Raw genomic sequence first — 50,470 nt, 5'->3', positions numbered from 1 at the left:
TCCCTCCTTAATTCAGATTAGTCAAGGATGTCACTCCTAACATGTCTCTCAATTCCTTGAACTTGATAGACTTCAATGGCTTAGTTAGTATGTCTGCAACTTGATCTTCAGACCTGCAAAACTCCAATTCAAGCTTCTCCTTACTCACTTGATCACGCAGGAAATGAAACTTGGTTTCAATATGTTTACTCCTGCCATGTGCCACATGATGCTTAGCTAAATCAATTGCTGATTTGTTATCCATCAACAACCTCATAGGACTGCAATTTCTCAAGTTCAGTTCTTCCATTAAAGCTTCCAGCCATAGAGCTTGACAGGCTGCCATAGCAGCAACAATATATTCTGCTTCACATGTTGACAAAGCAACTACACTATGCTTCTTTGAGCACCAAGAGATTGGTGATGTTCCAAATTTGAAAACATACCCAGCAGTGTTTTCCTATCATCCTTATCACCACACCAATCTGAATCACTATAACCAAACACTTCTCCTTCTATATTCTTCTTACTGTAAGGATATAAAATGCCAAAATCCAATGTTCCTTTCACATACCTCAGAATCCTTTTTGTTGCCAAGAAGTGAGGTGTCTTTGGTTTCTCCATAAACCTGCTTATCAACCTAACACAATAGGTAATATCAGGTCTGGTGTTACATAGATACCTCAATGAGCCTACAATTTGCTTGTACAAGGTAGGATCAACTTCTTTCTCATCCCAATCTATTTGCAGCTTAATTCCAGTTTCTGTTGGTGTGATAACAGAATTGCAATCCATCATATTGAACCTCTTTAGGATGTCTTCTGCATACTTCTTTTGATGCATGAAAATCCCTTTACTGGTAGAAACAAATTCAATACCCAGGAAGTATGATAGTTCACCAAGATCAGACATCTCAAATTCATCCATTATTCTTCCTTTGAACACTCTTATATCTTATTTACTACTGCCAGTCACTAACAAATCATCTACATAGAGACATATTATCAAAAACTCACCAGAATTTGTGTTTCTGACATAGACTCCATGCTCAGTAGTGCACTTGGTGAAATTCTGCTGGACTAAGAAGCTATCAATTTTCATATTCCAGGCTCTAGGAGCCTGCTTGAGGCCATATAATGCCTTATTCAACTTGTAGACTTTATCCTCTTGTCCTGCAACTACATAACCAGGTGGTTGAGTTATGTAGACTTCTTCTTCAAGTGGCCCATTCAGAAATGTTGACTTCACATCCAGTTGATATAAAGACCAGTTTCTGTTGCAAGCAGCTGCCACAATGAGCCTAACGGTTTCAAGTCTTGCAACTGGAGCGAAAACCTCATTGTAATCCAAGCCATGTTTTTGCAGAAATCCCCTTGCTACTAATCTTGCCTTATACTTGGACACATCTCCATTAGGCTTTACTTTAGTCTTATAGACCCACTTCACATCAATTGGTCTTTTTCCTTGAGGCAAATGGACTAACTCCCAAGTCTGATTCTTCTCAATTGATCTTAATTCTTCTTCCATAGCTGCTCTCCAATGTGAACTTTGTGAGGCTTCATCATGACTCATTGGTTCTGATTCAGCAAGTAGAGCAAAGTGCACAAAATCCCCTTCTGCAGTGATTGCTGTATCAGGATACAATTCATAATCTCTAAGTGTTTGTGGTACTTGTCTCTCTCTTTATGACCTTCTGAGTTGCTCTCCACATGATGGTACATCCTCTTCACTTTGTTTGTCTTCAAGGTTCACAATCACCTTTCTTTCACCATTGTCAACAACATTTATTTCCCAATTCCAGCCCTTTGTTTCATCTATCAAGACATCTCTGCTAATCACAACCTTCCTCATTCTAGGATCATATAGCTTGTAGGCACCAGTTGGATGATATCCAATGAGTATCATTGGTTCAGCCTTGTCATCAAGTTTCTTTCTGTTCTGCTCAGGCACATGCCTAAAATACAGTGAACCAAATATTCTGAAATGACTCACACTAGGCTTCTTTTCTGACCATGCTTTCTTCAGGTGTGTATCCCTGCAATCTCTTAGTTGGACACCTGTTCAAAATATACACAGCAGTAGAAGTTGCCTCTCCCTAGAAATAATGAGGCATTCCCTTCCCTTTCATCATGCTCCTGACCATATTCAGAATGGTTCTGTTTCTTCTCTCAGCAACACCATTATGCTGAGGTGTATAGGGAGATGTCACTTCATGAATTATTCCCTCTTCATCACAAAATACTTGAAATTCATGTGAGTTATACTCACCACCTCCATCTGTTCTAAGCACTTTGATCACCTCATCACTTTGCTTTTCACTCAACAACTTAAACTTCTTAAAAATGTTAAACACTTCACTTTTCTGCTTAATGAAATAGATCCACATTTTTCTAGTAAATTCATCAATGAATGACACAAAGTAATTGTTATCTCCTAGGGATTTCACTTCAAAAGGACCACACACATCAGAATAAATCACTTCAAGCTTTCTTTTGGATCTGATTGGAATTTCTCACTTGAAAGAATTCCTTGGTTGCTTTGACACACAACACTCAACACATAATTGTTTTGGTATCTCAATTTGGGGAAGACCATGAACCATTTTCTTACTTTTCAATTCACTTAAACTCTTGAAATTTAGATGACCAAACCTGTGATGCCACATCCAGCTTTCATCACTAGTAGAAGTAGCCAAGCATTGAAATTCTGCAATCTGAATTCCAATCTTGAATGTTCTGTTTCTTGACAAAAAGGCCTTTAGGATCAGCCTCCTCTTGCTGTCAAATATCTTCATTTGAATGTCCTCCATCTGCATTGAATAGCCCTTTTCTAGCAACTGTCCCAAACTTAACAAATTATTCTTCATATTGGGAACATATAGCACATCATTGATAAATGAGTGTTGTCCATCCTTCCTCTGAATCATCACCTTTCCAATGCCTTATGCAGTTACAGAGCTGTTATCTGCAAACTTGATCTTGCTCTTCACCTTATCATCAATGTTTACAAACCACTCTCTATATCCAGTCATGTGATTGGAACAGCCTGTGTCAAGATACCACAGATTAACATTGTCTTCTTTTGAGTTTGTTGTTGCCATTAGCAACACTTTATTAGAGTCAAAATCCTCATCTTGTGCCAATTGAGTCTCATCTGCATTTCTTGGAACCCTTTTATTTCTACATTCATATGCAAAATGTCCCCATTTCTGACAGTTATAACACTGAATCCCTTTCTTGTTGAATTTCTTCTTACCCACGTTGTGATTCCCTCCACCTTTCTTGTCTATTTCTTCATTCTGGTTATGATTTCCAGAACTGTTGGAGCCCTCACTTGACCCCTTCCACTTATTGTTCTTCCACTTTCCCTTTCCCTTCTTATTCTTGCCACCATCATAGTTGTTCCCTTTGGTTGTTTGGGCTTGCATAGCTTGCTCAACTGATCTTTGTGAATTTCTTTCATTAAGTCTCATCTCTTGAGCTTCAAGTATTTCTTGCAGTTCTTCAATCTTCATTTCTTCAAGATTCTGGCCTTGTTCAATTGCCACCACTATATGATTGAATCTTGGTGTCAAGGTTCTTAATACCTTGTCAATGATCCCCCAAGTCTGATTGTTTGTCACCATAAGCATTCATTTGATTTATAATTGCCAAGATTCGAGAAAAGAACTCACCAATGCTTTCTTGATCACTCATCTGTAGAAGTTCATACTGCCTTCTTAAGGTCTGCAACTTCACCTTCTTGAGTTTGCTATCCCCTACATAGGATTTTTCTAGAGTATCCCATGCCTTCTTTGCAGTATCAGCAGATCTAATTTTCTAAAAATTATCTGCATCTACACACTGATGAATAATGAACAACGTCTTTGCATCTCTTTTCATCAAATCACGGTGAGCCACCTTCTGTGCATCAGTTGGGTTCCTGTCAAGTTCTTGAACCCCTTCTTGCACCACTTCTGTCACATCTTGAAATCGAAAGATTACCTTCATCTGAGCACACCAATCATCATAGTTCTTGCCTTTGAGAACAGACATAGATGCTGGAAAATTTCCATTCGAGGAAGCCATCTCAATTTCAGTATCCAAGGATCTTGAACTTCTGCTCTGGATACCAGTTGTTGGAACAAAGAAGCTCTTCACTCACACACTCACTATGCACTCACTCACTCTATGTTAGAGAATAAGAGAAGATGAAAGAATTGATTGAGAAAAAATAGAGGGAATTTAAAATTCTGAATAATACTTGTGCACTCTCATACTCATCATTATACTTATATACATGTAGCTATAACAACCTTCATAGTTGTCAATCTAACTAACTCCTAACTATTAACTAACTAACTGAATTACAACATACATCAACATTATCGAGTACTGTCTTCTACTTTCTCCTTCTTCTGTGTAATAAGTGATTAACATGAATATAAAAGTCAATAAAATGAGATGCAAGACAAACATTTTTCAATTATATATAATTATATGTTGTATATTTTTAAAAAGTTATATTGTATATTATATATACTGCACTAATTAATACACATAACACAACCACTTACATCGATATGGCTTTTCTTTGCAACATTGGACCAATCCTTGGCAGCTACACCTGCTCTCCAATCGAAATCAATAGTTATCGTTATCTGCGGTTCATGATTGGTAGTCCAGAAACATGCAATGTAGTCACCATTCTCCACTGCCACAAATGCAAAATGCCCCGATTGAACATGCTCACTCTGGTGATAAAGATTGTTTCCAACCCTCGAAGTCACCTGACACAAATCAAATAACCCATCAATCCAATTCACCACTTCATTAATTCAATTTAGCACAAGTGCACAACAACTGAAAAATGGGCACCAAAACAAGTTTGATTCCCCTCTACTATTCTCTACTTATTTTTTTTTTATCAAATTATATTTTTTTCCGTGGCCAGACTGGTGTCCCCCAACTCAGGATGTATATGTTTTTTCTCCCAAAAAATTATATTTGAGACTTAAATTTAGTTTAAAAACTCAATTTGAGAGAAATAATTATTGGGATACTTTTACAAGCTGAGTTTTAATTTGCAAATTACAATCCAAACATGTATTGATTGGGTTAAAAATTAATTTCGATAGTGATGCATAAGTGTTATAGCCTTAAAATAAATTTTCACAAAGAAGAAGTCCAACATGGATTCTACCGCCGTGGATTGTTCAAAATTACATCCAGTAATTGTGAATTAGAATGATCATGAAAGAGAGTACAATAAAAAACTTGATAGCTATTTTATCATAACATTTATTGATTATTGTATAAAAGGAACAAAGAATTATACCCGAACGCTGACTGTGTGTGAATCGGGCAAGGGTTGATCGATGAGGGGATTGGTGATGCTGTAATTGCCCACTGTCATTGCATTGCTTCTTATGTCTTCGGCTATGCATTTGGCCTGGCCAGATTGCAATTCAAACCTTAGCGATTGAACTGAGTATGAAAAAAGTCCAATAATTAGAAGAAGAAGCAAATGGGGTGGTGGGATTAGTCCTAGCATAGTGTGATTATTTGATTAGGGAGAGGTAGTGAAACAAAACACGTACGTTTCTTGTGTCTGATTCTTTTGGTTTCATATAGTACAAGGGTTAGTGTATAGAACGTACAATGTAACAATTAATAATTAATATGGTCAAAAATTGGTTTCTTACGTGTTTGTATTTCACTGGAGCATGCACGTCAACGTTCATTCTGGTTGGCTAATTTGGATTTCATTCCTTATTTGTGCTATTTAAATTTTAATTAATAGATATATTAAAAAAATAATTTAAATATGCTTTTGTTCTTGTAAGTTGACTTTTTTCATGTGTAAGTTTATTTTTTTAAGTATTTTTTAATTTTGATTTATGTAAGATATTTTGTTCATTGTTTTAGTCATTGCATGTTTGTATTTTTTCAATTTTAGTCATTATAAACGCTAACATAAGAAAATTATAAATAAAAAATTTAGAATTTTAAAGAGACTTTAATTGAAAAAACAAAAAATTATAAAAATATAAAAAACAAAAAATCAAAATTAAAAAATATTAACTTACATGAACTAAAAAAATTAAAAAAATAAACACAAAAAAGAAACGCTAACTGACATGGATGAAAACATATTTAAAACACAAAATATATGCATATATTATTAAGTTACATTTTTGGACACTCTCCCCACGGGGTGTGTCACCGTTTTCTGTAGTAATATTTCTCAAGAAATATATTTGATAATATTGAAAAACATAAGTTTTTTTATAATATTAAATTTAATATATTAAATAATTATTAAATTATTAATTTTTAAAATTTAAATTAATACTATGTTATACCTTATTTTATCAGTTTTCTCTATTTTTATTTAATAATTTATAAAAGATGATAATTATAACAATATATTAAATCAATATTTTAAAAATTAATAATTCCCCATTAATAATCAATAACTATTGGAAAATAACACGTGTTTAATTTCTGTAAAATACATTCTAAAATATTGAAGTGGATAATATGTAATTGAATTAAATCAATGACTATTATTAAATTAAAGTTTCAATGGAGTTTACACACACATTAAAACCTTAAAAAATATATAACTTTTATTAACTTATAATTTTTCAAATTTCTTTGTTAATACACCTTATTGTCTTTTTAAAATATTTGATAAAAAAAATTCAAACTTATTTAAAAATATTGTCAAATTAATATTTTGGACACGGTTATATCTATATGTATGTGTTAGATTTTTATACTATGGGAAACTCAACATCACATTCTCACCGAGATGAAATTGTCATCGGTGTGTCAAGGTTACTCCATCTAGTAAGGATACTCCAACATGTGATCAACATGAGCTACACAAAAATTTCAAATTGGATAAAAATTTCAAGAATAAAGTCATATTTCAACTCATTCATACTCTTTCGGGTTAGCTCAACAACAATCCCTAAAAAAATATAACATGAAATGATGCATGAGACATATAAAACAATCATGGATTTACATACATATCATAACATGATACTTGGACAACATATAAATCTCAATATATTATCATGATATCGCGTGATCCACCCTATATATATATATATATATATATATATATATATATATATATATATATATATATATATATATATATATATTAACTCATTGTCAAATGTACCAATTCGTCTTAAGTAGTAAAATACTTGAAAGTCTGAATGTCGAATTCATCAAAATTTTGATTGTACTTAAAGTGATACAAACCCAATTTTTAAGCAATTAGAAGAAGTAGAAGAGATAAAGAATTGTAAGTTTGAAATTTGAGGGTAAAAGGAAAAGAAAGGAAGCAAGCAAAATAAACAATAGTTTAAATGCAAGAAGATGAATTCAGAATGCAAACATATTGGGACCTAACATGCCAAAATTACTTGTGATACAATGTTAATGATTTTCTCTGTCTTATGATATCCCTGATTCCACCCATATCTACTAAGACACTTTATCTTTGGTTTTCCGTATGAAGAACTTAATTTATCTATTCTTCTCTCTCAAATTTCTTTGCAAAGATAGAAATAATAAATCACATGAAGAATAGAGATGCATGAATTGGGCTAAAGGAATATCAATCTATTTCTAGCAATGATTTCATTTAGATACCCTTACCTAGTTCTTTAGAAAATAACCATCTTTCAATGCATTATCCCCTAAACATTGTATGGATGATGAGACTATAATAAACAGATAGGAACAAAAAAGAGCAATAAAAATAGAATTGCATTAAATAGATGTTAAGAAAGAGTTGCATTACAAGAGTTGGTCTGACAGGCTCCGAACAATAGGGCTTTAGCCTCTTATTGCCACGAGAGATTTTACACCTCAGGGGCTGATGTGGATAGAAGAAGGGATTGAATGGCTAAAAGAAAGGAAGGGAAGAATGACTAGAGAAGGAGGATTTTCCTTATCAGAGATGCTCCGAGTTGGAATATATTCAATAGACAGCTCTGAGACTCGGTGTGTCTTTCCCTTCTGCTTCCTACTTCTTTTGTAAACCTAAGGTAGCTTATTTTTCACGCTGACTTCATCATGCCGAACGCGCACTCCCAAGCTTAGCGAGAATGGTGGTTTAATCAAGCGCTTAGCGCAACCTTGGGCTTTCTCGTGGGCCTTCTTCGCGCTAAGCGTGAACTGGCACACGTGTGCTGAACCGGTCTTGTGCGTTAAGCGAGCTGTCCAAATCTTCAACTTTTCTTCAAGGTTTTTTCTTCCATTTTTTACATCAATTTTCCTTTAAAGCACTTGAAATGTTCTTCTTTTGACTTCTGTTGATAAAAAATTACAATAATATTAATTTCTTCATTATTTCATTAAAAATAATAGTAAAGTGAAAAAATTGTAATCATTCTTAGTTAAAATTAACTATCAATTTAACTCAATTTTGACAATTATCAATATATAGTGAAAGTTATCCTATAAATGCCATATTCATGCTTGTTTGAAATATAAATCATAGTATTCATTTTTCTGTGTATGAGAATGAAAAACAAGAGGCCTTTTTTCTCAAAATATGGATAAATGAAAGTTTAACTTCTAAAGAAGCGCTTTATAAAATCTCGAAAATTTGATTGATTTATTTATTCTCTTTTTACACGCAGAAGAAGATAACTTCAATTTAGAAAACAATCAACACAAAGATACTTTGTCCCTTTTTACTTTTTATGATATTGGCTAAGGAAAAACTAAGGAAAAAGAAAAAAGATACCCAGATCCATAAATCCATTGGAAAAGATGATCTCGAATGATGCCTCCAAACCTGGAATCACCTGGGTTTCCCCTTGAGCTGCCATCAACATTCAACTTGTAGTACCAAGACTCGGAGCTTGTCAAGATACGCGAATAAGATGTTTTGGTTTAGAACTCTGAACATCCAAATTTAACACCTGAATGGTTGTCTGAATTTGGTTTATAATGTACCATTCAGGCCACTCTTTGTCTTCAAAAACATGAACATTATGTACCCTCCAAAGAAACCAACAGGTACAAGCAAAAAGTGAACCTTTGCAATGATTTGAAAAACGTTGAATCCAAGGCTTGGCCATCATGATCCATAAAATGTGGATAGATGGTGAAATTGAGAAGCTCCCAGATTCATTTGTTGTAAGAATAGTCATGAAGCAAATGAGTTAAGTCCTCCACTAAAGCACCACACCTGCAACAAGATGATCAAAAGAAGGTGTCGCATAAACCAAACCAGGTTAGTAGGGAGCTTGCCATGAAAGGCAAGCCAGATGAAGTGTTTGATTTTTTCAAGTACTTTAACGTGCCAGACCCATATCCAGATCTCTGCGGAGGTAGAATGAATAGAAGGCTCTTTAGTAATCCACTTAAAGGCAACTTTGGTAGAATGCACTCCATTCGGGAAAGATTCCCACGTGATCACATTTTGGCTTTTTTTCCCGTTGGAGGTCATTTTTTTCAGTTTTTTTATTTTATTTTTAATATTGGTCCTTTTTAAATTATATTTCAAGAAGGGTAAATGTGTTAAGATTTATATTTTTTTTAAGTCAAATCGAAAATAATTTTACGATTTCAGTTTAATTTTTTTTATTTATAACTTTGAAGTTATATATAATTTTTTAAACTTATTACTTCAAAATGGTAAGCTTTTTTTTTTCTACAGTCGTAATAGTTTTTTTTTTTTTACTTTTAAATTTTTTAATTTTTTATTTACTTGTATTTTTTTATTGTTTTCAAATTTTTAATGTTTTTTTTATTTAAAATATGTTATATTTTTTTAATATATTTTTTATTTAAAATATAATTTTATTTGTGTGTATTTTTAAATATTGTTTTATTTAAAATATTTTATATACTTTTTAATATTATTTTATTTAATATATTTTTATATTTAAAATTTATATAATTTTTTAATAATGTTATTAAATATATAAAATATTAATCATCTACTTGTATGTATAGTTACTACAGTTATGTTACATATACAAAATATTAAAATATACAAAATTATCTAAATTTTAAATATACAAAATATTTTAGATTTCACATTATTAATATATGCAAGATATTAAATAAAACTAATAACAAGTAAAATTAAAAATATTAAATAAAATTATTTATAATTTTCTTAAATATTGAAAACAAAATAAAAATAGAAGTAAATAAAAAATTATAAAATTAAAAACCTTAAACATAAAAAAAAACTTGTTACGACTTCAAAGTCATAAAAATAAAGAAAAAAAAACTCACTACTTTAAAATTGTAAATAAAAAAATTAATCTGAAGTCCTAAAATTATTTAGACTAGTTAACAAAGATTTGGTTACAATTTCTAATTCAGAAGTTGTAACACCTGTTACGAATTATTTTTTTTGGAAAATAATTTAAGAAAGACCCCATATGGAAAAAAGAAAAATAATTTAAGAAAGATATGGAAAAAAATTATTAAAAAGCCTTCAGATTTTCAACATTAGAATTGAGAACATCCATGATTTTTATAGGCGTTGACAAAAGCTGACAAAAGCTCCCAATGCCACTTGTCCTCAATGATAACATCTTTAATAGAAAAAAATTAAACATTATTCCAGGAATGTACTTTTTGGAATACACAACAATAGGTTTTAAAGGTACTTTCGGATATTATGTTTAATTTTTGTATTTCAAAAAATATTTTTCAAAATTTAATAAAAAAAATGTTATGCATATGCTCCAAAATTCAATAAGACAATCATTTTAGTAAAGTTACACAAAAAAACATGATAATGTGCCTATATTTCACCTCTAATCAAATTATATAACATGTGCAAATTATGTATAGAAATTCAAAAATTATAAACACTTTTCCTTGTTTGTGACAAGAGAATAAAGTTATTACATAACTAAAACTAAAAGAAAGGAAGACCAAAACAAGATATCGAATTAGGTAATAAATGAAGTGAAAGAGACAAAGAATTCTAATAAAAGAAAATGAAATATTTTATTTCCATGAAAGAAGTATATTTTTGAAGTGTCGTGGGGAAGGAAAGTGTGTAATCGTTCGAAAAATAAAAAATAATTTAAAATAAAATTATTTAAGTCATTTGAGTTTAAAAGTGAAAAAGAGAGGTGTACTTAAAAAAATAAATATAAAAAGTGTCAAATTATATTAAGGACTAAAAACGAAGATCTAAAAAAATTCATGAAAAAAGAAATTAAACCCATATATATATATAATATAGATATAGATTCTATTTTATCTAAATAGTAAATAACTATTAATAAAATAATGAATATTCTGTAATCTAGAATTTTCACTGTTGGCTAAGAAGTTGTTAGAATTATAATAGTAGAATCATACGAATTTTTTTAATTTTTCCCATTTTTTTGTCAGTTATCCTTATCCATTTTGACTGCATCATTCTTGAGAAATACTTCCATTGAGATTGGCGAAATCGTCGTGTGGGATAGAAAAGGCAAAAAAAAGAGAGAGAGAGAGAGAGAAATAAACAATTTTTTTTTCCAGAAAAGGGAATCCAAAAATGCATTTCAAGACCGTTTTTTCGTCGTTGAGATTTGATCCTATCCCTTCACTCCCTTGTTCTTGGATCTTTGTATCTTCTTGCAATCCCAATCTTTCCCTAAAACACTTTTTATTTTATAAAAAAATTCGCCATTGATTCTTGAAGCGCTTCGAATTCTGTTGGAGCAAAAAGATCCTTTTTTGAGCCTCCCCAACGATAATTTGCATCAAATCCAATTCTGGGTCGGTTTCAATTTCTCCAAAAGATTCATTCACTTTGTTGCATTGTTTGTGCCCGAGGTAGGGATTCATGGGGTTGCGAATTTTTGCATTGTTATAATGTGCATTAACGAGTTTCTTTAATAATCTTTGTATTTTTTGTGTTATGTTGATTTGGATTTTGTGGCAATGTTGGAAAAAATGCGTGAAGGTTTTAAGGTTCGATGAAGCGGCAATGAGGTGTGTGGCTGAGAAATGGAGGTTAGATCAGAGGGTATACAAGTGAGGTGTGATAAACTTCAGAGTTCTGTGATTCCTAGGACACGTTTGAGGGTTTGGTTCATTCGTGTGTGCTCAAGCATTGTGGTGTGGACGTGTCTAGTTCAGTTAATGACAGTGAGTGAACTATGGCATTCACATTTAATTTCGGGAATTACTAATGGTATATATCACATAGCCCAAGTTCAGCTTCCAATACAAGGGGACAATGGGGTTGCTCAATCGCCTCCTGTTGTTCTTCCTCCAAGTTAGTTTCTTTACTGAATACTTGTCTTACAACTAAGTTTTTGTTCGCTGAAATGAATAATTTGAAGTTGTAGTGTTTTTTTTCTTCTTTTTTATTGGCAAATGTTATTTGTTATTATTTTTGTTAGCAGGAGGGATTGAACCCGCAGCCTTTCCCTCCTTCTTAACCATCCAACCAACCAACCTTATATCTCCATTTGACGTGTAACCGTGGATATAGCATAATGAGCAATGAAATTGATGTGAATTATTGCCCGTGTTATTTTTGTTGTTAGACGTATTATGGTCCTTATGGTTGTCATTAACTAAAAGTAGGTGCAAATTCTGTTAGATTTGTGGATTGTGAAATCTCTTTGGAGCATCGATGATGTATGGATTTATGATTGTTATCATTAAAATGACCTTATGGTTGTCATTACTTGGTTTTTCTAACAGCCTTTGGGTTATTATAAAGTTGTGATTGGGGGATACATGATGAGGGCATTAGAATTTCAAACGAAGAAAAAATCAGATCTTACTGAATTCTGAATAGCGACATTAATTTTGATGTTTTATCACCAAGTTTTAAGGATTTCCTGCAAGACGAGCTGCTTTATACTGATTTGTGGTCCCGTTCAGTTATGGTTTGGGGTGGCAGGAGGAACTTAAATGGAAAGCAAATATGACAATAACATAGGGTCTACTGCTTGATCTTAAGACATGCATATGTGAATGCCTGGTAGTTTTACATGTACCTGTCTAAGTTGAAATAAAAGAGGTAATTTGTGCATGCCTGGTAGGTTTTATGTGATGTCCTTCTATAGAACTTCTTTCATAACTATTTTATATGCATAGATCATGATTTATTCGAAGCTGCTTGCTTGAGGTAGATTGCTTGTGGGTTTTGTTTTGGATATTAGTATTGATAATTTCCAGAGTGCTGGAATAAAATTGTGTCTGTTGTTGTTCCCCGTCTTTTGATTTCCATTGTTGTGTGTTGTAGTTGTTAAAAGGATTGTGAATGGGTATACTATGACTAGTATAGAGCAATACTTACAAATGTATAGGTTTGATAGATAGGATATTTAGTTGTTTTTACCTGTATTTTCTAACTCATTTTGGTATATGTTAAAGCCTTTTGACCTGAAACCTTACAGGAAATTATACAAGTAATGGTTTTCTTAGAGTTTCCTGCAATGGGGGCTTGAATCAAATGCGTGCTGCGGTTTGTACTTCCTATTCTGCCATTCCTCTGTTTCTATTGTATGACAAGCAAAAATACTCATTTAGAGGTGCGGTGTTTCAGATTTGTGATATGGTAACAGTTGCTCGGTTTTTGAATCTCACATTGGTTGTTCCAGAGCTTGATAAGACATCATTCTGGGCAGACCCTAGGTATATACTTTGTTCTAGAAAAAGTTGGGTATCCTCTTATTTGGCTGGCCTCCTTGTCATTTTAAGTTTTTTAGTTTTCTTTTTGCAGCAATTTTGAGGACATTTTTGATGTGAAGCATTTCATTGATTCTTTAAGAGATGAAGTTCGGATAGTGAAAAGAGTGCCCAAAAAGTTCAGTAGCAAACATGGATTCTCTACCTTGGAGATGCCTCCTGTTAGCTGGTCAAATGAAAAATATTACTTGGAGCAGGTGTGCACATTTTATTAGTTTAATTTCATTTGAGCAAAAAGACAAAAACATATACTATGCATATTGCAATTTAAGTTTGATATTGTGATTATGATTGTTCACCTTTATTTTTATGTAATTGAAATGTGTAGTTTTAAGACTGCATGGATTCTTTAATTTGTCAGTATTATGATATGAGGGTGTAATTCTCCCATATTCAATAACTTTTTAATGCTTTTTGAGAAGGACTTCGAGCTGTTAACTTTTCTGATTGTATGGCAGTGTTACATAGTTGTTGTCTTTTTTAGTAGACATGAAGGTAGGATGAATTTTGTATTTCAGTAATTTTATCCTTTGACAAATTGATTGGGACTTCGGCATTATTATGGATTTCTTGTTCTAAATCATTCTTTACTTACTAATTATTAATTTTGTTATTTGATTACTCTTCATCTTGATATGTGATGCACTTAGACTAAAATGCCGTGAGAACTGAGAAATTGCACTATACAAATTGGAGTGCAGTGTAATTTTTCAGTTGTCTTGTCATTGAAATGCCTCTTCACTGTCTGTACCCATTCATGGTGGAGGGTGTATTGGGATAATGGTTAAAAATTTATTTTAACCTTTCATATGAGGAGTCATTTCTAAAGTGACTGTAATTCCTCCTCCCCCCCCTCCCGATCTAGCAGAACCCTAGGCTATAGATGCCTTACTTTGAATGTTTCCTCCTGTAAATAACCATGAGTTTGTGCTGATTTGATTTTATTGTCTGAAATACTTATCATGATCTTGATGGCTTGAAATCTTTTTTGTTTGTATGTGTTTTCTTTGTATCAAAAGTAGTTACATTTACTTTCATAAATATATGATATTTTAGTTTTCATTGAACTAAATTTTAAACAATTATTAATAGTAAAACTAAGTCATTTTTATTTTGATTACCATGTGAAAATCCCCCCCCCCCATGTTTTTCTTGGTTCCGTCCCTGACTCCCCCTCTGAGTTGTCAATTGTTTCCACAACAATTGGCTCTGAGAATTTCAAATTCTGCAAATTATTATTAGTGTTTTTCCTAAATCTGTTCATCAAAAAGGGAATGACAGGAGAGGTAAACGTGCAATGCAGGAGAAGATATGGAGTCTATTGGTTATGTTATATTAAGAAATATATTAGCATTGAATTGGGGCATTTCAACTTTTCAATTAAATTGAAATAATCTGATTATGAAGAAAACCAGAAGTACTACTTTAAGTTGCTTTTCTTGTGTTTACTATTTATAAATTAGACTGTTGCTTCTGATGTAGCAATGCCAAAGTAGTTATAAAAATTCTAAAGTAGCACTTCATTGAGTGTAAAGAAGTAAGGATATACTTACATTTTAATATAGTCTTCCTTTATTATGACCAGTACATATGTTGAATTTAATCCAATGCTGTTAATTCCAACTGCAGATTTTACCCCTTTTTGAAAAACATAAGGTGTTACACTTTAACAAAACTGATACCCGTCTAGCAAACAATGGTCTTCCACTTGATTTACAGAAACTCAGGTGTCGTGTCAATTACCAGGCACTTAAATTCACTCCTCAAATTGAGAATTTGGGGCACAAATTGATTCAGATGCTTCATGAGAAGGGATCTTTTGTGGCATTGCATCTGAGATATGAGATGGACATGTTGGCTTTCTCAGGTTGTACTTGCGGTTGCACTGATAAAGAAGCTGAAGAGCTCAAGCAGCTGAGGTATTTATGTTTCTTGTTTGGCTCTATATATTGGGTTTTAAGTCATTCATTCTTGCTTATGTTATTAATTGAGAGATAGATGCTTCTTATTTGACAATTGCCAGGGAAGATACAAATGAATATCATGTTTGTTTTCCCTGTCATAGCTAAATTACCATTGATTTGAAATAGTTATTATGTCTCCTATTGGATTTGAGATGAGAAATAAGCATATTATAAGTAGGGATTGATCCACATGCTAGTTACTTTTGCTAATGGAGGCACTTGCTGGTTGGATTTGGAGTATTTTGACACACTTAATGGAGAGTTTTTGTTATAAGAAATTTTGCTATGAACCACAAAATGTTGATTTTGCTTCTGTAATTCAGATATGCTTTCCCTTGGTGGAGAGAAAAGGAGATAGTTTCTGATGAGAGGAGATCACAGGGTCTATGTCCTTTGACACCAGAGGAGGCAGCCTTAGTTCTGCGAGCCTTAGGTTTTGGTAGGGAGACACAGATCTATATTGCAGCTGGTGAGATTTATGGTGGTGAACGTAGACTTGCACAATTAAGAGCTTCATTTCCACAAATTGTGAGTTTTCATTGGTATTGTAGTTTTTCCTACCACTTTTCTGTTTATTGTTTGGACCTTTTTAAAATGGCACTGATGTTGAATAATTGTGTGTTAACTCCTTGACAAGTGTATCAATTTGTCAAAGTAATATTAAAACGGTAAGACCGAGTGTCGAGTCCAACTTTGATTGTGTTCAGAGTTTGTATATACTGAATTTTAAGCAACGTAATGACTAAAAGCCGATATAACATAGCAAGGTGTAAGAGACAAGAAAAACAGACACTTGGGGGGTGTGGAAGGTGATATTTATGTTGGGTTACAAGTGTGAGGTGAAGTCCCACATCGGGTAGAAGTAGAAAGGTTGAGCACCATATAAGTGAGGAGAAGACCCATAAACTTGAGCCTTAAGGTTTTGGGTTAGAGTGTGGTGTCAGGTCTCCTTATGTGGTGGCTCGTGGTTCACAGGTGTACCCCTCGAATCTCCCTAACAATTGGTATTAGAGCCGATGGTTCGACCAAGTTTCGGCTCAGACGAGTATACAAGTACCGCAGATGGCCAGAATGACTAGCGGTACAATGTGCCCCGTAGGTGGAGCGGGATGGCCAGAATGGCTAGCGGGCAGGGCAAGTACCGCAGGTGGCCATGACTATACTCGTGGATGATAAAAGACTTCCGCTAGAGGGGGAGGTTACCATGTGGAAGAGACTCACACTTGAGGGAGAGATGTGTTGGGTTACAAGTGTGAGGTGAAGTCCCTTCATCATCCAACTGTCCTATAGATGATATTAAATTTCTCTTTAAGGCGGGAATATGTCTGACATTGCAATGTCCATAGGGATCCACTGGAGGTCTTGATGTTGATATCACTTTTTCCAACAATGTCAAGAGATTTTCCATCTGCAAGGTAAACTTTTCCAAATCTTCCAAAAATATAGTTAGACAATAAATCTTTAGAGGGAGTAGTGTGGAACGACGCACCTGAGTCCATGATCCATGAATCAATAGGACTATCCAAACTGCAAATTAATGCATCATCAAGTTCATCAGTTGCTGCATTTGCGGATTCATCATCATCGCGCTTCTTGTTTTTGTGCGACTTGTTCTTCTTTGGTGCCTTGCACTGATTGCTAAAGTGACCTCTCTTGTCACAATTCCAGCAAGTAACATCACTTTGAAATTTTCTTTGACCTTTCCCTTTTGACTTTGATCTGCTTCGACCATTCTGACCCTTCTGGATAGTCCTTCCCCTGCCTTCAGTATTCAATGCTGAATTGGAAACATGGCTGGAAGATTCTCCTGAATCTCTCTTGCGAACATCTTTGCTTAAGATCAAGTCACGGATGTCACTAAGCTTTAATGTGTTCTCCCTCGTAGAACTACTAACTGCAGTAACAGTTGCAGCCTAACTATCCGGTAGTGATGACAATAGAATCAATGCCTTCACCTCATCCTCAAATTTAATCTGCATCGATTCCAACTAGGCAAGAATAGTATTAAATTCATTAATATGATCAGTTACAGAGATACCTTCTCCCATTTTGAGGTTGAACAACCGGCGCATCAAGTATACTTTGTTGGCTGCCGACGGCTTCTCGTACATATCTGATAACGCCTTCATTAAGCCTGTAGTAGTCTTCTCGTTTACGATGTTGAACGCGACGTTCTTGGCTAATGTCAATCTAATCACGCCAAGAGCCTGTCGATCTAGCAAGTTTTATTCTTCTTGCTTCATGTCGTCTGGCTTAACCCCTGATAAGGGCTGATACAGCTTCTTCTGATATAGATAATCCTCTATCTGCATCTTTCAAAAGCTGAAATCTCTGCCATCGAACTTCTCGATCTTCACCTTCCCCTCTTATAATGCCATTACTCCCATTGCCTCCTCTAAATTGAGAAGACTCCTACTAATTCCTTTAAACTAAGAAAATCCCGTGGAGTAACCAAAAGCTCTTGATACCAGTTGTTAGTATAGAGCAATAAAAGAAGAGAAAAAAATAAAGGGAAGAGAGAAAAGACACAAAGTTTAACGTGGTTCAGCACACAATGTATGTGCCTACGTCCACGGCTACACTAGGAGAACTTTTTATTACTTGCACATAAAAGCTTACAAGGTATCTCTATATATAACACTAATGAGACACAAGTTTTTACAAACCAAAAGATGTGGGACTAAGACCACACAAGTTTTACAGACAAAGCGATGTGGGACAAAGGAACTAAGACCACAAACTCTAACAATTCTCCCACTTGGGGTCTAAGTTCCAAACTCTAGCAGTTCCTTGTAAGTAATGAATTTATCGACTCTTTACCTAGTGTAGCGCCTTCATCTTCAATTATCCTTGAAGGCCAACTGAGGCAATGCAAAGCCTCAGTTTTTTAGTTGTAACAGCTTTAGTCAATATATCTGTTGGATTCTCTGATCCTAAGATCTTCAATAAAGATAAGTCTCCATCATTTATCAACTCCCTGATAAAATGGTATCTTAATTGAATATGCTTGCATCTAGAATGGAAGACTGGATTCTTAGCAAGACTTATAGCACTTTGACTGTCACTAAACATTGGAGCATTATCTTGTTCTTTCCCTAATTCATTGAGAAAATTCTTTAGTCAAATAATCTCCTTAGCTGCTTCTGAGATAGCTATGTACTCGGCTTCCGTGGTTGAGAGAACAACTCTATCTTAAAGTTTAGACTTCCAACTCACAACAGTACCTCCCAAAGTAAAAATGTAGCCTGTGGTGCTTTTCTTGGTATCAAAATCTCTTCCCAAGTCTGCATCTGAAAATCCCTGTAAAGTGAGATTGCCTTTTTTGAAACATAAACACATCTCTGAAGTACCCTTTAGATATCTGAGTATTCACTTTACGCCTTCCCAATGCTCCTTTGCTGGATTTGATAGGAACCTACTGACAACTCCCACTGCATGTGTTATGTCAGGTCTGGTACACACCATAACATACATCAAACTCCCAACTGCTGATGCATATGGTACTCTTGACATGTAACATTTTTTTTCATCTGTCTGCAAAGATTGCTTCTTTGAAAACTTCAAATGAGATCCCAAAGGGGTATTCCTGGTCTTAGAATCTTCAAGGTAAAACTTGTCAAGCAACTTGTGTATATATTTCTCCTGAGACAACTTCAAAATTCTTTCTGATCTGTTTCTAAGAATTCTCATACCAAGGATTTGTTTAGCTGGACCAAGATCCTTCATTTCAAAGTTTTCTGCCAACTGTTGCTTCAACCTGTTAATTTCTGTCATACTAGATCCTGCAATCAACATGTCATCAACATACACGATAAGGATAACATAACTATTAGTATATTTCTTAACATAGCAGCAATGGTTCATGTCACATCTGTTGAATCCTGAGTTGCTGATAAACTCATTAAACTTCTTGTACCACTGCCTCAGTGCTTGTTTCAAGCCATATAAACTTTTGTGAAGCTTGCACACAAGATTCTCCTTGCCTGACACTTCAAAACCTTCTGGTTGGGTCATATAGATGTCTTCCTCTAAATCCCCATGCAAGAATGCAGTTTTAACATCTAACTGCTCCAAGTGAAGATTCTCTGTAGCTACTATACTCAGAATAACTCTGATGGTAGTCATCTTTAGAACTGGAGAGAAGATCTCTGTGAAATCAATTCCTTGTTTCTGCTGAAACCCTTTCACAAACAAGTCTCGCCTTGTATCTTCTTCTATCGTCAGATTCTTCCTTTAGCCTATAGACCCACCTATTCTGTAACGCTTTCTTTCCTTCTGACAATTTAGTTAAAGACCACGTCTTATTCTTCTGAAAGGATGTCATCTCATCTTTCATCGCCAGCTCCCACTCAATAGTGTCATTCCCTTGCATAGCCTCACTGAAACATTCTGGCTCTCCAGCATCAGTTAACAACAAATAATACAAGGGGAATACCTATCTGGTGGTACTGAAATTTTGCTAGATTTTCTTGGAGGAGTTGATGGTTCTGGTTCTGACTCAACCTCTACGCCTGTACTCTGGTTTCTGTTGGCTACATCACTTTTTGAAATTTCTTCCAGTGTTGCTTTCTAAGAAATTTCTGACAGTTTACCTGCACATGTAGATTCTGCAGAAAATTTGTCCTTATAAAATAAGTTCTCATTAAAGGTAACATTCCTGCTTCTGATAACTTTCTTGGTTTGGTCATCCAAAAACCTGTAGCCATACATGTCAGATCCATAACCAATAAAATAACACTTCCTCGCCTTCGGATCCAATTTATCTCTACTATTAGAGTCTTTTAGTATATATGAAACACAACCAAAAATTCTTAAATGTGAAAGTTTTACCTCTTTTCCAGACCATACTTCTTCAGGCAACTGATAATTCAAAGGAACTGATGGTCCTCTATTGATGAGATATGCTGTTGTGTTTATTGCTTTTGCCCAGAATGTTTTAGGCAAGTCAGATTGGATCCGCATACACCTTGCTCTCTCGTTCAAGGTTCTATTCATCCTTTCTGCAACACCATTTTGCTCAGGTGTTCCTGGTATTGTCTTGATCATTCTGATCCCATGTTTTGAACAGAAGTCTTTAAACTCCTGACTATCATACTCCCCGCCATTGTCAGATTTTAGACTTTTAACCTTTAGACCTACCTGATTTTCAACTTTTGTTTTCCACCTTTTAAACACAGAAAACACATCAAATTTATTTTTAAGAAAATAAACCCATACCTTTCTGGTAGAGTCATCGATAAAGGTGACATAATAGCATGAGTTTCCAACAGATTTCACTGGGACTGGCCCCCAAACATCTGTGTGCACCAATTCTAATTTTTCAACTTTAAGAGTCTTCTCTGCCCTTGAGAAGCTGACCTTTTTCTGCTTTCCAAGGATACAATGTTCACAAGCACCAACATCAACATGCTTGAGGCTTGATAGCTTACCCTTTGACGCCATAAGCTTCATTCCTTTTTCACTCATGTGTCCAAGTCTTTGATGCCACATGGTTGAATTATTGACAGCCTCAGTAACTGCTATCATATCCTCATCTGCAATCATGTAAAGAGATCCTCGCTTCTTTCCACGAGCCACAACGAGATTGCCTTTTGTTACCTTCCAAGCTCCATCTCCAAAAGTGGTGTGATGTCCCATAAACCCGAGCCTTAAGGTTTTGGGTTAGAGTGTGGTGTCAAATCTCCTTATGTGGTGGTTCGTGGTCCACAGGTGTATCCCTCGAATCTCCCCAACAATTGGTATCAGAGCTGATGGTTCGACTAGGTTCCGGCTCAGACGAGTATACAAGTACCGCAGATGGCCATAATGACTAGCGGTACAGCGTGCCCCGCAGGTGGAGCAGGGTGATCAGAATGGCTAGCGGGCAGGGCAAGTACCATGAGTGGCTATGACTATACTCGTGGATGATAAAAGACTTCCGCTAGAGGAGGAGACTACCATGTGGAAGAGACTCACACTTGAGGGGGAGATGTGTTGGGTTACAAGTGTGAGGTGAAGTCCCACATCGGGTAGAAGTAGAAAGGTTGAGCACCATATCAGTGAGGAGAAGACCTATAAACTTGAGCCTTAAGGTTTTGGGTTAGAGTGTGGTGTCAGGTCTCCTTATGTGGTGACTCGTGGTCCACAGGTGTACCCCTCGAATCTCCCCAATAATTTAGTGCATATTTTTGTGGAAATGTTGGATGCTTGGCCTACCAAAATTACTCTTGATGCAATGTTAAAAAGTTTTCACCATTTAAAGTTATTTCAACTATTACCTTCATCAACTAAACTACTCTAATCATGATTCCTCATGTGAAAGAGTTTAAATCATCTAATTTCACTCTTAATCCCTTGAGCTAAACCAAATAATTTGCTTTAAGAATAAAGATACATAAATAAGGCTAAATAACACCATTCTATTCCTAGACATGGATTACCTTGAAGTTCCTTTAAGTTCTTAGGGTAAAAACATTTTCTAATGATTAAAATCCTATAACATACATGTGAATGGATGATCAAACCATCAATAAGGTAATAAACTTAGAAAGGAAACAGTAATATTGAAATAACATTAAATGGATAGTAAAAATCATTACATCAAAGAGTGTTAAGTATCCAAGCCCCCAACAATGAATAATTTAGCCTCTCATATGAGAGGTTCAAAAACAAAAGTTGAAACAAGAAAAATGGAAGAAGAGCTCCCAAAGTGGATTGTTTTGCTTTCGAGCATGCCCTAAACGATCTCCCTCCAAAAAGCATAGCATAGCCTTTTATATTGTCTTTAAAACGATGCACAATTATGCTGTCTGAAAATGACTGTGCGCTAAGCCTGCATGTGCGCGCTGAATGCGCATGCAAAGTATAGCTGGCTTATGTGAGCATGTGCTAAGCCTACATGCGCGCGCTTAGCGCCCATGCTTGATACAACTGATTTCTAGTTGAGCATGCACTGGCGCGCTGCTCTAATTCTTCAACATCTTTCATACCGCTTCTTCTGTTGTCTCAACACTCTACAAAACATAGAACCAAAACACTGTAAATTCACTCTAACTTTAGCATTCTCAAGATAAAAACTCAGAAGAAGCTAAATTCCTATATTTTTAAGTCAAAAGAAGCATTAAGAGAGAAGAAATTAGATAATTTCTATGAAATTTAAATGTACAAACTAAGTATGCATAAGCATAACAATTATCACTGTGACTAATGGATTTATGGGGATTATGCAAAATTGTCCATGTACATATGTATGACATAGGCACATGGCTGATTCTGCTAAAAACCTTTCAAAACTATGGTTGAAAATTGTTCTAGCTCTTGTAGTGGTTGAACCTGATCTAAATTATGCATCTTCTCTCTGTCATCCTCATTTCTGCTCTTCAAAATTATTCTGCATGGCAGCATCTGACTTTTTTTTGTTGCAATTTTAGGTGAAAAAGGACACATTGCTAACTTGGGATGATTTGCGGCAGTTCCAGAATCATTCATCACAGATGGCAGCCTTGGATTTTATGGTTTCAGAAGCCAGTAACACATTTGTTCCTACCTATGATGGGAACATGGCAAAACTAGTGGAAGGTCATCGTAGGTATGTATTTACCCTTGCAGGTTGAAATTTGATTTTGAGAAATACCAACACACTATGTTGACACAATAACACGTTCTATTAAAACGAATGAATTTCATGTTGGTCCCAAATAGAATTGGTCCCACTGATTTAGTGTGTATGTTGAATCGATTAATTTAAGCAAAGTAGCTCATTGTTGCTTCCAGATTTTCACGTATTTTATGTGATTTTTGGGTCTTCCCTGCTAATCCAAACACACTATTAGCGGGATCCATAAGAAATTTTTCAAGTGTATTGTTAGCGAGAAGAGTGTTAATAACATACTTTCTAACACATTTTTTAATATTGGTTAAAATTTTAAAAATTATAAAATTATGAGTGCAACACATTAAATAAGTGGGACCTTCAAAATTTTGTGATTTTCAATAAATTTCAGTTAATAATAAAATGTTTTGAAGAGCGTGATAGAGTGTGCTGCAAGTATTTGTCTTAGTAGTTCTGTTTGATCGTACATGATGTGTGGAAAGTTTCTCACCGATTAGTTTGTGTGCAGGTATTCTGGTTTTAAAAGGACCATCTTATTGGATCGAAAAAAGGTGGTAGAATTGGTTGATATGCATCAGAATGGAACCCTTTCATGGATTGAGTTTGCAGATGCTGTAAGACGGGTTCACGAGACGAGAATTGCTCAGCCAACTCGGCGAAGAGTTATATTAGATAAGCCAAAGGAGGAGGACTATTTCTATGCCAACCCTCATGAGTGCCTGTGTGAGGAAAATAACTGTGATGACTTGCTAGGTCCTCACAACTCTAGTCAGGTATCATCATGAGTTAGGAAATGGAATCCAAAATATGCACTGATTCCACTAACTTGCTTTGTTAAGAATCAAGATTACTGCCCAAAGATCAGAGATTACAAGAATTTTGAAGGAAACCAGGGAAAGGAAAGCAAAAGAGTAAAAAAAAAAACAAGAAAAATGAGAGGAAATATTAGCTTATGTTGAGGCTAGCAAAAGATGCCCCTTCATTTGTTATATCTTCATTAGATTTTTTTTTTCATCCGCCTCTTGAAAGTTTCATTCAATGAATATTTGACAATTCAAATTTAGTATACATAGTGAAGAAAAAAAAAAAAAAAGAGGATAAAAAGAGAATGAGCAACCCATTATCGTATCCTAATCCTAAGGATGATTTTAATGAATTGACATATTATGCTTTTAATGATTTGGTGTATTGATAATTTTGAAATACATCAGAATTTCATACCCTTAAGCCATTTCTGTTGGCTAAGTCATGGGAAATGAATTGTAAGTTCGAAAATTTGATTGTTCTCGATACATTTTGTCTTTTTCTTATTCCTTTAGCTGCTCTGTGTCTTTTCCTAAAAAGCTTATCAGAACTCACGAGTCCTCTCTTAAACAAAAAACATTATATCTTGAGACCTATGAATGGTGTAATAATTAATAAGGACTCACTTTTCTAAAGAGTCATAAAATCGCAAAATAAAATAAAATTAGAAAAGGTTACTGTTGGTGTATCAGTCATCAATCAATAACAAAACACTAAATCTGAGCTGGGTGTAATTTATTTCATTAGCATCTTCTCACAAGTTTTCGAATTAAGTGCAACACAAACTGCAACCATGGTGGTGGTGGGTTAGTGTTTTAATCCCATATCAATTAGAGATATGATCAATTAAATATATAAAAGTGTGAAATAATTTTTGTTACATATTTATCTCATAAGGTTGAGTTACACCAGACTCACTTCTTAAGTTTTGTTTCCTATCTAAAGAAGTAAAATAATATTTTAATTTGTTACACATAATATTACTTATGTTTTTTTATTTGAGTCTTCTTTGTGCATAGAGATTAATTTGGAATCAAATTAAAAATAAATATGATGTATAAAAATTAATCATGTAAACTTTAAAATTTTCTTTAATTTTAATTCTTTTAAAATTTAAAAAATATACAAGGGAAACAATGTTTAATTTTTCAAAACTACATAGTATTTCGCGAACAATTTTTAAAACTCAAGGGGAAGAATTATATAAATAAACCAACCTAAATCCCTAATACTACGAACCAAACAAACCCTAGCGCTGGGTGAACGCGTTTTAAACGTGATTATTTCATTGCATAATAGATTTTTGATGAGGCGGTGAAAGACTGAAAGGCAAAATCTTTTTGAACAGACGAAGGAAAAAAACGCAGTGATCACGAGCAGACATGTATCATCCAACAAGAGGTGGCGTTCGTGGTGGTCGAGATCGTAAGTCATGTTCGTTTTATCGCTATTTTCCAAAAATTCTCTTTCTCTCTCTCTTTTTGGGTATTGAATCGTTTTCGAAATCTGTCAAATATTGAAATTGGCAATTTCCTCTCCGTGATCCAATTTCACGAATTCGTTCTTCAATTTGGTGTGATGGACGGTTTCTACAAATTGGGGTTTTGTCTTTTTTATTTTTATTTTCTATGAGTTGATCGTATTGAACCCTAGAATTATGATGTTCACAAACTTCATGCTTAGGAGTAAAAAAACTCATGCATATAATTTTAATTATCTATGTATGATATTGATGTTTGTTTGTGTTTTACTCTTGATGGCCAGAATTCACTTGGGAGGATGTGAAAGCTGATAAGCATAGGGAGAACTATCTTGGTCACAGTATCAAGGCTCCTGTTGGAAGATGGCAGAAAGGTATTTATTTCAGCTCAGCATTCATGAAAATGTCATACTTTGTTTTTATAATCTTGCATTTGGCATGGAGGCAAAACATTGCTTAGTTACATTAGCAGACATTGCTTCATGATGCCTGGGGGATATGGCTGCCCTTGGCATGTTTTATTCTGGTTATCATTTTGGGGGACTCATAACATGCCTCTAATTGATATTTGTAGTTTTATGTTTTGATCGGCAAATGTTAGTTTGTTAGTTTTTGTCACAAATGTCAGTTGGGGGTATTCAAACCTGCGACCTCTCTCCCCTCCATTCTCCCTTCACACTTCCCCAACTACTTGGCCAACCTTATATCTCCGTTTTATGCTTTGAATTGACTAATGAACAATGAAACTCTGTGCTGTGCTATACTTCATTACCCAAGTTGGTGTTTTCGTTTGAAGAGCTTAGATTCCACTTTGATTTTAAATAGGATACCATCTGACTAAAATTGAGAGAATATCCTGTTGTTCTGTTATATACAGCCATAGAGGCTATCGTTCTACCTCCCCTCTTGTGTAGGACATTATGGAAGCTGATAGTCTTCTGTAATGTGTATATTTATTTTGTCTAATGCAAAAAGATAAATAAGGAGATATTTCTACAGGAACCACCAAAATTCTCTTATGATATTTTTTCCGACATGGTTATTCAAACTATCTTTTGTTTATAGTCTTCTTGATCATGTGTTTCAGTTAACTGTTCAAACTTAATCTTGTCTTATTCTTTGTTTGAGTTAATCAAAATGTTGACTGATCAGTCGTTGGTTTACAAATTCCAGTGAAATAGGTTGTTTAAAATCTAGACAGAACATGAAATTTGATGCTATTGGGAAAGATCTGATAAAAGTGTCTTCTCTGTGGAAGAAATTTAATCTCAAATCTAGGCTAAATTTCAACTTTTTAATTCAAAGTTCACTTCCTCTAACTCCTTAATCCCAATACACCTAAAACCTAACTGCTACAGAGATTTAATCCATGGCCTAAATATATAGGTTTGTATGGGGCCTAAATTGTTCACCCTAATAACCTTTACATCAACCACCAATCTTCCTGGAAGATCCTTATTCGGTTGCACTGTGAACTTTTTTGAGTCTGGTCACATATTGGGCCACACCCAAAAATTAAATGAAAATCACTTTATAACTGGAAAGGCAGGAAACTTCATATGTAAAACATTTTATTTTCCATTATTTTTTTGTTTTTTTATTACCATGACATCTCTCAGGTTTGAACCTGTATGTAGGACAGTACCTCTTCTCATTGTATTCATTATATACCTTTCTCTTTCATTAGTGTAGTTCATTGATCTAATTTTCTTGCAATGCTCACTGTTATTATCTTAGTAAAAGAGCATCATTGAATCTCCTCTTTTAATTCAACAGGGAAAGATCTTTTCTGGTATACCAGGGATAAAAAGTCCCAAAATGCAGAAATGGAGGCTGCAAAAGAAGAGATAAAAAGAATTAAGGAAGAAGAGGAGCAGGCAATGAGGGAAGCTCTTGGCTTAGCTCCCAAGCGTTCTAACCGTCCTCAAGGTAACCGTCTTGATAAACATGAGTTTTCAGAACTGGTAAAGAGGGGGTCTACAGCAGAGGACGTAGGTGCAGGTCATGCTGAAGCAGCAAGGGTTCAAGGTCTTGGTTTTGCAAGGTAAAGTGACTAGGAAAGCAGAACATTCTTCAATGCAATAAAGTAGATTTGCTTTTATTTATATTTACTTTAGTTTTTTCTGTTTTCTGTTTCAGTTGTTTCTGATTTTTAGTACATTCGTAGAAATATATTATAAAATCTTTCATGTGTCTTCACCTAACAGTTTTAAGTTTTTGGTTTAGTTCATGACAAAATGCTAAGATGTCTCACATTGGTTAGGAATATGTCTAAAATACTTCTTCCAAGACTTGGACATTCCTCTTATTTAGAGCTGACTTTTGGGTGTGAGTTAGGCTCGATTTGTTTCTAATATGGTATTGGTATCTGAGCCTATCCAATCTTAATATTGGGTCACTTGTAGATGAATAGTCTTACAAATTTCACGCACAAGATGTCCTGTTCTATGTGTAAGGGATGTGTGTAAAGATGTCCCACATTGGCTAGGAATATGATCAAAATACTGCTTATAAGACTTGTGAATCCTTCTTCCATAAACTAACTTTTATGAATATTGCCAAAATACTCCTTATAAGACTTGTGAATCATAAAAAAGTGATTGGATTAAGAATAACTTGCTGGGTTTGCTTTTGGTCACATGGACAATAAGATCATTATATTTAGACATAATGTGGATTGGCAATAAGATCATTTGGACATGAATATTCAGTTGCTTATGCTGGGTTTACCAATCCACTGCCTAGTTTGTCATTGTTTCGTCTCTCGCAATTGCAATTGGCAATAATGTGGATTGGTTGTACCCTGTATAACTTGTCGCATATTCGTTTTTTAAAAATTTATCTTTTAAAATATTGAATACATTTTATTCATTTGAAAATACGCTTCACCAACGAAACTATTATGCCACCAATCACATTTATTGTCAAGGATTTCCCTACCAATATTTTGTTACTTAAAATTCCTTCTGTTTGTACTCTGTAGAGAACCACGCCCTTGGGAAGAACCTGGTTCTTCAAAGCCTTCACTCGGTGATACACGTGATACACCAGCTGAGGAGGAAAATGTATCTTTGCCAAGTCAACCAGCAATGAAGACTGCAGATGATTCAGAAGATGAAAGTAGAAGAAAGAGAAGACGTGAAGAGAGGAAGGAGGAGAAACGTGAAAAGCGTGAGAAGCATCATTCTCGCGAGGATAGGAAGCAAGAGAAACGAGAGAAACATGAGAGGGGGCATTCTCGTGATTCAGATGGCAGGAAGAGACACAAGAAAGATAAGGAGAGGAGAAGACATGATTCAGATTGAATATACTCTATGGGGGATTTTCTTATCTATTGTGAAATAGCATGTTTATTTCTATTTTCATAACTTAATATGGATGCTGTACCTTGGTAATTGACCGTCCTAAATGTCTGCACGTTTGTCCTAACAATCAGGCATTCTCATGTGTTATTTTAAATTTTGGAATTCGTGAAGTGAAATGAAGCCAATTACGCTTAGAAATTGAGAGTATTCTTGATTCACATATAAAAAGGGGGTTAAAAAGTAGTTAAAGTATGTCATAAGTTTATTTCAAAACCAAAGCATAGCATGTCACAATTAGTTGTGGCCTAGTAATAAAGGATCACCGAGAATAAAATTCAGTAACCTTGTCTTCCTGTCAAGTCTCAACATCGTGTTGACAAACCTTGTCTTCAAAGTAATATTTTGATCTTTTAATGTTGACAAATAAAAGATCAAATTCTTAGTACTCCAAACAAATTCGTGACACCCAATGTCAGTTGAGAGGATTTTTCTTTTGGTAACTAAAGAATTTAAGAAATTTTAAATGTGTTGTTGCTCTACTTAACTTCCTATTCCAAGTATTAATGTTGTAACAAATAAAAGCTAAAAAAATCTTTAAATTTGAAAAACTAATACTTGCATAGTTATTAGTTGATTTTATATTTGTTACCTTAATACTGCCAGAAAAAATATCTTTAACACAAATGTGGAAACAAGTTTAAAACACAAGTTTAAGATTTTTCCATAACTTTCGTAATTCCTTGCAAATATACTTTTAAGCTTACAATTATACGTTAAATCAGTTTTAAAGTAAATATTTATAGTATTCAAATAGCAGACTTAGGTAAAATTAAGATTAGTTGAAAAGATGGACAAGAAAAACAGACTTACGAACGCCAGTTCCACAGTTTGGCTTACAGTAACTTGTATCCATATCTCTACATACAAATGAACGTTTATTTCCCAACACGAATTGCAAATTTGAGCTAAAATTCCTTAACAGTCAATCTCTTTGCTGAAGTTCTTTTTTTTTTTTTTTATCAAGATTTCTCTGTAAAGAAGTAAAAGCCAAATCTATTAAATCCTGTATATGTCCCAGCTTCTTTGATACTATGTTGAATTTTCTTTCATACTACGTTTCATATCCAATTCAACGTACATTTTTGCTATGAATTCCAGCTGCTGTAATCATGCACTGAAGTGGGGTGCCACTAAGCATCCTTGTCATTTTTATCATCATAGTAACTAAAAGGATGAGGGACTGACTTGAAGGCACGGTAGTTTCCAACGTTGTTCAAGTGCTCATTCTCCAACCTGAGTGTGGTTACAAAGTGTCATGCAATATCTTCCATTCAATACACTGGTAATATTCATAATACAAAAAATATTCTAGAATATCTCATGGAGATACTAAAGTCAATGTCATAATCAAATTAACGCATAAATTAATTTGTAGAAGCTATCATATTAATTTCACTTAAAAAATAATTTTTAATTTATATATAAGTTAATTTTTGCATATATTTATTTTGTTTTTTTTCTTATTTTTTTCTCCTATAAGTAGTTAGGCAACAGTTTATTCAACCAAACTAAAAAATTTAAACTTAAATCTGTTTATCATATCTGAAAAATAAATTATTTTTAATTTATTATCTAAAATTTACTTTTATTTATACTTATATTTTTTTATATTTCACTTTAAATGATACTGGTATGTGAAATAATGACGATAGACAGATTCTCATCTCGTACCCAAATTTTTCACATCATCATGACGTAATTATAATTACTTCCTACATGTTAAGCGAGGATCTTCTTCCAGCTTGTAAAAGATGTTCAGAACGATGTCCTCGGTTAGTTCTGAGAACACGTTCTTAGACTCTTCAGGATTTTCTTTTTAATTTAATAAAATATAAAAATTATTTTTTTAAATAATAAAAAATGACATAAAAAATTTAGATATAAGTAATTAGACATTAATGAAATGACATTTCATTCATTATATCATCACTTCAAACTAATGCATACTAATGTAAGTAATAGAGTGAAATATAAAAAAATATCATATATGTAAGTTCTTATCTGAAAGAAGATACCTAAAGAAGTTCCAAATGCCACGGCGAATAATCTCAAGGCAGGAAGTAACTGTGATCATTGCCACTTTATGAAGGGGGCTCCAATCCATTTCAAACACCAACTGCATCCATGAAATTCTAAGAACTATGTCCAGGACCTGTGAATTTGCAAGAGATTGAATTAATATACAAGAACCATATATAGAAGAACACACACCCTTTCTCCTTTGGTCAACTTATTCATTTATTGTTACCATGGCTATGAAGTAGAAACTTTTGTGTGGAAGTATGAGTTGATCTCTCAAATAGGGGTTCTTCGAATGCCTTCGAAGGAGCCCCCAGTCCCTGACAATGTCCCAATATGTGTTCTGAAGTACTGCTAGTGCTGAAGTTACAAGTGCCAACACCTTCCAACTCAATCCCTTCTTTAGTTCAAAGGTAGTTCTAAAGATCATGGCAACAATTGTTGAGAGATAGTTTAAGCCATTGAATGCACGGTTGATGTCTCCCTCTTCATAGAATTGACGCATGCACTACACAAGTATTATATGCTCAGTTAATGAAGTTGCTTTTGTATCTCAAAGAAACATACCTCAACATGAGTCCAGAAACCTTGCTTATAATAAGATATCTTAAAACAAGAGAAAGGTAAACATAGTATGTGTTCTCACTAGTTTATAGCTTTTCATACCTTTGCTATGGACTTCAGATACAGGAATAGATGTGGTTGTCATTTTTTATTTATTCGAATTCAAACCAATTTTACAAACCATTCATCTAGGAATAGAAAGAATGAACTAGAGCCCCATCAAACATAAACTGTCACTTTTGTTAACATTGGTAAATTAGAAACTGTCTTTCAAAGCTTCTTCTAAGGTTTTAAGACCGTACAGAGTTCCTTTCAACCAAAATTTATCTTTTCTACCAATCATAAAGTGACATAATAAACCATCAAAAGGCATTAGAGCATATAACACTTTACCTTATAAATTGAAAGGCAGAAGATACTCTACATATTTTATCAGTACAAACAATGCCATGATCACATGATGAACATAGAAATTAGATGGCATATGCAAAGAAAAAAAAATTGTGAACCTGTGCTAGGCGAAACCAATAAGGAATGATGCCAACGATGAAATACTGTACGTTATAGAAACCATGACTGTGACATTTCTTTTGCCTCATTGAGTGTTCTCCAAGACCATAATAGCATATGTAAAGCTCAAAGCTCCTTAAGGTTTGGAACTAAAGTCAAAAGTAAAACATGGAATAAGATATCAGAATATTAATTCAGAATATGTTAATGTTTGTGACATATGAATAATGAATCCATAGGAGCAAAAGACCTGGCTGGTAAGCTGATCAGCCAAGAAGAAATCTGGAAGCCTAACCTGCAAAAATAATTCAATTTTCAGTTGCATATAGTCCATTTAATCATGTCATTCAAAATTTGCCTCTTTGTTTCCAATTTCCATTACCGTGAAAAAAGGAGCACATATACAGCGAAATAAGCACCGGATAAAGAAGAAACGACTTGAGCGGTATATGATGTTCAGAGGGCAAAAGGTAATCAAAAGAACAAGCTGCACAAGAAACCAAGAGTTTAATAAATTGAAGAGGCTATTGAAGTATATATAGTTAAGGAAAAATTATGGTGAGGATCAATGATCAAGGAAAATGTACTTATAAAACTATATATGAAATAGTCAGCTAAGAGATTAAATCCAAAGTAGGCATCTTACAACAACTAAGCTCAGAGGAACAAGTTCATTAGCTGTCTTATAGTGTCGACTCCTTGGGTTCATCCCGATCTGCAAATTTATTAAGAAGCATAGTAGTGCAACCACTGCATGACCAGCGGTTAGAAGGAAAATTTCTCTGTAGTCCAATTCAGTTCCAGGCCTGAAGCCAAATAAGAATGGATAATTGACCCGATAACACTTCCAATAAAATGTGTTTGCAGCATACATAAGCATATGCAGAGTGATATATCCAAAAAGACTGCAAAAAATACTCCAATCTTAAAATATAATTTGGAAATAAAGAGATCAAGTCATCATGAATATTATGGAAACAGAATAAAAGCAGTAGTTGATTTTCTGATCAGCATATCAATAGATAGATATGCTAACAGGGTTCTATAAAATACAATCACCTGTATAGTGGGAAAATGTTTTCCATGTAAAATGTCCCTTCCTTCTTCTTTATGAATTGTTGAGATGTTATTCTTAATATAGTAGCAACAAATAGAGCAACAAAGCAACCAGAAAAGAAACCTATAAGTAACAAGGTAAGGTACACATTAGTCAACACTCAACATTCATCAGATAGCTTAGAACAACACTTCGATTTAATCATTTACTTAAAATTACCTAACCGACATTGTGTTATTTAGTATTTACCTGTGAAAAATGTTGTGCTGTGCCTTTCTGTTTTTGTTTTTTGCCTTAATAGCTTCCTCCCCTTTTTGTGATTTGAGTGTGTAAAGTTTCTGATGAAGGTAGACTCCACTTTCTCCAATAGAAAGTTAACCTAAAATCAGATGAAACAGATAGCATCACAAAGATGGTTGGGGATGTTAAGGATTAAGGAAGGATAACACTATTTCAAGCCTTAATATGTAACTGTGAATGACTACAAAAGTTTTTAGATAACAGATTCATTTTAAAATGATGGCAAGCTATTTTTCTAGATCAGAGTATGGAAACCGGACATTAACCACAAATCACAATTACAAACAAATAAGAAGAAAGGTGCACAATAGTCATAATAAAGGAACACTTAATTCCAAGGATATCTTAAGAGCAGTATGTGTTCAGAGAAAGCATCTTTATATGGTTATTTAGTGAAATAAATTTGTCTTGTCTATCCATTTTAAACTTTAGAAAATGCATCAATGAATCTATGAAGTTCTGAGAAAGTATCTTTATATGGTCACATTATCTGTAAATTATAAATTTGTGTCCTCTTTTTAAGATTAAAATGCCTAGGTCTATAAATAGAGATTCTTGAGATGAGAAAAATTACCCCACTTGACCACTCAAGCTGAGAGAGGGGTCATGTGAAGATGAATAAAATATTAAAGAAGCTCCTCTACGTAATATATCTCCTTCTTTTACATATATATATATCTTGATACACAAAAAACAAAAAAAAACCAACACAAGAAGTACAAGGAAGAAATAATCATGATTGAAGCTGTGAATATAGCAAACATATGATTCAAACTAACCTCATCAGAACTGCCCACATAGGAGTTATCCACTACTGTCATGTATGCTGCAGATGCTGCCCTTGATGTATGCTTTTCCGAGAAAAAAAATGAAGTTAAACAAAACTGTCATAATTCTGTTTCTGAACAGAACGATGTTTTTTTTTTTTTTTTAAATGCCATCAGTTGAATTTAAATTGTGAAGAATGTAACGAATAAAACTGAAGTTTCTGCAGTACTTGGTATACTTCTAACCTTTTCGTACTTCTTCATGATCTTGGAAAATGCTGAGAGGTTCATAAAACTGTCGCATCCATTTGTATAAATACAAAGGCACATGGCAAAACGGCTTTTAGAAATGGAAGAACATTTGGCTTTATTAGTAATTATAAGGTCCATGAAATCTTTGTTTATTACCTGTAATCTTTGAGATGGAGGAGTTTCTGATAGAACTCAACAAACACAAGTCTCAGTTGCTCTTCAACTTTTCTCAGCTCTTCTTTGCTGAAGCTCAATTCATTATCACTGGAATCAGTAAAAGCTTTTTTAATTGTTGATATTGGAGATTGAGGAACATTATCAACCTTTACGTGCTCTAGGATTTCCAAGGGATCTTTTGTGATGTAATTATTGTTTGCTTCTGCTTGCTCCTCATGATGAGTATTTCTATTGGCCTGTTGAAGAGGATTATCTTCAGGTCCAACCATAGAATCTTTTTGCTGATGACTTTCATCCATAGTCTCTTCAGGTGAGGAGATAATTTGTTTCAATCCTACAGATTCAGGTCAAACTCAGTCTTCTAGACAATATTTACTATAGATAAATTAATTCTACCGATTAACAGCATCTAAATTGCCACTATGAGTGTCAGTGAGTTATTTTGAATGAAAATCACAGATATTCACATGTGCATGGCAACATAGAAAAACATATAATGAGTGTACATTTATTTGACTTAATGTGGCCTCAAATACATTGTGATCCTATTCCTATATCTTTTTTCTCAATCCTCCCAACATAAAAAGCATCTAGTTGATGCACATTTCTCAAATTTTGCCTCTAAAAGCTTGCAAGTCCTCCCAATAGTAGAACTATGTGCTTAAATAACTATAAAACTACTGTTTGAATTTTGTATTTACCTGTATCTGGACTTTTCACCTTTACCCTTAGTGCAACCAAGGCCTCCATTTGTTTACTCAAAAGGGTTACTTCATGCTGGGCTGCTTCCACCTGATCCTTGTAAAATGCATTGACCTTGTTGAGCTCTTCATCAAGCTTCTGAAAGAGTCTTGCCTCAACCTCTCCTCCTTCTTCATCGAACTTCTGAAAGTTGGTCTTATATAACTGTCTGGAACCATCTTGTTCTAATGTTTTTACTTCTATAACTTGGTCCTCAATATCCCCCTCTCTCTGATGATTGCTACCTTGCAAGTGTATTCCACTGAATGCCCTTTCAAGTCTGAGCCTGTGATGCAAGGACCTATTGTGTGTAGCTTGCTTGCTGTTTTTTATCTCTTTCAATATTCTTTTGAGGCCTTCATAGTCCATGTACTCTTTCTCCCACTCAGGCACCATTTGTTGTTTAAAGTCTTTCTTAAATGTCATCTTGTCTTGAATGTTTTTCTGAGAAAGATTGAAATATATTATAAAAACAAAGATTATACAAGAACATTTAAGTTCCAAATGATAACCAACAGAAAGAAATCATCTTGGACTAGGCATATGAAGTTAGGAAACAGAAGTTAGCAAAATTTGCAGCCTAGGATTGATGAAGGCTTAAATATGTTTTAGGTACTTGATTAATGACCAATTATCAAGTCCCTAATAAATTGGATCCCTGATATATTAAAATTTTTATTTTGAGTCTCTGCCGTCAGTTAAGTGATCACGTGATAGCTTGCAAACAAATCTTTTCAAAACATATCAGCCCTTGAGATGATGTCACATCATCACTTATGACTTAACTGATTATAGGGACTCAAAACAAAAGTTTTAGTATATCAGGGATCTAATGCAACGAAAACTTTTATTAAGGATCAAAACAAAAATTAATCATTTATTAAGAACCTAAACATATTTAAAACATATTTAAGCCATTGATGAATAATGTGCAGATAGAATTCTCACCAACATGTGAATTCTAAGAACCTAAACATATTTAAAACATATTTAAGCCATTGATGAATAATGTGCAGAGAGAATTCTCACCAACATGTGAATTCTAACAAGTCATTCTTGTGATGCAAACTAATGATAATAATTTAATGGTAAGCTTGGAGTTTGGACTATTAGTCCGGCTCTTTAATGCTATGCAATCATATGATATTCCTTCATGCATTAATTTTGCAAAGAAGAAAGAAGATTGATAATAATGATAAAAAGTAAAAAGAGTATCATTTCAAACACAGTGCCCTTGAGGCTTCAGAATTTTTTAGTTTGAACTTCGAAGATGTTTTCATGCAAAACCAAATGCAAAGGGTCCCTATATTCTAGTAAGCATAGCAGCCCCGTAAGCATATATATAAGAACTAAAATACACAGCCCCATCAAAGTATACAAGTCCAAAACATGAAAACCAAAAACTTCAGTTTGATGTAACATGTGCATACTAGAAAATTACAAGGAAGGAGAACACAGAAGTATCCAATTAAAAAAGCTAGCCGCAGTAGAACTACAACACTATAACAAAGCCACCTTATATGTGTAGGCACCTTGTCTCATACGCACAAACCATGGTTTTTAAATATATATTTTGAAAAAAACAAACTAATAACAATCCATAAAGTATTTAGGAAAACAACATTTAAAGCAAGCTTGATAATGAGTTGGCACAGAGAATGCTCCTAGGTAGTGCTGCGTGTCTCCTTTCTTATCCTCCTCATCCACTCAAAATCACTTGTGCTAGGGGAATTGCACGTGGACTAAAGTGATGATCATGATGACTTCATTTTTGTCAGCGACAACACAAAATAACAAATTACTAGAAATTAGTGATAAGTGAAGACTAGTTAGTAGTTATAGACTCAAACCACTTAAATGAGAACACAAAAGAACATGATTGTAAAAGAATTTCACTCTAATAAATAAATAGAGTTACAATCATTAATAGTAAAATTAATTGTTAAAATTCGTTTATAATATATAAAAGGGTAAAGCTCTAAATTAAAAAAAAAACAACAAAAAGCTACAGCTCAATTTGTAAAATTGACATGCCATCTTGTCACATCTATTTTATCATTTATGCCAGGTTTTGGTTCAATCTTTTACTTCCTTTTATCATTTGTTTCTCTTAATGCATTGTCATTTTTTTTTCTTTATAAATGTATTATCCATTACATTTCTTCAATCATGGCATTTCAATTACTCATTTTTTTTATTCATGCTTCAATTACTCAATTAAATGAATGTTGATGGCCTAATCCCCCACCCCACCCCCCCCCCCCCCCCCCCCCCCCAAATAGCTTATTTGTTAACAACTAGAATTACTTCAGAGAAAAACAACTTTATTATATTTGTACATTTCTTTTATCCGTTATATTTGTATATTTCTTTTATGGGAAAAACATCAATGAGAGGTGTTGTTCAGTAAAAAAAAAAATCAATCGGAGGTGTTGTATTAAATTTTTCTTGGAAATTTTCTAATCAGCAAAATTATAATTCAAATTAAAATTCAAATAATTATAATTCAAATATTATAAAATCATTAATAGAATGGTATTTAATGTAGACCAATCAAGCTTATTTGTATAGAATGTTAAATATTAAAATTTTAAATTAAGAAAAATAAATTGAATGTTCTAATATTTAGTATTAATAGAGTATTTTTTTGAAAGAATTGATAGAATTGTATAACATATAGTATTAGATACAAAATTTATAGAGTTTAAAATTACGAATAATAAATAAAAAGATAAATTGAACGTATATTTAATATACTTTAATTTATTATACCTAAATAGAAAAAAAAATGTTATTTCATCATTGTTCGCTAATCAATTCCGTCAATCATGGACAATTATTAATGCATAAATTACGTGAATATTTGAACAGGATTGCATGCAAAGAAAAAAAAATGTTTGCAGAACTTTCTCGCTTCAATAATAAGAGATGCATTATCGTACTTCGCAAATTGGTAACTGTTCACCTATCTTAATTATTTAAAGCAAGGATGGTCATAGGTCAGAGGATGAAATTATTTTTTGCGATTCATTAATTCGAGGATGAGCTTTCTCAGATAAAATAAATAACAAAAAAAAGGTTTAGCTATGAGTTTTGTAAATTAGTACGTACACTTAATGTTTTGAACTGTGTTACAACTTACAATCACGTTTGGAATGTGGAAGATGGGATTCTGTTTTTACAGGTGTTAAAAATGTGCTTTTAAATGTTATAAATAAAAGATGCACTTTTAGATGCTTTGTTCTTTTTCTTGTTTGGCAATGCTTGCTAGTATGTAATGAAGTTGGATCATCAAGGTGATTGAAAATACTCAAGACTGGTCCCTGAACCAACTAATGGGAGCATTTCAGCAATATTTTGAAGTTACAGAATAAAAAGATCAAATCATCCTTTGAGAATATGAAACCTGTAAAAGCTGAAAGCATTGAATATAGAGGATAAAGTACTTTATTTCCATTACCAAGCACAACAAGTCTTGGTGAAGTTGATAGTTTAAATTATGCAAACACAAGGCCTAAACTTCTTTATTGCTGAAAAGGGAATATAACAAATAATACAAATCCACTTTTTATTATATTGATAAAAAGACCGTGAGAGGTCAAATAAGCAAAGGAGCAAACAATACAAATATCTGGAGATGTTTGTCAAATCTTAGGCTATACTTCACTGTGAACTTAGCTGAAAGGAAGAAGAATTGAATCTTCAAACATGGTCCAAGAGCTCTGAAATCTTCAATCTTCAGATCTCAAAGTTGCAAAACTTGTTATCACAAGGAAGAAAACAAGTTTCATTTTCAGAACAAAACAAATTGTGCAGTATAACAGAATAAGATGAAACTATGAAATATGCATAGAATAAAATATTCCCCAAATCTCTTTCCCTTCTTAACCATGTTAATTGTAGATATATATAAATACACAATGGAATGGGATTCATAATATATCTGCACTTGAATCATATTGTTCACCACCCACTCTAATATGGGGATTATGAGCTAGTTTTGGCCAGTCCTCTCCCTTTTCCTTCTGACATCGCTTCTGCTAAGGCTTAGGCCCTTTGTAGGACACCTCAACTTGGAACAGTTATAAACAGTCAATTTGCGAAGCAAGACAAGGTTTCCAAAGCAGTCATAAGTATTCTAGGTTTGAAAGATTGTATAATTGTAATGAGTGCAGGGCAGTCATATGTTGTAAAGCCTCATGCAAACCTCCTATCTCTCTGCAACTGCCAATCACCAATCCCTTTAGAGTAGGACTACACATCCAAGGTGGGAAATGGATACCTTTATATCTGAACATGCCCAAACTCTTAAGTTGTTGGGTATCAGGTTGAAGCACTACAAAAATCTCCTCAACATTTTCTTGTAAGTTGGACTCTTCATTTTCGTCCGATGACAAACACAACTCATTCAGTTACTTATTTGACATATTGACTTCTTTGGCATCCTTTACATTTTTTACTTTCCCTAAATGCTCAATATGAAGATCTCCTTTAAGCTTCAGTGCTCCCAACTCTTCCAAAAAGAACCCTTTTTCTTTGCCAACAAAGTACGTTGTTAAACTCCTTAGGGAAGTCAACTTCCTTATTTGAAGAGGTAAGCTTGATAGTGAGATGCAACAATTGAAAGATAGCCGTTGTAGAGATTTCAAGCGTATTAAACTGTTTTACAACTTTTGGAGACAGATACAATTGTCTAAGTTCAATACCTACAAATTCCACAATTTACATAGCGATTCAAGACTTTCGAAAAAGCTCTCACAAAGATTCAAGTACCTTAGATGTTTTAAATGACCAATTGAAGATAATAGTTTTCCCAGTGAATGGTAATGAAGCACCCTCAACCAATAACATTTCAATGCATGACCAGAAAGTGGATGTGCCAATGTACACTTCCTCAAAGATTTAATTGGATGCAATTGGATTCGATTAATGGATTTTTTAGTGTTATCTGAGAGATGGCGGATTCTTTCAGACAAAGAAACACAATAAACCTCTCCTACAACAAATTGTGCAAGATCGTGAACAAGATCATGCATCTTGAAACTTGTGACTCCTCCAAACTCATTTCTCTCAACATCTTGGAAAAACTATCTCCAATATAATTCATTTCACACACCATCACCAACATCATAAGCATCTAATATTTCATTACATGAAATGAATCCATTAGCTATCCAAAGTTCAATTAAATATTATTTTGTATTTTTTTCATCTTTGTCAAATACTGCTGCACAATAAGCAAAACATTGTCTGAGTTTTGTTGGTAAGTTCAAGTAACTTAATCTCAGGGCAGACATTATGAAGTTTTCACTGTGTGGTAAACTCTGAAGGTTGCTTTCCTTAACATAGAGCCACTCGTTTTTCTCTCTTTTGAATCATAAAAGACCTTTTAATGCTTTTGCTGCCAGAGGATCTCCCCCACACTTCCTTACTATCTCTTTCCCAATGACCACAAACTCTACTTGTTCTACCTCATTTGGTCGAAAGGCTCGGTGTTTAAACAATTCCTAACAATCATTGTAAGATAGCGTTGCTAATTCATGAGGAGGCATAGTTACCATGATTGTTGTAACCTTTAAAAGACGAGTGGTGACCAAAATAGAAGAACCCTTCGTCCCATAAACCAGTACTGATTTCAACCTTCGCCAATTTTCTTGCTCATCATCCCATACGTCATCCAAAACAAGCAAATATCTTTTTCTCTGAAGCAAAGCTTGAAGTTCTCTTTGTAGTGGCTCTATATCCAAATCCTCACAATGACACCCAGATGTTGCTTCGGTGATAGCTTTTGTCATTCTCTTCAAACTGAAGTCTTCCAAAACACATACCCAAATTCTTAACTCAAAGTAGTTGGCTACCTTTTCATGATTGAAGATGAGTTGGGCAAGTGTTGTTTTTCCAAGTCCACCTTGACCTATGATTGGATAAATCAATAAATTCTCAAAACGAGAAGCATTACAACAAAAAAGTCTACAATTTTATCCTTATCTTCTTCTCTCCCATAAACTTGTGGTTCAGTGATGAATGATGTAGTTTGACACCACTCAATGACTCCACTTCTTCTCTCAAGAACCATGTCGACCAAATGAAACTTAGTCCTTTCATCAGCAATTTCATCCAATCTCTCACTCATCCTTTTCATTTTCTTAGCAATTTTGTAACGAAAAACAATGTGCTTGGGATGGAAAGAGGATAACAAAGAGCCTTGTACCTTGTGTGATAGACCAGACTTGACTCCCTAGTATTCCAACTCCAATGCTTCATAGGCACACTCATCCAAGATGTCATCCAAAATGTGAGCTGCATCTTTTAGCTTTCCCAGCCAATCTTTTACGGCTCTATTTGAGAATTGCTTCTCCACGGCATCTTCGAGTGTAGCCTTGATTGTAATGAGCAAGCTGGCAAGCCTTGCCATGTCTTGATTGAAACCCAAAAATAGTCCCAGCTCCTTTTGAACGAGTGAGTTCAAATTTTCAAGCACAATTTCAAGGACAGCCTCAGCCATCTTCAATTCCAAGTTCTAACTCACAAAATGAAAATGCAATGCTAGAGAGGCTGTATGCTTCAAAAACGGTAATGCGATGATATCAAATGATAAGTTTAAAAAGCAGACAAGAAGACATTTTGCTTAGACTCAGGAAGTCAGCAACGAACCCACAAGTAAATGTATTATTGGAATTTTGCTGACACAGAATTGACTCGTGATTAATCATGATATTTATGGTCATTCTCACAGGCCCCCACAAGCTTTTTAACGTGTACAATATGTATAGATATAATTTTTTTTATAGAAGTTATCAACAATTAACAATAAAAGTTGTCAGTCAACAATTTTATTTTATACCACCTTTCTTTTCTTAACAACATGCGATAGCTTGAACCAGATTTCTCACAACAGAGCTTTTCACAACCACAAGGTTCACAAGATTCATTTAGTAGCATCTATAGAACAGAATTTTCCTCATTTTCCTAGAAGAGATTATATATATTGTTTGGTGAGATATAATTTGGCATAACACTTATACTTGAGCTCCTAACTCTTGTGACTAACTTTAAGGTTGGAGGCGGAAATTCAACTAAACAGGACATGGATGCAAAATTATGCAGCACCAGGTTCATTAGACATATACTACTTTGACTGGATTAGTAAATATGTCCACTGTCAATCCATCTCAAATCTTATCTTTTTTTTTTTTATCTATAGGAATAAAAGATAGTATCATAAGATTTACAATAAGTCATGCATCCTATTATGTATGTCGGGATAGAGGGTGTCACATTCTCAGCTATGAAAAGACACCCTTGACATCTCAAATCTTGTCTATACCAGGGAAATGTGGCTTTTTCAATTCTATTTATTGTTTGAGCCTTATTTAGAAGCATTAGTTGGATTTGTTTCGGAGCAATGACTGTAACAAGGTGAAAGCAGCATTGTCTCCAACAAAAATACTAGTACAAATTAATTATCACAATGAGATGGTGGAGTCCAGCAGGTACAGTTCATTAATCTATTATGGTGGTAAAGAAAAATTAATAAAATTTGAAATTTTAGAATTTAGAAACTACATTTTTATTATTAACTAGTTAGTATTTACACACTATTATTCTACAAATACAACATTTACTGTTAAAGATGTAAATCCAATGAAAATATCAGTTTCATGGCTAGACACCGAAGGACACTGAATAAAAAAAAATATCCACAAATGTTAATGGTTCATTTATTAGTTTTTATTAATAGAAGGAATTAAACCCACGACTTTTTTATTTTATTTTTTTTCTTTCTTCTTAACCACCCAACCAACTTTATATTTCCCTGACAACGAATAAATTGAACCAAGGGAGGAGTTGGAGATGGTTGGGAGAGGGGGAAGGATTTCTTGATCTTTTTTCTTGAGAAAGAAATCCAATTCATTCATTTGTTCACTTCAATTAGTTATTATTTTAACGAAAATTTCTTTGCCCTCTTGCCAACAATGTCAGTCAACATGTAGAAAAGACCTGTCTTTCCAAATCAACTTTCATAAACAAATAATACTTTTACATATTTAAAGAAAAAAATTACTTTCATAAAGAAATTAATTAAACAGTAATTAGCAAATAAAAATATCATCAGTTGAACTGAAATCTCACCTAACTTCAGAAGAACGCTAATCTCAAACAAGAACAAATAATACAGAAAGATATTTTCAAAAAAAATCTAATAACTATTTTATTTTATGAAAACACTCACACGAACTAGAACAAAATACACAGGTAGATATTTGTAAATTAAAAACAACAAAAAAAACAAAGAAAAATGTTGAGCTAAAAAAAAATGTTTTGATGAAGAGATTTGATCTGATTAATTTGATAAACAGAAACGCAACTTATATACATCCCGAATGCGATTTTAAGTTTGTAACACGGACGACCAAAACAATATGCGTATGTATGTCTGTACCAATTTACAAAGCTCATTGTTAAACCTTTTTTTTTTTTTTTTTGTAATTTATTGTATTTGAGAAGCACATGAGATGTTTTTTGTTCTTTATTTTTTCTTCTATTATTAGTTTTATTTTTGTAATTTAATTTATTTTATATAAGAAAAGACATTGATCAAATTTTTTTTTGATTGAGGTCATTGGTAAATCAAAATCATCATCTCCAGCATTAAGGTTCTCATAAACAAGCAAGAAACTCCAAACCCTGTGTACATTTAAAAGGCACATCAGTGCTTTGGGGAACCCTGTTGCCGTGTGCATGCAGCTATTTCTACTAACTATTCCATGATTGCTTCATAAAGTACTTGAGAAACCTTTGCTTGCTTGCAAAATATTCCATTGTGTTATTAGTGGGCAACTTTCTCACATGTTAAGCATACACACAAGTGATCCCTCTTTCATTTCCATCTGGCATAGTTACAATATGGCTGAGGCTGTCCTTGAAATTGTGCTTGAGAATTTGAAATCAATCTTGCAAAAGGAGCTGGGACAATTTTTGGGTGTCGATGATGACATGAAAAGGCTTGCTAGCTTGTTCACTACAATCAAGGCTACACTTGAAGATGCTGAGGAGAAACAATTCTCAAATAGAGTTATTAAGGATTGGCTGGCAAAGCTAAAAGATGAATCTCTCATTCTGGATGACATCTTGGAAGAGTTTGATCTACTAGACAAGGTACAAGGCTCTTACTTATCCTCTTTTCATCCCAAGCATGTTGTTTTCCGATAAAAAAATTGTTAAGAAAATGAAAAGGATACGTGAGAGATTAGATGAAATTCTTGATGAAAGGACTAAGTTTCATTTAACTGAGCTGAGAGAAGGAGTGGTGTCATTGAGTGGCGCCAAATCACCTCATTCATCCCTGAACCACAAGTCTACGGACGAAAAGAAGATACTGATAAAATTGTAGACTTTTTAATTGGTGATGCTTCTCATGTTGAGGATTTATCCGTCTACCAATCATTGGTCTAGGGGGACTTGGAAAAACAACACTTTCCCAACTCATTTTCAATCATGAGAGGGTAGTCAACCACTTTGAGTTAAGAATTTGGGTATTTGTTTCAGAAGATTTTAGTTTGAAGAGAATGACAAAAGCTATCATCGAAGAAGCATCTGCGTGTCACTGTAAGGATTTGGATCTACAACCACTACAAAGAAAACTTCAACATTTGCTTCAAAGAAAAAGATATTTGCTTGTTTTGGATGATGAGCAAGAGAATTGACTAAAGTTGAAATCTGTACTGGCATATGGGGTAAAGGGTGCTTCCATTTTGGTAACTACTCGTCTTTCAAAGGTTGCAACAATCATGGGAACAATGTCTCCTCATGAATTGTCTGAGCTATCCGACAATGATTGTTGGGAATTGTTTAAACACCGAACATTTGGACAAAATGACGTAGAACAAGAAGAGCTTGTGGTCATAGGGAGGGAGATAGTAAAGAAATGTAGGGGGTGCCTCTTGCAGCAAAAGCACTAGGAGGTATTTTACGCTTCAAAAGAAACAAAAATAAGTGGCTCAATGTTAAGGAAAGCAAACTTTTGAAGTTATCACACAATGAAAAATCCATAATGTTTGTCCTGAGATTAAGTTATTTGAACTTACCTATAAAACTAAGACAGTGTTTTGCATATTGTGCAATCTTTCCCAAAGATGAAAAAATAGAGAAGCAATATTTAATTGAACTTTGGATGGCTAATGGATTCATTTCATCTAATGAAAGATTAGACGCTAAAGAGGTTGGTGATGGTGGTGTGTGGAATGAATTATATTGGAGATTATTTTTCCAGGATATTGAGAGAGATGAATTTGACAAAGTTACAAGTTTCAAGATGCACGATATCTTGTGTTATCTATTGCAGAAGATATTTGTTGTGTCACAGATGACATCTCTATAAGTGATTTGCCTGAAAGAATTCATCATCTCTCAAATTATATGAAGAGATTTTCTTTAGAGCTTATTAATTCAATCCTGTTGCATCAAGTCAAATCTTTGAGGACCTATATTAATTACTCTGGGCACCGTTATTCTCCTTATGTATTTAAATGTTACTCTTTGCGAGTGCTTGACTTTAAAGGAATAACAACATTGATATCTTCAATTGGTGATTTAAAACATCAGGTAATTGAATCTTTCTAGAGGCAACTTCAAAACTCTTCCAGAATCGCTATGTGAATTGTGGAATTTGAAGATACTAAAGTTAAACAATTGTCGAAGTCTTCAAAAGTTCCATAACAGTTTGATATGCTTAAAAGCCCTTCAACAACTATTTGTGAAAGATTGTTACTCACTGACAAGCTTGCCTCCTCAAATTGAGAAACTGACTTCCCTTAAGGATTTTAAGTGTAATATCTCATTTTTTTCGTAAATAAATTAAAAAAAAATTATTTAAAAATAAATAGTTTTAGAAAAATGATGAAGTTTTTGTAATTAAATAAATAAGGAGAAATAATTTTATTAATTAAAATAATAGTTTGAAGGGAAAAAAATATTTGATTTATTCATTTGATAGAAAATAAAATAGGGTTTTTTTATAAAATAATAAAAATAAATAAATAAAGTAAATAATAGGTTGTGAGTATCCTAACTATAAATAAAGATATGTTGGGTTTTAGGTCTCCTCTTCCTCTCAATTTCTCTTTTCCCCTCCCAAAACCCTCTCTTTTTCCCGCATACACTCAAATTTATCTTAGTAAAACAACGATCTTTAACTCATTAACTATTGAATCGTCATGATATTTCAGCACCAGGTTCGCAACTCATTTTCAAGCACTTGCACCGTTGGAAATTGCAAAAAAAATTCGGAGCAAAGAGAAATGTCCTTCGCATTGTAACTTTCTCTTTTCCTATAAAAACTCAAAACTTGTCTAGTAAAATTACGATCCCAGACTCGTCCACCGTTGGATTGTCATGAAATTTAGGCACCCAGTTTTAGATTCAACTCCGCACACCTTCACCATTGCAATTTGTGAAATATTATTCATGGAGAGAGAAAAGTGAATCGCACAAAGATAGTACAAAATGAAGACTTTAATCTCTTTTCCTTCTCTCTAACGCTTGGAAACCCTATTAGAGCAAATCAGAGGAAAAACTTAAGGAATATCAAAAAATTTCTAGAGATGTCGCTATCGCTGTCAGAATACACACGTGAACCCGCCTAGAGGTAAGGGATGAGTTACTCACGCTTGGGGATTAGAATGAACATGTGTAGGAATCCTTAGAGTATCGATTGGAATGAGTTTTTGGGGTGTTTTTGCAAATTTTGGTTCTATCTTTACAATTATAATTGAATTATACATGTTTGACAGATCAATTGATGTCCCAGTGAGAAATTATGGTGAAATTGATGTGTTTTTGTGTTGAGTATGAATCCTAAAAATTGAGTTTTTTTGTTAATTAACATGAATTGTGCTCTAAATAATATTCTCTTTAATTGTTTATTTTATACAAATTATTGTAATTCTTTTTGTATGATTATGTGAACTGTTTGAGGAATTTTACTCCTCGTATTGTGAGAAACATTTTTGTATGATTTGTTTGTGTTTTGGATAAGATCTAACATGATAAATAATTTTATTGAGATTGAGTATAAGTGCAAAGTTGAACATGTGTTAATTTGTGAGATACACATAAACATGTGATGGTGGATTGTGACATTATGAGATGTGAAATTGTGGACATGAGATTTGATTGTGAATAAGTGTGTGTTTAATACTTGATGTGACAATACTTGTGTTGTGAGCTGTGAATTATACAATAACCCAACCAGTGTTTACCTTGAGAAAAGTGTTTATGCGCAGTGTTAAAGGGAAAGTGTAGGTTTCCTTGTTAGGAACTAGTGTTAAATTGTAGCGCAATGTGTTAAACGTGTTTGAAACACGAGTGTGAGGTCATTGGTATTGTATAATTCATGAGCAGTGTCTGTGTGTAAAAAAAATTGTTTTAAGGGTTGGACCTGAATCAGAAAGGTGAGGCCCTAACGGATTCTTCGGAGTCTAGGCCTTGGGAGTAAAAACATTTGGTTTGAGTGCTCTTTTAAGCCTATATTGATCCCATATGGTTGGAGCATTCTCGCAAAACAGAGTGACCCTGACTAGTTACCTTATGATTTTACTTAGTGAGAGTGACTTGACATACCCATTGTGTGGTATGACTTGTTATGTACTCCTAAGCGCCTAGAGTGGTTTTTCACTAACATGGTACCATATTACATATAGGCTTGAGTCTTATTGAATCTGTTGCATAACACTTGTGTATTTATTGATATTAATTGATTTAGTGATATTGTGTTTTGATATCTGAGTACGTGAATGATGTGAAAATGAATGAAACGTGTTGTGTTGTGATGTGATGTTACGCGACAAAGTGGTGGAATTACGTAAGTTATGTTTAAGTAAGTTGTATCTCATTTACATGATATGTATATCTACGTGTTGTTTTGTTTCTCTATTAGTTAGGAATGTGATAACTCACTCCCCGTGTATTGTTTGTGTTTGGATTCTGTGATGATCTCGAACTCAGATGATTAGGTGAATTATGTTAAGGAACCTTGTGTTGAAGGACGTCGGGACACAATGCTCTAATAGGATGTGACATTGAAACATGTGTTTCTATATTAATTGCATGAAGTCTTGAACGACCTTGTTTTGAGCCGAGATGATTTTATTATTTATTGGACAAGTTATATTATGATGTTAGAAAAGTGAATGTAAACCTTTTACCCTTCTGAAAATATTTTATTTAAAAGTGTTTTAAATTTTTTTAATTAATTCTGATTTCTTTTTCCTTTTATTATTAGTACATTTATGCGTGGGATAGAGGGTGTCACATTAAGTTGGTACTTTGTTGGCAAGGAAAAGAGGTTTCTTTTTGGTAGAATTGGGATAACTGAAGCTTAAAGGAGATCTTCACATTAAGCATCTAGAGAAAGTGAAAGTATGATGAATGCCAAAGATGCCAACATGTCAAGTAAGCAACTGAACGATGTTGAGGAGATTCTTTATTGCTTCAACCTGATACCTAACAACTTGAAAGTATGTGGGTGGATGGATACAAAGGTGTCCATTTTCCACTATGATGTCTAGTATTTCTCTCAAATATTTAACTTATTTAAGGTTGGACGATTGCCAAAGTTGTTTACCACTTTCACATTTGAGGAAACTACCTTCTCTAAAGGAACTACGAATATATAACATGACTCACGTAGAATACCCACATGAGAAGTCCTATGACGTGGAATTGTTTTCATGGCTCTAGCTAGGATCTCTATAACTTAGGAAGCTACCAAACTTAATAAGGTTATCAAGGGAGGATGGTAAAAACATGTTCTCATGTTTTTTCGAACTTAAAATTCAAGAATGTTCTAAATTTTTAGGAGAGATAATATCGTTGCAAGTAGGGGTGGACCTACGTTCAGTTCTATAGGGGTGATGAACCCCTAAAATTTTCATTTCTCTTTATGTTATACTTAAAAAAGGGTTAATTAAGTTTTAAGTCCTTCAACTTTTGATGGAACCAATTTTTAGTCATTAAAATTTTATTTTTCCAACTTTTAGTCCCTTATTTTTTTTTCCGACACACAAAATGGTCCCTGACGATTGGCTTTAACTTCTTATGTTAGGTAATTATGTGTCATCCTTGGACATTGCTGACTGGGTAAGTGATGCCATGTGGCATGTTACCTCATTTGACACATGTGGGTTTTGGGAGAGGTAGTATCGATGCAAGCATGGGTGGAACTATGTTTAGCTCTATGGGGGCCATGAACCCCCAAAATTTTCATTTCTCTTTATGTTATGTGTAAAAAAAGGGTTAATTAAATTTTAAGTCCTTCAACTTTTGATGGAACCAATTTTTAGTCCCTAAAATGTTTTTTTTTTCCGACACACAAAATGGTCTTAAACATTAACTTTTTGTTAAGTAATGATGTGTCATCCTTGGACATTGCTGATTGGATAAGTGATGCCACGTGGCATGTCAACTCATTTGCCACGTGTGGGTCTCCAATCTTCCCTTTCAATCACATGTTTTTCATTCACAAGATTCAAATTCGATATCTTACTTTAAGGAATTGGTTCTAATATTATTCGGACCAACGACTTGATAAAAAATGTATTCAATTTAATCTCTTAATTTATTTATTAGGTTCAATTTGGTCCTTTTATTTTTAAAAGTTTCAATTAAATCATCTATTTTATAAAATATGTTCAATTTAATCTCATTTAAAACCAAAATCGGTCCCCTTTTTTAAATATTTGAAATTGACGAATTAAAAATGAAATTAAATTGAATCCATTTTAAAAATAAATGACTTAGTTGAACCTCTTAAATAAAGGGACCAAATTATATTTTTTAATTTTTAAAAACAAAAAGATCAAATTGAACTTAAAAAATAAATTAAAAGTTCATTAATCTATAGGTCCTATACTTTTATCAAATTTTCAATTGAGTCCCTAAACTTTTTTCTTTTAATTGGGTCTTTGAATTTTTATTTATTTTTCAATTGAATCCCTTATCTAATTATCATTATGAAAAAATAATCACAAAGATATAATTAGAGGTACATACAAAAAGATTGGTGATTTTAGAATGTGTTATATACATAACTGAGTCAATAATAAAATATTTTTATGAAGTTTTAACATTTTTAGGTCAATTCAAGTAAGGTATTTCTTTACAATTATATGCCTTTTTAAAATATTAAAACTTAAAAAAAAATCTCAAATTTAACTAAGTTA

The 50,470-nt window shown here is 33.7% G+C and overlaps 4 protein-coding genes and 2 pseudogenes across 5 annotated transcripts in view; 3 read left to right on the top strand and 3 right to left on the bottom strand.

Annotated features, from left to right (window-relative positions):
* LOC114386826 (transmembrane emp24 domain-containing protein p24delta9-like) overlaps window positions 1-5,587 on the bottom strand; it is a 7,036-nt gene extending 1,449 nt beyond the window's left edge. Inside the window, exons 1-2 of the mRNA XM_028346885.1 lie at window positions 5,296-5,587; window positions 4,535-4,747 (exon numbers count right to left, since the gene is read on the bottom strand). Coding sequence (XP_028202686.1) covers window positions 4,535-4,747; window positions 5,296-5,511 — 429 coding nt within the window. The 5' untranslated portion in view covers window positions 5,512-5,587. The remainder of the gene's footprint in view (window positions 1-4,534; window positions 4,748-5,295) is intronic.
* A 5,789-nt stretch (window positions 5,588-11,376) lies between these two features.
* On the top strand, window positions 11,377-24,501 carry LOC114386811 (rhamnogalacturonan I rhamnosyltransferase 1-like). Of its 2 annotated transcripts, none has more exons than XM_028346874.1 (9): window positions 11,377-11,786; window positions 11,917-12,231; window positions 13,367-13,434; window positions 13,516-13,604; window positions 13,693-13,855; window positions 15,405-15,577; window positions 15,946-16,150; window positions 23,032-23,189; window positions 23,722-24,501. In XM_028346874.1, the coding sequence occupies exons 2-9, from the start codon at window positions 11,961-11,963 to the stop codon at window positions 23,996-23,998; spliced, it is 1,404 nt and encodes a 467-aa protein (XP_028202675.1). In that variant the 5' UTR covers window positions 11,377-11,786; window positions 11,917-11,960; the 3' UTR covers window positions 23,999-24,501. The 2 variants fall into 2 exon arrangements, with proteins under 2 accessions (XP_028202675.1, XP_028202668.1); XM_028346867.1 differs by having other exon boundaries at window positions 11,378-11,786; window positions 15,288-15,577.
* A 745-nt stretch (window positions 24,502-25,246) lies between these two features.
* LOC114386801 (multiple myeloma tumor-associated protein 2 homolog) lies at window positions 25,247-29,000 on the top strand. Its single transcript, XM_028346857.1, has 4 exons — window positions 25,247-25,442; window positions 25,782-25,871; window positions 27,274-27,541; window positions 28,481-29,000. Exons 1-4 carry the CDS (start codon window positions 25,400-25,402, stop codon window positions 28,800-28,802), a joined length of 723 nt encoding a protein of 240 aa, XP_028202658.1. The 5' UTR covers window positions 25,247-25,399; the 3' UTR covers window positions 28,803-29,000.
* A 668-nt stretch (window positions 29,001-29,668) lies between these two features.
* LOC114370898 (phosphate transporter PHO1 homolog 10-like) lies at window positions 29,669-35,685 on the bottom strand. Its single transcript, XM_028328304.1, has 13 exons — window positions 35,210-35,685; window positions 34,488-34,842; window positions 34,326-34,374; window positions 34,092-34,163; window positions 33,262-33,391; window positions 33,015-33,135; window positions 32,602-32,860; window positions 32,338-32,442; window positions 32,206-32,250; window positions 31,955-32,104; window positions 31,111-31,389; window positions 30,878-31,014; window positions 29,669-30,095 (listed from the first exon to the last, which is right to left on the bottom strand). Exons 1-13 carry the CDS (start codon window positions 35,673-35,675, stop codon window positions 29,993-29,995), a joined length of 2,271 nt encoding a protein of 756 aa, XP_028184105.1. The 5' UTR covers window positions 35,676-35,685; the 3' UTR covers window positions 29,669-29,992.
* A 3,916-nt stretch (window positions 35,686-39,601) lies between these two features.
* On the bottom strand, window positions 39,602-41,784 carry LOC114370889 (annotated as a pseudogene).
* Window positions 41,785-44,113: 2,329 nt separating this feature from the next.
* On the top strand, window positions 44,114-45,641 carry LOC114386785 (annotated as a pseudogene).
* Window positions 45,642-50,470: the final 4,829 nt, after the last annotated feature.

The sequence above is a fragment of the Glycine soja genome, chromosome 2 (assembly GCF_004193775.1).
Source record: "Glycine soja cultivar W05 chromosome 2, ASM419377v2, whole genome shotgun sequence".
In the NCBI taxonomy this organism is placed as follows: domain Eukaryota; kingdom Viridiplantae; phylum Streptophyta; class Magnoliopsida; order Fabales; family Fabaceae; genus Glycine; species Glycine soja.
Note: the sequence above shows the minus strand (reverse complement) of the source record. Positions and strands in the feature narration are given on the sequence as shown.

Bases quoted from the DNA above. Each gene is read 5' to 3' on its own strand.
- LOC114386801 (XM_028346857.1), top strand. From the start codon at position 25,400: ATGTATCATCCAACAAGAGGTGGCGTTCGTGGTGGTCGAGATC. The intron at 25,443-25,781 runs GTAAGTCATGTT...CTTGATGGCCAG, and splicing joins CGTTCGTGGTGGTCGAGATC to AATTCACTTGGGAGGATGTG. The intron at 27,542-28,480 runs GTAAAGTGACTA...TGTACTCTGTAG, and splicing joins CAAGGTCTTGGTTTTGCAAG to AGAACCACGCCCTTGGGAAG.
- LOC114386811 (XM_028346867.1), top strand. From the start codon at position 11,961: ATGGAGGTTAGATCAGAGGGTATACAAGTGAGGTGTGATAAACTTCAG. The intron at 12,232-13,366 runs GTTAGTTTCTTT...GAAACCTTACAG, and splicing joins TCCTGTTGTTCTTCCTCCAA to GAAATTATACAAGTAATGGT. The intron at 23,190-23,721 runs GTATGTATTTAC...GTTTGTGTGCAG, and splicing joins CTAGTGGAAGGTCATCGTAG to GTATTCTGGTTTTAAAAGGA.
- LOC114370898 (XM_028328304.1), bottom strand. From the start codon at position 35,675: ATGACATTTAAGAAAGACTTTAAACAACAAATGGTGCCTGAGTGGGAG. The intron at 34,375-34,487 runs GTAATAAACAAA...TGGATGCGACAG, and splicing joins CTCCATCTCAAAGATTACAG to TTTTATGAACCTCTCAGCAT. The intron at 31,015-31,110 runs GTAACAATAAAT...GCAAATTCACAG, and splicing joins GTTTCTACTTCATAGCCATG to GTCCTGGACATAGTTCTTAG.